Source organism: Phodopus roborovskii, unplaced genomic scaffold (assembly GCF_943737965.1).
Source record: "Phodopus roborovskii unplaced genomic scaffold, PHOROB, whole genome shotgun sequence".
Taxonomy (NCBI): Eukaryota; Metazoa; Chordata; class Mammalia; order Rodentia; family Cricetidae; genus Phodopus; species Phodopus roborovskii.
The window spans coordinates 4203939-4274627 of record NW_026125052.1 but is presented as its reverse complement, the minus strand read 5'-3'; the positions used below and the strand labels follow the sequence as shown (position 1 = coordinate 4274627).

At 48.1% G+C, this 70689-nt stretch overlaps 2 protein-coding genes across 2 annotated transcripts; both read right to left on the bottom strand.

The window, feature by feature from the left end:
* Nucleotides 1–16204: 16204 nt before the first annotated feature.
* Supt4h1 (SPT4 homolog, DSIF elongation factor subunit) lies at nucleotides 16205–22156 on the bottom strand. The gene is made up of 5 exons (XM_051190645.1): nucleotides 21911–22156; nucleotides 21318–21424; nucleotides 17544–17599; nucleotides 17082–17135; nucleotides 16205–16601 (listed from the first exon to the last, which is right to left on the bottom strand). Exons 1-5 carry the CDS (start codon nucleotides 21977–21979, stop codon nucleotides 16534–16536), a joined length of 354 nt encoding a protein of 117 aa, XP_051046602.1. The 5' UTR covers nucleotides 21980–22156; the 3' UTR covers nucleotides 16205–16533.
* Nucleotides 22157–24035: 1879 nt separating this feature from the next.
* On the bottom strand, nucleotides 24036–47624 carry Rnf43 (ring finger protein 43). The gene is made up of 9 exons (XM_051190067.1): nucleotides 47467–47624; nucleotides 40533–40655; nucleotides 32734–32808; nucleotides 32503–32634; nucleotides 31885–31989; nucleotides 29645–29806; nucleotides 28976–29078; nucleotides 26959–28335; nucleotides 24036–25427 (listed from the first exon to the last, which is right to left on the bottom strand). Exons 3-9 carry the CDS (start codon nucleotides 32800–32802, stop codon nucleotides 25384–25386), a joined length of 1992 nt encoding a protein of 663 aa, XP_051046024.1. The 5' UTR covers nucleotides 32803–32808; nucleotides 40533–40655; nucleotides 47467–47624; the 3' UTR covers nucleotides 24036–25383.
* Nucleotides 47625–70689: the final 23065 nt, after the last annotated feature.

The window sequence follows — 70689 nt, the reverse complement described above, 5'->3', positions numbered from 1 at the left end:
TGCTCTCCGCTGCCGCCGATCACTTGCTTGCTGGGTGTCTGGGCGGTCCTAAGGAGGCCTGGGTCGATGTGCTGCTTGCCTCATAGTCTCTGCCCCAGCTAGTCTCAGCTCGAGGGACTGCAGGGGTCCCTCATGGTCCCAGAGCTCCCAAATGAGACGGTGGGGACGAAGGAGGGCTGAGCCTCAGAATGGGGTGGGGGGAGCAGAGGAAAATCATCAGCCCTCCCTTCCCCCTCCTCCTCCCCTCCTGCCCACCAATAGGAAGTCAGCTGCTGGTTTCCATGGCGATGGCGCTGGACTGGTGGGCTGGACCGGCTGGCAGGGTCGGGACAGGGAAGAGCAGGTTCCTTGCTGGATGGCAGCTTAGACAGCCTCCCCCCCCCCAATGTGGCCTCTTCATCCCCTTTATCCTACATCCCCTCATCTTCCAGGATACAGAGGAATGGGAGTGGGGTAGTCCTCGCCTGTCAGGCAAGACTGATGGAGATAGAACAATGTGACAGAGACCTAGCCATAGAGAAGGGCAGAGCTAGAAAAGATGGGGTTTGGGGTAAAACAAAGAAATAAACGGCTGAAAGCAGGAAGATGGGTGAAGAGACAGAGGTAGAAATAAGCTGAAAGATCACATCAGCTTCTTCGTGCAGGCAACATTTTGGGGACAACCCAGCCTTCCCAGACCAGCAGGGGAAACCACAAGACACGACCTGTTGGGCTAGGTTTTCCCTCAATTGCCCGGAAGTTCATCTTCAGTCTAGCCTTAGGTTTTGCTTATTTATTTTTGCTATGAGAAAATGGCTTGTGGGGACATTGGCATAGGGACTGCTCCACCCAAGTGCCTGCCTGTATGTGGGGCACCTAGATCCCTAGAGATAAAAGTGTTGGGGAGAGGCTGCCCCTGTTTCCTGGACTCAGCAAGACAAGCAGTCTCAAGCCAAGGTCGGGGGCCCTCATGTGGTACCCTGTGGAATAGCAGCTAAGCCATAGAGAACACTCCCCCATCCCAGACTGTAGGCTCCACCAAGGCCAGAGCTGATGGAACTAGGGGAAGGAGGGTTGCACAGGGAGGAGGTGACACATTTCTCTAAAGCAGTGTATACATCAGTATGAATGTCACTATGTGATGTTTGCCATGTAACTTTAGGTCAACATGCATATGCATATCATTATGTATGTAGTATGTTAAAAGATCTATTTATGTCTGTGTATATGTGGAAAGGGTCATTGTAAGTATGTGTACTATCATGTCTATGAATATCATTGTACATTTATCTTTGCAAGTTTATGTGTGTCACTGGAATGTCTATTTGACACAATGTTTATATGCACACAATTTTGAGTATGATTTTATCATTGTAACATGTATTCTTCTATGCCATTAGACGGTATCAATACATTATAACCCACATTGTCATGTAATGATGTGTAATGGCATACAATGACATATGTATATAATTATGAACTCGACAGGTGTGATGGTACATGTCTTTAATCCCAGCACTTGAGAGGCAGAGGCAGGTGAATCATCAAGAGTTTAAGGCTAGGTTGGTCTACAGGGTAAGTTCCAGGATAGACAGTGTTGCTAGAGTTTCCTTATCCCACCAGGTCCCGCCACCCTTCAGCCTCAAATAAGCACACAGAGACATATTTTAGTTATTAAACTGTTGGCTGATGGCTAGAGTTTCTTATTGGCTAGCTGTCCTAATTATTAACCCATTTCTATAAATCTATGTATTTCCATGTAGTCTTGCCTTACTGGAGAATGCCTGGACCTGTTACTCCTTTGCCAGACCTCTCTTGAGGTCTCCCTCTGACTACCTTTCCCAGAATTCTTATCTCCTAGTCCTGCCTATCTTCCTGCCTCTATTGGCCAAACAGTGTTTTATTCATCAACCAATAAGAGAAACATATATACTGAAGGACATCCCCCATCAAGACAGGGCTACACAAAGAAACTGCCTCAAAACACCAAAACCAATTTTTAAAAAAGATGATATGGAGATGTATATGTACATGCCTTCCCCACCCCCACTCTTCCATGACTAAGGTTGATTGGCACTAGGATCATGTCCGGATCTCACCAAGTTCTCAGACCCTTAAGTCCTCTATATAACATTGTGAAATAGCTGCACACAGCTTATATACATCCTCCTGTTTACCCAAGGTCTCTTGCCTACCACTGAGCTATATCCTCAGCCCTCTCATATGCTTTAAATCCTCTCTAATTGTTTATAATACCTATTTTATAATACAATGTAAATGCTAAGCAAATAATTACATTGTATTACTAGGGAGACCATGAGAATAATGATTTTTAAAAATGTATTTAAGTTAAGACACAGCTTTCTTTCTTAGATAGGGTCTTACGAAGCTCTGGCCTCCACCTGCTGGGATTACAGGCATATACCACATATGTTTTTTTTCCCCAGTCTGGTCAGTAGGATGGTTTCATGGGTGAAGATATTTGCCACCAAACCTGACCACTAAAGTTCAGTCCCCAGGAACCACATGGTAGAAGTGAGAACTGACTCCTTCATGCAAGGTGTTCTCTGACACCCCCCATGCATACCACGCCACATGTGCACACATACAATAAAAATAAAGACAAAAAAATATGCCTAGGTCTGTACATGTTGCTGGCATCTGTGTACAGGGCCTGGGGAAATGCACATGAATGATGGTGCATGTGTGCTTTGCTAATGAGGTCCGTGATCTGTCACTGTGTAAGGTGCTGGTTTAAGGGCATGCAGTGTGCTGTAGTGGTTTTGCCCAACCCTCAGGCTACCAAGGGGCCTCTAGACCAGTGGTTCTCAACCTGTGGGTCGCGACCCCTCATTGGATTGAATGATCCTTTTACAGGGGTCACATAAGACCACTGGAAAACACAGATACTTACATTACAATTCATAACTAGCAACACTACAGTTATGAAGTAGCCACGAAAACAATTTTCATAGTGGGGGCGGGGGGGAGGGGGGGAGGGTCGTCACCGCAACACGAGGAACTGAGAGGGTCAAAGCATTGGGAAGACCGAGAACTACTGCTCCAGGCTTTCTTAGACCTAAACCGGAGGCAAGTGGCCTTCATTTTGGAGGTGAAGAGAGTAAACAGAAGCTGGAGCAGGAATTAAGATCAAAAGTAGAGGCCCCCTCGTACCCTAGCCCTTCGTTCCCATTGCCAGGAGGGCTGCTCCCAGTGACCCAAGCTTTTCCATCCCCAGGCTGTGGCCTAGTCTGGCCTAAGCCAGCACAACCAGTCTTTCTCTTGGGTGGTGATTCTGTTCCCAGGTACCCAGAACACCCACACAACCCCAACACCCCAATAACAGAGTCTCAGACAAAAGCGAAACAAGTCCATTCTTTATTAGTGTTGAGGGCCCTGTGACCCCTGCAGGTTCCCGTCCATCTGGCCTCCTTTCTGGAGCCCCCCCCCGCCCACCCCGGTCTGCCTGCAGGTGTGGCCCCAAGTCCCACACATCCAGCCCCACCCCATCCTCAGACTTGAATGCACCAGAGCTGCTGCTGCGTTTTCCCAGTCGTGGGGTCAGGAAGCACAGTGCTTGGGGAGCAGTGGAAAGTCTTTGGTGGGGGGCTGGCAAAATGGGGAGGTAGGAGTGATGCTCACCTGTGTCCTTGACCCTGGGGTGGCGGAGGCCGGTGGCAGGTGGCCGCAGCGTGGCGCGGTCTCCGTAGCCCACAGTACACTCATCCATAAAGTAGGAAACACTACACCCTCCAGTGCTGTTAGTAGTGCTTTCTACTTTATGGGTGACTGCACTGTCTGTCTGTCCGTCTGTCTGCAGGTATTCTTCAGGCCACCTGCTCTTCCTGCAGAGTCCTGCTTTTAAAGCTTCCCCCCCCCCCAGTTTCCCAAGGACCCCTGCACGCTGTGGCCCCTTAGAGGGCCCGCCCTGGCCTTGTGGGTGGTGACTCAGCATGGCGCCAGACGAGTCTCTTCCCTGCCACCAACAACTTCCTCTTTAAGTCCTTCCTCCTTCCCCCCCTCCATGGTTCCACCCTATTCTCTCCCTTCTGGGGTCGCTCAGGTGGAGACCATGGCTACTCCAGAGGCTCAATTCTATCTTTACAACTGCAACCCCTTGGGTGGCGCCTGCCAGCCAGACGACCCACTGTCTTGAACCCACCCGAGGCAGCCACCGCCTCCTCCCTCCCGTAAAAGCCTTGGTGCCCAACCTAGATAGAGGATCTGCCTCGCAGAAGCCCGTGTGCCTCCCATCAGACCGAGGCCCTCACTCGTGGCTGCTCCTCAAGCTGCAGTCCAAGAATGTGCGGATGGACATGGAGGCCATGTTGGGCAGAAAAAAATACCTGGGCACAAATTGCTGACACTGGCCCCGCTCTTTCCGTCCTTTGCCCACTCTCCTACTCTCCTACTCTCCAGGTCTCCTTTCTCAGATCCTTGGGTGCCTCCTTTTTTTTTTTTTTTCTTTTTTTTTTTTTTTTGAGGAGCGGGGTGCAGAAGTAAATGTACCCTTTATCCCTGTTTTTAAAGGATTTAAAAGGTTTTGAAAGTTGTTCCCAATGAAGGCCGGCAGATCCTAGCGTCGTTGCTCCTTTGCCTAAAGCTCTGCGAGGGAGGCACCCAAGCCCTTGGCCTCTTGCTCTCCGGAGTCTCCACTTAGAACCTGAACCCAAAACCCTTAGCTGTGCTCTAGGCCCAGAGTTAAGGAGCCCTGGTTGGGGCTGGAGTGAAGATTTAGGTCCTTACCTGATGCTGCAGATCTGAGAGGAACAGGCTCCAAAGTGGGGTTCCCTTCAGGGTGGGCAGGGCTTATAACCCTGAGGCCACGTGGGTCAGATCTCAGGGCGCCCAACGGTCTTGGAGCCCGCCTCCACAACGCATCAGAGATTAGCCACCCCTCCCCTCCCTGGGGAGTGCAGACTGACAGGAAACCAGAGACAAGGCTGGGTATTGGCGGGAGGTGGGGGGGCTGAAGAGGCCATCTCACATGCCCTGGGCAGGTGGCTTCCTGAAGCCCAGGCCTGCCCTTCCCCATTGGAACCAGCCACGGGAGATGGTTCAAGAGTTGAGACTGACTCATTGGAGGTGACCCCTGGAGACAACATTTCCCTGCTAGGACCCTCAGTGATGCCCAGAAGAGTCCTGAACCCCAACACTAGAAAAATACCATTCCGAGCCTTAACCATCGCTGACAAGCCCTTTTTTCTGGGCACTGAGACCAAGTGAGGCACGGTTGTTAGATTTGCTCTCCTGAGGCGGTGGAAAAAAATACAAAAGCATGAAGGGAGGGCAGAACCTGTACACCAGCCAGGGCCCTCAGTACCTGTGAAAGCTCACCTCCCCATCCCCAGCCTGGCCCTCAGCACTGGGGGCTGTGAGCGTCACCATTGGCTTGACTCCTCATTCTGTTTTTAGGGCCTATAAGGACAGAAGGACAGTCCATGTCAATGAGGATGAGGTTCCTTGAGCAGGGCATAGGTACTGTGGAGTCTTGGGGGAGGGGAGGAAAAGAGGCTCTGACAGGAGGTTCTCTTGGCCACCGGATGTGGGCACGGCCCGCCCACCTGCGTGTCACCCCCACTTTCCCCATGGGGAAGGCAGGAAACTACCCAGCCTAGGGCCCCTAGCTGGGGGATGGGAGGAAGGTGGGAGTCTGGGCAGCAATTTAGGGGGCTGAGTGTGGGATCCTGTTTTTCCCAGGCTCCCCTCTCAAAAGCTTAGCTCTTGAATCAAGAATGGCCTTGAGGGGGCTGTTAGAAGAGGCAGAAACAGGGAAAACCACTAATGACTCCATTTGGGAAGGCCATGAGAGTCTCCTCTGGGTGTCCCATCTAGCCACCGGTCCACAGAGGCCTCAAGGAAATACAGATTCAGGGCCCAAAAAGGGACTGGGGGAGGGACAGACAGGGGGAGGGAGATTGTTCTACATCCCTTTCTTCTGCAAGAGGCACTGCCAACCTGGAAAAAAGTTACCAGTCCCAGTCCCCACAAATGGAAAGTAGGAAAGCTAGAACCTGACCCTTACCCCTGAGGTCTAAAGAAACCATGGTGAACAGCCTTGCAAGGCTAGATGGCCAAAAAATAGGGCAGTGTCCCTTTAAGAGACCACCACCAGGCCTCAGACCTGGGTGGAGGGGAAGTAGCTGCCCCAGGAGATAAGAGGCTAAGAATATCAGAGTTGTACAGTAACCTGGGTTCCTGGACCCCTATCCTTCAGGGCTTCACAGCCCTAGACCTATCGCTGGAGGGGGGGGCATTCTGCTCTCGGGAAGATGACATGCCATGGGGAAGCCAGGGGTCTGGCTTCTGAGATGTGCCATAGATGTCTTGAGTATGTGGCCACCTTCAGACCTGAGATTCCAAGGGGCACTCCAGCCCTTCTTCTGTCCTGAGCATGGTGGTGGGTGCCACTGACACCTACCCCGGTCAGAGAAGCTGTGCCATGTTCACTCGGCAGCCAATCATGAGGCCAGACCACAAGGGGCCCGGCCTCTACCCATAGAGTTTTTGGGGTCAGGAAGTTTCTTGGAGGATCTGGAATTTTCTGTGGTTCCCATCTTGAGGCTGGGGCTGAAGAACAAAGGAACCAAGGAGGAGCCCAGGCCCCTGTGCCTTGGGTTTCACCACTGGTGGGTCTAAAAACCCCTAAAAATGAGGTAGAGTCTTGGGCAAGGACCCCAGGATAGTGAGCGGTAAGAGTGCGTGTGTGCTGTGCGGAATGGGGTGCACACCTGTGAGCGGTTGAGATGCTGTACTTCCTAGAGCTGTACACAGCACACACAACCAGCTCAGGCTCACCTGGAAGGCCTCCTGCCCATACCTGGACACACCTGCCTCCTGAAAGGACACAGGCAGCCTCACTTGGAACTCTGGGGCCAGTGAGGTGACTGACAGAAGTCTGGTGCATACCGCCACCTCTGAAGGACAGGCCTAACCCCCACCGCTGCCCCCAAAGTTTCCTGTTGCCTGAGCTCCCCAGGAAGAGAGAAAGAAAACCATCAGTGTTGGTCTGGGGCTGAAAGGGGAGGTCTCAATGTCTCCTTCGGAGAGAAGAGAGAGGAGCTCAAGTAGTTGATTCAAACTCCACCCTTGGCAACACATTCAGACATAGCGCGGCACATGAGGCCGAGGCCACCATTTAAATCTGCTGAAAAATATTCTCCGAGGTTTTTTCTGGTTTTGACTTTTTGTTTTTCAAGACGGTTTCTCTTTGTAATGCTGGCTGTCCTGTGTAGATCAGGCTGGCCTCGAACTCATAGATATCCTCGTGCCTCTGTCCTCCACCACCCCGGTTTCTTTGTGTTTTTGTTTTTATTCTTAATTTCTTCAGGCAGGACCCTGTGTAGCTCAGGCTTGCCTTGAACTTGCTATGTAATCACGGATGGCCTAGACTTTGGTCCTCCTGCCTCTCCCTTAAGTGCTGGGACTACAGGCATGTGCTCCTATCACCACCCCGCCTAATGCATGCTAGGCAAGCACTCTGCCAAGTGCAGCTCCATCTCTAGCCCCTGGTCCTGCCTTCCTTATTTCCTGGGATATCTCTATTAAGTGGAAGCCTGGCTGGGGATAATGGGCGGCAGAAACAAAACCCTATTCACTTAAGGGATGAGTCCCAGACCTGGGCTAGTGATTGTGGAGGGCTCCACAACTCAACAGTCTTTTCTCCCATCCCTTCCTAACTAACCCTGGGGTAGCCTTCTTGTCTGCTGAGATAAGGCTGTGGGCCGGTAGTTAGCCTGAAGAGAAGACATGGGACCCACTAAACTCAGTTTCTGAGCGGGATGGAGTTGAGAAGGAACTCAGGGTCACTGTAGGGGGATGCGGGGGAATTCTGTGTGCCAGTGTGTATGAACAGTATGGATAGGTACCATGTAGTCCTCGCTTGGTGCCGAGGGGGCCAGTGGGGCAGGGAGAAAGGGGGTTGTTTGAAGGCCTTTGCCTCACTGGGAGTGCAGGTCCAAACTGTGGAAGAATTGAGCTGAAAACCAAGATTTTATTCCAGTTGCATGGGCCTGGGGCTTACTCAGTGGGCAGGCAGGCAGGCAGGCAGGCAGGCAGGCAGGCAGAGATGGCAGGCCAGATAACCTGCCTTCTGAAGAAAGAAGCCACAGGAGCTAACCACTCACAAACAGGAAGTCAGAAGGTTGAGAGGCCCACCCTTCAGCGAACTAGCACTGGGGCAGGCCTGCCACAACGGAGGGAAACTGATCCCCTCGCATTGAAAAACCGGGTAAAGCAGATCACAATCAATAGCACCAAAACCACCGAGGCCCTTCTTGGCCTCCCTGGAGGGGCAGCCAAAAGACAGCCAGGGTCAATGGAGGAAATGCCTCAAAGACCTTATACTGCCAAGTCCCTGGCAGAAGCCATTCAGCGCCCAGGAGGATCCCGAGTCACCTCAGTGCCTTGGGAGCACAAGGGCTGCTCCCAACCAGGCCAGGAGGGTTGGCAGGCTGTCTCTCTTGGCCTCTGCCTCTTCTGCCCAGGCATCTTCTGGATTCCACCTCATGTTCTCCTATCAGACAGGGGGCAGCTCCAACTCACAGGCCCGTTCTGGGAGACTATTTTATAGGGAGGGCTCTGGCTCTGCTGTGCTGAGATCATAAGATAGGGATCCGAGCAGCAAACTGGCCCTTTGGAAGCCATGTTGCAAGTGCAGAGACAAACAGAAGGCAGGCTGAAGTGAAGGCCAAGGGCAGGTTCTTTTCACAGCATGGGAAGAAGCAGAAAGTCTGGGTAAGAAAGTGGGTGTTGGTGGAAGGGCGAAAGCCACCCTGACCACTGTGGGAGTGGTAATGAAACTGGAAGTATTCTCCTCTGGGATCTCCTAGGAACACAGATAGGAAAAAAAAAAAAAAAGTTCCCTCTGCTCATGTGTACCAGGCCTAACATGCATAGCTGTTCTGGCTCCCTGAATTTAATTAATTTTCTCAGTCTCTCTCTCTCTCTCTCTCCCTCCCTTCCCCCACCCCCTGTGTGATATATATATATATATATATATATATATATATATATATATATCGAGAGAGAGAGAGAGAGAGAGAGAGAGAGAGAGAGAGAGAGATTGTCACGTGTGGGAGCTAGCCTGGGCTCCACACATCCGCCTCTCCCAGCAGTAAGAAAGTTGAGAACGCGTACACAGCACATGTGAGGAATATGTTTGGTCTGCATCTCTATTGACCATGCTGACCCTGGAAAGCAAGCAGAGAGGTTGGGAAGAGAGGGGGAGAAGGTTGCCTGCTGCGATCTCTCAATCACCCCGAATCCCATCCCTGATATGAGGACAGCCAAGAGGACAAAACGGAGAGACAAGATTCTTAGGCCTCTTCATAGTGAAACTTTGAGCCTGATCCTGAATCTGCCCTGAGCCCCCATCCACCTGCTGCTTCAGCTGTAGAATGGAAGATAGTTGACCAAAGGGCCTGCTTTTACTCTAGAGTATCCCCAAGGACAAAGGTCCAAGGACATTGGTGATAGGAAGAAGCAATGGTACGGTGTTCTAAAACCTGCCAAGTCAAGGGCAGCTGAACACCTCCCTGATGGATCTAGGGCAGACATCCTAAAGACCTAGAACAAGGGGCAAAGGGGTTGTCTAGTGCTCCTGTCTCCTCCTGTGCTTCACAGGGTCCCTCATAGCCAGGAACAGCTGGAAACACAAGTTAAGATATGGGAAGAGGAGACCATTATGTGTGGGAGCTAGCCTGGGAGACCATCAATGCGGGAGCTAGCCTAGGCTCCACGTAGTCACCTCTCCATGCCACAGGAGGCTCTAGCGGATCACCCAGTAAACGCTCTGCATCTCATTTGCGCCTGCTGACCCAGTAAGACAAACGTCAGTATCCCCATGTTGGATTGAGGAGCCAGAATCTCAGCCAGGTTAAGTTTCTTCTTCCTAAATATCAGCCGACAGTCTGCATCCCATTTTTCTGTTCCCCCAAAGAAGTCAATTCTAGTTGCCCCCCCCCCCAAAAAGCAGCTCTTCCGTGAGGATCTATCTGTCCCGGAAACCCCTTCAAGTCTGAGGAAGGAGCTGGGAAAAGCTATGGGAGGGACTCGGGGCCACTTCCCTGCCCCAGGCTTGTGGGCAGGGCCAGTAGCTGTGACTAAATGGGTCACCAAGTGGTCTGCAAAACCTGTCCAAGGTCACTGTCCACCCAGCCCTCTCCAGCAGTTCAGGTGGGGGAGGGTTAGCCACCAAGCCTAAAGGGCGTCCAGGAGCAGAGCAAACAGCAATGGCACTGGAGCCGTTAAAAGTGACTCAACCAGAAAGTGCCGCCCACTGGGCCCCATAGCCAAACCTCAAAAAGACGAAGTGAGAGAGGCAGGCCTGTGGGGGCTGGGCCAGAGATGGAGGCCCAGTTTAGAGCTGGCCTGGCCAAATATGGGCAAATGTTCTCCACATAGACCATGGAGCCTCAGTGTCAGCGTCATGGGGCTGTGGTTCCAAGAGGGGGAGGTGACAGGCTGGGGACAAATGGAGGTGGGAGATGTCGGCAGGGGATCTAGACCCTCCTCCTCTAAGGGTCTAAGGGTTAGTGAACACAGTGGGGCACTAAGGGCCTCACTCCCAAAGGGACCTTGGCGCTGGGCTCTGTGGACTTGCAGTCACATCCTCCCGCAGCTCCACCTGCCTTCTGAGGTTCCAGGAGGCAAGAGGGACACAGGGAGGACTGCCCTCCCCTAACCCCGTCCCTGCCCCAGGGTGGACATAAGCATGGCAGTGACATGCAAAGGGAAAGGTTAATCCAGTGCTCTGTTCTCATCTGTGAGAAGGGAATACTGCCTCACTAGATGGCAGTGAGGCCTGATGATGCAATAATGGCCAGGGTCAGTTTTGAACCTGGAAATCACCATGTGAGAGTGTAATTGCTAGGCTAGAACCACAGGCCACAGTTCCCCACTCATGTTCTTGCCTCCAGTTGTCAGGAAAGAACCGTTTGCAAGGACATCAGCTCCATTCTGGACCCTGGTACCGCTAAGTGGGTAGAGGAGGAGCTTCCCGTCTCCTGTTGTAGAAGAGACTGGTACCTGTTCCAGGGACATGCCTACCTCCACTCCCTCATCCTCCCCAGCAGGAGCCTGGATCCCATGCCCCACCTCTCTGTCTGAGACCTGCCCTCCATCTTCCTGTGTCTCTAGGGTGCAGGGCTGAGGAAGTGAGTCTACTCAGCTGCCCAGAGAAAGTGCTGCAGCTGCTTTCATGGGGTGAGGAAGATGCCAGTTTGTCTCTGGGCTTTCGATCACTCCATTATCACTGCTAGGATCAGAGTTCCTGAGGAAACTTGGTCGTTTCTGGCACCCTCTCCCTCCCAGAGCTCTTCCCCCCACCCCAGAATGGATTTGTGTTTACCCCTCTGACTTTTGTTATTCAATCATCCCCTCCACCACCCCCACAACCCCCTGCCCCGAACAATCAACAGTTAGGTACTTCCATCACCACAACCACCACACCTTTCTGGCTAATGGCCCTACAGAGCTCACTCCCAGGTACAAGGGTGTCAGTTTTCAGAGAGGAGGTACACATATGGAAACAGCACAGAGCTCTGGAAACGGCTGCTAACACCCTGACATATGTGCACAGGCATCCATCAACCATGGGATGGACCCAAGGAAAGCTCCGTGAGTCTCAAGTCCTCTGCATCATCCTGTCTGTCCTCTCCTCAAAGGGACTGTAGAGGCAGAGTGCCAAAAACGCAAAGGGACAGTAGTTTTCATCACAATCCCCAGAATCTAGCCATCTTGGTGCACTCAGTTCCTGATTCCAGGGACATTCATGGAGCTCTGCAGCACCTTGAGGGCAAAAGCTCTGAGACAAATTTGTAGGACACACGTAGAAGCCATGGTTCCTCTTGGAGTAGGCCAATGCGGTCTGGTCCTGTTACTCATAAGGTGGTGGCCTTAATATGATCCCACCAGACCAAATGTTTTGCCAGCCTTCCTGCTCTAGAGCGCCAGCAGTCTGGAGCTTGCTTTCCCACAGGTGGAGGCCACTACACCCAACCAAAGACCCAGGCAAGTAGCTATGTGTTTTCACTCATTCACTGACCACACTACAGTAAGTACCAGATGTAGCTGTCTATTCCTTCAAGCAAGACTAGAAGGGAGACAGCTCTGAACGAATGACAGAAGTGACAGCTGACAGGCTGTGATTCCAAGAGGTAGAAAAATAATTGGTTCTACAGCCATTTTGCCAGAGGACACAAAACTGAAGGTCATAACAATGACTTTGAGCTAAGTAGAGGTTAAGTCATATCTCAATGGTAGAACAGTGCCTATTATGTACGAGGCTCTTGGTTCGTCCTCAGCAACACACACACACACACACACACACACACACACACACACGGGCACACGGGCACACGGGCACATGGGGGTGCAGGGGGGATAGGCAAGTCTAGTTGTGTTAAGGGTTCAAAGCACAAACGTTTAACCCCAGCATTCAGGAGGCAGAGGCAGTTGGATCTTTGTGAGTTTGAGGCCAGCCTGGTCTACAGAGCAAGGTCCAGGACAGCCAGGGCTACAGAGAGAAACCCTGTCTCAAAAACAAACAAACAAAACAAAATTAAAAAAAAAGTTCAAAGCTTGTCTGGGCTACAGGCGACAAAGTTTCTAGACGAGTATGAATCATTTGTTGAACTGTCTCAAAGCTTAACAAGAGTGGGTGGGAATGTAGCTCAGTGGTAGAGTACTTGGCTGAGAAGGAAGAAGGAAGGAAGGAAGGAAGGAAGGAAGGAAGGAAGGAAGGAAGGAAGGAAGGAAGGCAGGCAGGCAGGCAGGCAGGCTAGCCTGGGGTGCAGGGACTCTTGCCCTTAGTGGGAAAATGTTTTCATCACACACAAGCATCTGGGTTCCATCAGGGTGTGATGGGACCACAATCAGGCCGCAGGTAGAGGGAGGTCGGGAGGACAAGCAGAAAAGGATGGGAAATGTGGGGCACAGGCTGGCAGACGCCTAGGGCTCAGAGACGAATGGAAGATGCAACTGGAGAGAACTGAAGGGCTGGTCCCATTTCCTTTTGCCCTCCTTCCTGGACCATTACTCCCACTATCTCATGTGGCTACGTTTAGATCAGGGACTGGAGGCGTTAAGAGTAGGGTGGTTAACAGGGTCCAGTGTGGAGGGACAAGGTGTTATGACTTCAAAGCTAATGCCCCACAGTTCTGTGCAGCCCTCATACAGGGAGTAGCCATGTGAGAAACAGCAGCTCTCAACTGTGGACATTGTATTGCTTGAGCTGAGGCTCCACTCTTAATCATGGCTAAGCCACTTTAACCCTCAGAGCGTGTCTCCTTGTTGCTAAATAAGGACTGTGTCCCTGGAGATTTGTAAAGATCAAATGAGATAGTGGATGTCAAAAACCTCTGTCAACTACCAAACACTACTTACATGAAAATCTTTATACTAAGTGGGAGCTAGATTTCCAAAGCAAGGTATTATTGGTCTCTCTTCACCATTGCCCATCTGCCTCTTATATACTCAGAGGTCAGGAGCCTGAGTGGGGCGAGGCCTGAGCAGCTGAGAGACAGGCTGAGGGGAACAATGCAGCGATGACATCAAGAACAGTCTCAGCTCCCAACCTGGCAAGCCGGGACTGAGGTTAGAACCTCACCGGCCTATGGCCCCATTCTTAGGGCAAGCGCTCTGTGGAGACATCCGGATTCTTGCTGTATGTTTGCTGGTGCTTATCGCCTTGGTTATGGGAGACCGATATGGGGGCGGGGTAGAAAATGAGGACAAGGCAGCAGTCTGAAAACCACTCCACTGTTGTTTCTTGTGTTTTGTCTGAGTTGAATCTGTCCTGTTGAACAGGCAGGGAGCCTTGTCCCCCTGAGTGACAGAGGTCAAGCCACTGAACAAGAAGCCAGGAGGATCTAGGCATTCCCATAATTCTAGTTATTCGGGAGACAGGGGGATCACAAGTTCAAAGCCAGCCTGGGTTTTGGGATGACTTTTTAAAAGCTAGTGTATAAAATTAGTGCGATCTGCTTGAAAAAGGGTGAGGGCTGGGGATAGGAAAACTGCATGCCTAGCATGAGGAGGCTGGAGGTTCAGTCCTGAGCTCTGATGCGGGACAGGGAGGTTAAGACCCTGGGCTGACTCAAACCTCAGCAAGTACTGAACTGAGTCTTACTCCCCCAGGTAGAGTGCAGACAACTGTCCTGGAATTTGAAAAGCACCCCCATCCCTGCCGTAGGACAGCCTACCCGAGAGCCCGAAACCATGTTCCTGCCTCAAGGATCTTTCAGCTCACAAAACCGGTGGGACTCTGGCAATTTCTTGCCTGTTCAGGCTACTAGGTTCCAGTACCAGAAGATAAGAGAGCAATAAAAAACCAGCTCCCAAGTGGAGGGGGCTGCAACAAGACCCCTACCCTGCCCCCATGATTGACAGTGGTTGCCTTCCACTTCCTGTGAGATTGACAGTTGGGGCCCAGCTAGGTGTGGGACTCAAGCAGCCTCAGTGTGGTTATTTGTGCAGGCTCTTCTTGCCTCCCCTCCCCACAACTGTTTCCATTCTCACCACGCAGTCACATCCGGGTCATGCACACAGGACAGCGGCTGGGGCTTTCCAAGGGACTTCTGAGAAAGCCAGTGAAAGCTTAGGCGTTGGCTCCAGAGCCTAGGCACTCTTGGGGAAACCCTGCTCCCTCTCGGAGGAAGGTTCCAGCCTGGCAAGAGTTACTCCAGCTATCCACCAGGGTCCCTCTCTGACTGAAGAACTCCATACCTATGGAGCTCTATGGCTAGAGAACACCTTCAACAGCAGTTTGGAATTGAGGGTAATGACCCATTCCCTTAGAGCACAGGTCACCTAGTGGGTACCTGAATGGATGTGAACAGCCTGGTCACTACCAGTTTGCTTTCCACGGGCTGAGACAAGACAAGTGGAGTCAGGAGACAGCCACCCTTCCTTCTCACACTTTACACAAGTGACAGCAGCTCATTCATCAGACAGAACCTGGTACAGGTGCCTCTGCTAGCAAGGTGATGCTCCCCCAACAGGGAGGTTCAGGGCATCACCACCAATTTTAACTATTGTGAAGATGGTGTTAAATACTGAAGAACAGCTACTAGCTGGAAAGCAAATTTTTACATATTACTCTTTATTATTATTTGGTTTTTTGAGACAGAGTCTCACTATGGAGACCAGACTGGCCTTGAGCTAACACCAACCTAAGCTTCTGGGTGCTGGGAGTTCAGGCATGTGCCACATCTGGCCCTTTTAGACTAGCTACATAATTTTCTTATTTTTCATTTCCAGTCCTTACAACCCTGAAGTAAACAGACATGGCGAATAGGAGTTCACTCATATTTTACGGATGGACACAATTTCTGTGACTTAAGTGAGAACATATTGTAAACTTTATTATAAAAACTACTCGTCAACTTGTCAGATTGTCTATGAACAAACCCACTTTTTTAGACATTGATAAATTCTTTTCTTCACGTGATATTTTATACAAGAACACTTCAGATGTGCTATTAGATGTGACTGATTTTAACAAATCCTATTAGATTTGTATCAGCTAGTTATATGTTCTATTCATAGTCTTTTGTGAATCATTGCCTTTTTGTTTCTAAAGATGGCCTATTTTGAGCCTTTGTATAGGTACATTCCTGTTTTTGTGACAAAAAGAAAAACTTTAAACTGTCCCAAACAGAAAAATAATGGCTATCAGAAGTATGTTTTGTTTTAGTGTGAGTTACCGTTACTGTATTTGTTTGTTGTAAAGGTGGACATTTAGCATTCAGTGCAGTTTTCAATAAAAGTAATTAAAATTTCTGTTAAAAAATAAATAAATAAAAACTACTCGTCTTGGTCAACGTGACATTAACTATGGCTCCCTCCTAGGGAGGGCCTGCCTTTCGTGTGAAACTCAAAGATGCAGACCAAAGGCCATCAAGGTGAGCAAGAGAAATGTGAAGTATGAGTGAGACTTATAAAAGTACAGCAATGGCAGAGAAATGGAGAGAAAAAGTGAGAAGTAAAAACTAGGTCAAAGGTAAAAGCACTAAGGAGTCTTGGGACTCTTTCAGGAGACTACTACATCAGGCCTAGACGGACAATCGGCTTCCATCAGAGGGGTCACATGCCTCAGGACAGCAGGCCTTCCCACAATACACCAGCTAGTGCAGAAAGGCTGTGTGTACTCTGCAGCCTCAAGGCCTCAGCTGAGCTGCCTCCGCACTCACTTTGAGAGAGACAGGAAGGAACACAAGGCATGGGCCACAGCTTTGATCACATCCCAAAAGTTCATTTTATTGGTATTGAACCTAAGTCTTGCCCACAGACAAAGGCAACAGCTTGGGCAGAGGTAGAAAAACCAGCATCTTACTCTCTCCTTCCTACAGTCTCGAGTCCACTAACCCAGACGCTCACGCTTCACCAGTTGTCAGAGAAAGGGAAATGACTCAAGGGCTGGAGGTGCTGCTTTCATGGGGGTCTGCCGACCTGACGCAGAGGGTAGGGAGTATTTGAAGTTCCGCCTCTCTAGCGCCACAGGAAAACACGCACAGGCCAGAAAGAAAGCAAGACACTGTGGGCTGCACCTGCCTAGGTCTTTATAGCTGTGTCTCTGGATTTGTAGGCCACTCCTCGACTTTTCAGCTCCCGAACAATTCCTGTGACAGGAAAAGAACAGTCCCATGAGAGAGTTACAAAGGTAAAGCCACCCCACCTGTCTGTCACTGTGAAGTGGGGTTCCCTGATTATTACCTAAGACTCAAGAAAAGTGTCTGGCAAAGAGCTGCCAAGGAAGAACAAAAAGCTGGGCTCACACTCATCGAAAACAAAGGTTTGGCTGGGCAGTGGTGGTGCATGCCTTTAAGGCCAGCACTTGGGGGGCAGAGGCAAGTAGATCTACAGATAGGCAGAGGGCAGCCTGTCTACAGAGAGGGTTCTAGGACAGGCTCTAAAGCTATACAGAGAAACACTGTCTCAACAACCCCCCTTCCAAAAAAAAAAAAAAAAAAAAAAAAAAAAAACCCAAAGGTCTAGAGCCAAAGGTCTGGGCGATATCAGTCAAGTTACTGGTGTCAATTCACATGAAAGACTGGTTTCCCCTGGGGCCGTAGTAGAACCACTGCTACAATCGTTATTACCTTGGGGCAGGCGGCCAGTGACTGACACAGCATATACACCTGGCTTAAAGTTACCTGAGGAAAAAAGGGGATCACAATGGGAATGAGTTAAGACTGGAAACCAGTGGAAAATTGGGCTGAAAATGGGAGAGGGGTGGAGAGTAAAGTGTGTGTGTGGTGTGTATGTGTGTGTGTGTGTGTGTGTGTGTGGTGTGTGTGTGTGAGTGTGTGTGGTGTGTGTGTGTGGGGGGAAGACAACTTGTGAAGTCAATTCTTTCTTTCCACCATGTGGGTCCCCAGGAATCAGGATCATTCAGGTTGTCCAGCCTGGCATTGCTGGGCCATCTTGCCAGCCCCAAGGCTGTACTTTCCTATAACTCCATCTTTCCCACCATGGGGGCACACACCCTGCTGATTTAAGGGTCCCTGCAGACCCCCAGGCACATTCCCAACACTGCACAGAATAAGAAGACCGACACTTACTGACTCGCTGCCACTTGGAGACCCAGCTGTCTTCTGGACTCATCATCGCAATGATTCTAGAGAGAGAAAAGCAGAGTTAACCTGAGCGAACAAGCCAAGTTAGGGAGGGACAACGGTCTTTCAGTTTATGTCCCTGGCCAGCCAGTTCAAAAGAGTTTTGCGTATGATCAGTACTGACTATGATCAGCCCAATCATGAGAAGCTGGAGCCCGAGGGAAAGGAGTCAAAACAATGGATCATCTTACTGGAAATGAAGGATACTTGACCAAGCCCATCCTCTAACAATCTGTGCAGTGAAATACACATGGAGACATTTCACAGATTTTCATCAATGAGAATTGGAAGCTGAGTTAACATGCAAAGCACCTAGTACAAAGACTGACAGAGTAGACCAAGGGTCGCTTCTTATTCCAACAATCCCTTGGCAGGTGGCTCTGATTCCATGCACTAGCGGTGAGCAGAAAGGTGACTAGAGGGCTAGGAAGGCACTATGTGAGCAGGCAGGCACTATGAGGAGCAACAGAGGTTATTTCTGTTACTCACCTAATAGTTCCCGGAGTCTAAATTCTCAGGTCTGTTCTAGGAACTGAAACATGTTGACAGCCTCCCCCAAGGCCATTTTGTTTTCCTGGCAACAATGCTGGAGTCTATGTTTTCACTCATGGTTTAAGTGGAGCTGATTTCACATCCAGGCTGGCCACCTGGCTCTGTAGACTGATCCAGGATCGTCACATACAAAGGCTCTCCTGCCACCATCAGCACTTTCTCTGCCCTTCACAATCTATCCTTTCAGTCTATAGCCTGTTACCTAAGTGATTGAATGCCCACATTTCTCCAAACATATCCAGGTGTCCTACCCTATGCCTCTGGCTCAGTCATACTCCTTTATTTGAAATGTTATTTTTACCTCATCTCAGCTTCCTCCAAAATTCTACAGTTCTAGTCAGGCCTGAGTGGGAAAGTCTGCAATCCTAGCTATTCTAGAGGCTGAGATAGGACGATTTCAAGTCCAAGGTCTCTTTGCCCAACTTACAATGATATTGTTTCAAAAATAAAAAAGCAAAAAGGGAGGGCTAAAGATATTCTCCCTCCCTCTCTGAGGTAGAAAATTAGCTTGGCATTCACAAAGGCCCCATGTTCAATCCTCAACAATATATATAAAATAATAAGCAAAAATGAAAAAAGAATCTTATAGTTCTTTAAGATTAACAGCTTAGCCAGGTGGTGGTGGCACACACCTTTAATACCAGTACTTTGGAGGCAGAGGCAGGCTGAGCTTTGTGAGTTCGAGACCAGCCTGGTCTACAGAGCAAGTTCCAAGATATCCAAGGCTGTTACACAGATGTTCTTTTTCCAAAAGAAAAAAAGATTAATAACTTAGATTAACAACTAGCTCCCCCCGCCCCCAACCTCCCCCCACTAAAATAATGTAGCCTTCCTCTGGCTATAATTAGCCTCTGACTTGCTTTCTCTTTAAAACCTGGAAGAATACACAACTCAGCAGTAACAAAATAAACCAGATTTAAAAGTGGGCAAATAGAATTGGGGATACAGCTCAGTTAGCACAGTGCTAACCTAGCATGTCCTAAACTGGTTTCCAGGGGGTGTGGTAGTGAACACCTTTAATCCTAGGAGGTGGAGGCAGGAGGATCAGGAGTCATTCTCCATTACATACCAAATTTGAGGTTAGTTTGGGCTGCATGAGACCCTGTCTCACAACAAGACAAAAGCAGGGGCAGTGGAGGAGGGACTTGACTTTCGTTCCTTTCCTCCCTCCCTTCCTCACACTCTTCTTGCTTCTCCTCCCAAATGCTGGACTACAGCCCTGCACCATCATGGCCTAATGACTTTAACAAACTATAAACACATAAGGCAAGTGACATTGGGCTTAGAATGTAGCTCAGTGATAGAGAGCTTGCCTAGTGCATGTAAAATGTGGGTTCAATCTAGCACTGTAAAAAGAACTTTTTAAAGGGCTTTAGCAATAATAAAAGCTATTGTTATCAACAATTAGAGAAATGTAAATCAAACCAGCAAGATATTTAATTACTATCTATTATGGTGGCAATTATAACGACATAACCCACAGCCATCAATATGACTCTTAAGAATAAATAAGAAAGCCAGGCAAGTCATATGGTGGTGGCATACACCTTTAATCCCAGTACTCAGGAGGCAAAGGCATTCGAATCTCTGTGAGTTCGAGGCCAGCCTAGTCTATAGAGTGAGTTTCAGGATAGCCAGGACTATTTTACAGAGAAACCCTGTTCCAAAAACAAACAAAAACAAAAACAAAAAACAAAAAAACAAAAAAAAAAAAAAAAAAAAAAAAAAAAAGGAAAGCCAGGTAAGCCAGATAACTTTAATCCTAGCACTTGGGAGACAGAAGCAGACAGATTTCTGTGAGTTCACGGCCACCCTGGTCTATATATGAAGTTCAAGGACAGCCAGGGAGACAGAAACTCTGTCTCAAAAAATAAAAACATGGAGATCTGCCTGCCTCTGCCTCCCAAGTGCTGGGATAAAAGGCATGCACCACCACAGATCAGTGTTTTTATTATTATTTTTCTAGTTAACTTTTTTTTTGGGGGGGGGAGTGCCCTTTTTTCACAGATGCATGCATGCCAGGGCACACGTATTGATGTCAGAAAAACAATTCTAGGAACTCAGTTCTCTCCTGCCACCTTGTGGGATCCAGGATTGAAGTCAAAGTTAACAGGCCTGCCATCAGGCACCTTCACCTGCTGAGCAATCTAGCTGATCTTGTGTGAGGCAGAGTCTCAGATAGTACGGACTGGCCTCAAACACATTATGCAGTTAAGGCTTGCCCCAAACTCCTGATTCTCTGGCTTCTCCCCCCTCAGATGATGAGATCAGGTGCAAGCCACCATGCTCACTAAGATAATGTTGGAGGACATAGTTTAGTGTAACCATACCTTCCTTTCCCTTCATTTTAAAAATACATCTTCATGCATCTGTTTTGGGGGAAGCATCAGGAATTAAACCGAGGGCTCTGTACATGGTGGTCACATGCTCTACTGCTGGATTATACTTCCAACTCTTCAACATTAAGCATCTACCACCTCCTACAGCCTGTGCAGGCAGTGGTGTTCAAGAGAAACACAGTGTCAGCTATCACTGAGTTGACAAGAACAGGGAGGCACTGCTAAAGAAATACAGAAAAAGGACACACCATTTTAAATTTTCTCCTAGCCACTGTCTAAAACAGTAAAGATGAAATTAATTTCAATATTTAACCAAACAATTCCAAAACATTATTTCAACATTTAACTAATCTTAAAAATTAGTATTATTTGGCATTCTTTTCCTTCAACTTGAATCTCTGCTCTCTGGTGCATATTTGATACTTAAGCATTCTTTTTGTTTATTTGTTTTGCAAGACAGGGTTTCTCTGTGTAACAGCTCTGGCTGTCCTGGAACTGGCTCTATAGACCAGGATGGCCTCAAACCCATAGAGATCCACCTGCCTCTGTCCACGGAGTGCTGGGATTAAGGGTGTGAACCCCCCCACCCGGCCCTTAAATATGTTCTAATTTGAACTAATAACATGTCAAGTATTCAGCAGATAACATGTCAAGTATTCAGCAGCTACAGGAAGCTCACAGCTACTGGTCTGAATACATAGAACTAGTGGGTCTCAAAAGGGCTGCTGAGACCAGCTAGTCTTAGGACTTCAAAAATCTGCCCTCTATTTACTTCTTGGGTCACAGTCAACACTGCTCAGAAGTAAACAAAGGAACATGAAGGGCTTACCCGTCGAATGAGGAGCTGGTGCAGTCATACACCATCTCTCTGTTGCCCTTCATTTGTAAGTAGGGCTCACAATTGTCACACCCGTCATATTCAAACTGGTCTATAGTCTGGAGAGAAAAAGAACATGGAGGATGAGCATGAACAAGGTCTTAATATTTCAACGAAGACAACCTCTTGGTTCTTTATGTAGTCCAACACCTACTGCTCTCTACTACTATTCCCAAATTCCATCCTCACACTCCTTTCTTCTCTCATCCCTAATTCAGCTTGTGTACTCTTTCTCGTCTCGTTGGGGGTCAGTTAGGTACCCTCTCCAGCTACTCTCTCAGCTGCTTTGGCTCCTAGCGTCTTCCCAGTCCAACACTAAGTTCACCGAATTGCCCCGTCGGGGAGCCAAGCTTAAGCCGCAATGCAGGTACGCTCACCCCGCTCACGTTCTTTCGACGTAAACAATGGTTCCCTCGGGCTTCCCACTCCGCTGGCGATCTCCTGGGATCTCAGATCTTTCCCTTTTCTGTCTGTGACCCCATTTCACCCTCCTTCTCTCATTTTGCCTCCTCATTCGCTCCTATAACCAGGTCCCCGACCGACACCTTGACTAACGAACACAGCAAACAAGCGCGCAGATGCCGCAGGTCCTTCGGCACCGTCTCCAGGGCCATCCTCACCGACACGACAAAACCCGGCGACAGATGGTCACGGTCTCCACGGCCGCAGGAAGTAAACAGACCATTACCCAGAATGCCTGCCACTTGCCGACGCAACTTCCTCTTCCGGTGCAGGCGGTCTCCGGCCCCGCCCCTCTCCCCCTTGGAGGAGATGGTTTCTCCCGCAGGGGACGTGGGCGGGGCAGCCGGCAGCCACCTGGGCCGCGCGCGCCCGTCACCTGGACTCGCGTGAGCGAGCGGAAGACGGTGCGCAGGGGTTGGTTGGGCCCATAGGGGCGGGACAGTGGGGTGCGGTCAGCGCATGCGCAGGAGGCGTGGCGTGGAGCAGCTTGCGGAACTGAGCCCGGTAACGCGGGCCTTTTGATGTAGACGCCTGGAGGTTGGCCCCAGTTTTCTCAGGATCCCCGATGAGGATCTAGATTGCGCTGTCTGCTTGTTTTAGTTTGTTTGCTTACTTATTGCGACAGTAAATGGTAATTCCTAAGCTGGTCTCTGCCTGCAGGACGGCAACCTTGATCTTCCTGCCTTCCCTTTCAGAGCGGTGGGATTTTGGGCGTGTGCCACAACGCCTGGGTATTTTGAGACAAGGCTCTTCTGGTACTCCTTATCCTCGTGTCTTAGCCTCCAGAATGCTCAGAAGACAAGCCTGCAACTTCACGCTAGGTTGCTTTAAAACCTGAGGCAGTGAGTCCTGGCCTTTCTGGGTCGTCTGCAGAGACAGAAAACCAACCAGGCAAGGCCCCGCCCCTTCTTGTAACTGCAATGGTGTGATAGGGTTTCGTTTGCGGTCCACAGGAATGCTAGCCAGAGCCGTGCCGACAGGGGTGGGGGCAACGCATATTCATTTCCTCCTAAAAGCCTCATTTGCCCTTTGTGAAACTCTTGGCACATTTAGACATAATTTCACGAGAACCTCTGGAGATTAGGTACACCTCACTTCTCATACACTCCCCCACCTCAGCCGCCATTGAACAGTGTGTATGACGCAAAATTCTTTGCCTTCTGAACTGGGCAGCCAGACACCTAGTATCCTTAGCAAAACACACAGAAGCACGAGGTATGGTGCAATGTGGTCAGAGCCAAAGACCCCTGCTGAACCCAGGGGATTTGTAGAGCGCACGAGAAGAGTCCCCCCACCCCAGGAATTCATAGAAAGTACCAGTTCAACTCTTGGAGTGTAGACAAAATGTAGTCATTGTGTTTACCTGAATCGGAGTGCTGGGATATAAATAGTAGAAATCCCTGCTGTTCTGTCCTTCCAACCCTAATTGAAACTGAACTACGGACAGACTGATTCGTGGCTGTTCCAAGCTGCCTTCAACAGGCTTTTAGATGGTTCCTAGCGCTCCAGTTTGGCAGGCGTTTTCACTGAGCTATCTCATGTAAGCCTTGTATCAACTCTGAAGGAGGATCATATTATTGATGGAAAGAGCTAGGTACCCTGCTGGGGAACTGGCTCAGGACCCACCACATAAAAGCTGGGCATGATGGTATGCATCTATAATTGCAGCACTGGGGGCCAGAGATAGGCAGATCCCAGGGACTTGTCAAAACAGAAAGTTCCAAATTCAGTGAGAGACCCTTTTTGTTGTTTTCTTGTTTTCTCCAGAGGCAGGGTCTATTATGTAGCGCTGGTTGTCAAAATCACACCTGAATACACGTGTGTACACACACATACACTACATACACACCATATTTGGTTAAGGTCCCAAGGTAAGTCACTGAAGCATCAGAGTGAACAACAATACAATATAGACAAATAACGGACTCCCAGTGAGAACCCCGGCATGCTGTTCTCTCTGATCTTACAAAGCCCTATCCTTAGAAGCTTTTGACATCACAACATAAGAAGCTGGACCTAATAACAGTGCATGCCTATAATCCCAGTAATTGGGAGGGGGAAGCAGGAGGGTCAGGAGTTCAAGGCTAGTCTCAGCTATGAAGTGAATTTGAGTCAGGCTGGCTCTCAAAAACCAACAAAAGGAAATAGAGCAGATAAAATTGTTATCTTGAATGGAAAATCATAATGAAACAAAACCACAAAACCAGATCATATTTATGGATAAATATATTAGCAAATAAATACATTTCTCAACATAGTGCCTGATTCAAGCATCTTTCTGTCTGGTTCAGATATAAATACCCATGTGGGTGCCTGGGTGCAAGTTTCCCCACTGACTTTGAGGAGAGAAGGCTCCCAAATAGGATCCCGTGCCAATTTTGCCCCCACATTCACATTCCAGGCAAGGACAATGCCCGAGGGGCTAACAATAGGCAGGATGCCCCGGGATGAAGAGCTACAGGAGGCTCCTCAGCCCTCGCCCACTTGGTACAAGCTGCACAGGCCAACTAGTTGCTCAATTCCACATGCACACACACACACCTTCTGTAGGGTTGTTGATTTGTATGGCTTATACTGGGAAGGGGGGCCCTCTGGGCCTTGCAAACCCTCGAGGCCACATGTTATTCTCCATCTTTGCTCTGAGAACCTCTCCAAGAAGAATCCTGTCCTCGCTCCGCTGTCGGCTGTGCTTTTGCTTTCCCTGCCTTCGTTTCATCCTCCCCAGATGAAGTTTAGTAGAGATTCCTTTCTGCCTGCTGTGGGATTTAGAGACAGGAGAGCTTCAAGGAGGTATTCTCTCTATTCCTGTTCTCTATCAGAGGAACTGGAGTTGCTGGAGTGACAAGGAGTTTGATAATCAAAAGATTCATCCCAGGTTTGTCCAAGTCCCCACCTCTAGAACTGAACTCTACACCCTGGCTCCCGAAGCCTGCAACTTAAGATCAGTTTAAGAACAGGGAGGAAGAACCACTCCTCCCTGAGCACCAGGGCAGGCACCAGCTAGAGAAGGTGCAGAGGCCTCCCTAGGGACGAGGGCTCACCTAATCTCCTTGTTCTTTTGTGACCAAGGAAAATAAAGCTGAAGTTGCCTCCGTGAAGCCTTGAAAGGAGATGAGAAGTGACCATACACTCAGCTGAACCCACTGGCTTGTATGAATGAAGCCAGGGGCAAAGGGGACCCAGTAGGGGACCCAGCTGGGCTTGGGTAAAGAGCAGCACCTTGAGGACACCTGGATATCCACACTAGCTTCCTGTCAAAAACTCAGCCTTTAGGGACCCACCTCACAATTGCTTAGTGACTGGTGGTCTGGCTGGACACAAGACTTTCTGCACAGTAGGTGTGTTCTACAGACAAGACCAGAAACTGAGGGCAAGAAACAGCACCTCCCGCCACCCACCATCACCAGAACTCTTCTTCCAGTGGTCCCAGGAAATGTGGCAAAAAGAGATGCTTGCTAAGGCTCTTGCTTCTCCCAGGAGCAAAACCCTGTGCCCAGTAGAGCTCTGCGTCATCTGGAGCACACTCTTGGTTGGAGCTACGTCTGATCATCTCCCATCACACAGCCTGCTCACACAGCTCCTCGAGCTCCTCCTCTGAGCCTGCATGAGAAGAAGGGGGAGAAAAGAGGTCACAGAGTGTCCAGCCAGTCTGCTGCTCCCACCTGTGGAGACTGGCTGGGAAGGGACCACAGAGAGGGAGGAGCAGGAAATATGTCTGGAAAGGTGATTAGGTTGAAAGCTGAGAGGAGGCCTTTGGGAAACGGGAGATAAAAAACAAACCTAGAGAAATGCTTACAGCAACCGCTGTGTGACCAGCACTTACTATTCATTCATTCACCCAATACATATTTATTAAGCATTCATTGTGAACTTGGCTTGCTATCACTTGCTGAACAGAATCGCCAAAAGAATAAGCTAGGAGAGGAAGCATGCATGCACATGAATATTTTGACAGTGGGGCAGAACTAGGGTCAGAGGAGATGCATCATGGGAGGAGAGCACATCCAGACCCAGCAGCTGGAGTTACAGGACTGGTAGGAATTGGGTTTGTAGGGAGAGGGGAGTCAGTGGGGTATTCTGGGCAAGCAGGAACTATAATTAGTGTTTGCCCAATGTGACTGAAGCAGAGGGCAGAGGAAGGGAGACGGAGCTAGCTGGTTAGATTTTCCCTTCCTGTGGCCCTAAGAGAACATTTGCCTCTAGACAGTTCGTTGAAGGCTGGCAACCCCAGCAATAGTGTGGAGGGGCAGAGGGAGATGTGCTACTACACAACTGTATGGGACACAACACTAGGTGCGCAGCCCTCTTGCCTTCATGGCCCTGTCAGAGGGAGGCTCCTGCCATGACCTTCAGGCTGTACCCCATGTGGGTAAGGCCGTCAGTGGACTGGAAGAGAAGGTGACAGAGTGAGCAGGGGCACAGGGAACAGTGAAGGTGGGGATGGAGGAAAGGGTAGAGCAAAGGTGGCCCGACTCTGGCAGCACTCAAAGCAGATGTGAGAGTCCAAGGGGATCTCTGCACACACCACATGACCATGGACACCTTCATCCTACACACGGTTTTCATGCATTCCTCCCCAAGGACCTGGATCTCCTGGATGGCAAGCTCCATGTTCTCAGAAGCCTGGCTAGAACCTAGCATATAACAAGCATGTAACCAGGGGGAAATGGGTAAATGCAGGACAGCAGCTCTCAGGCTCTGCCTGTAGGATCCCAGGCCTTGTACTTCAGGACCTCTGGGGTCTTCCTTTGAGGTAGAAGGGTTCTTCTAGCAAAGGCTATAGGAGTTCATATAATGTCTCCCAAAGGTGGGAAGGAGAGGGAGGTATGAGACTTGGAGAGGGAGGATGGTTTGGGCAAATACATGTGCAAAGCTTTGGCTTAGAGCCAAGGATTTATAATGGTTGAGACACAGATATGCCATGAGTTCCCATGAAAATGTGGCTGGCCTTATTCACAAGAGCGCTTGGAAGAGTAGGGCCCCTAGGGAGGCTGGGAACTACCTATGGTTTCTGTGCTTCACATAAGTTAACATCCTTAGCTTTCAGCAACCCCTTGGCTGTTTCATCTGCCCTGCAACATCCAGGTGCAGTCTCTTCTCCCCCAGAACACCTGCTTCCCTTAAAACTCACCAGGCTGGCCCGGTAGCACCTGGCAGTGTGGGTAAGGGCATGGTCTGCCCTCTGGCGTGTCAGAACTCCACTCGGAATGCCCCTCTCCAGGAGAGCATGGTCCCAGAGGCCGGCGTGGGGGCAGATACAACCACACTGGCTGTGAGCTCGAGTAACAGGGGCCTGGGGCTTCATGTAACAGCCTCCTATCCAGGCCTGGAGGTCTGAAGATCAGTGGATGAGCCTCTGGGGGCCAAGGGTATGCTAGGCTGGGGCTGTAGTGGGGGAAAACCTGACATGCTGGGTGCACAGTCAAGGCCTGGGGCCGGGAGGTTGGCAAGGGTTCTGAGGGGCCACCCCGCCGTTTTCTCTGTGGGTGTCGGACAGGGAGGCTGGATTTCTGCAAGTTCAAAAGACTGTTGGGGTTGGAGCTGGGGCTGGGGCTGGGGCTGGCAGCTTCTACTAGGTCGGGAGCTGGCTCTGTGAGGGACCTGGGCCGTTGCGTGTTGGGGAGCACTGAAGAAGCTGCTGGGTTGGGCGTGGTGAGCTTCTGCTCCGACAAAGATGGCTCCCGCTGGAGCAGAGTCTGAGAAGCCCTAGGCCTGGACTGAGGGACCCCAGTTTCTGGGCCGGGCTTCCTGCCATGCCACTGAAACCGCTTTTTGTGGTGGTGGTGGTGGTGGTGGCGGTGGCGGTGATAGTGGATGTGGCTAGAAACCCGAGTCTCCCCTGTGGGCACCACTGAGTCCAGGGAACGAGGGCGAGAAGTCACACTAGGTTGCACCCCTTTCCCTTGGAGATCCCCTTCAGGGCTGCAGTATACCAAGGGGTCAAAGTCACTGCTCAGGGAGCTGCGGAAGGTAGAGCTGCTGCCATGGATGCCCTGCAGACTGATGTCCGTGCAGTTGACCACCGAGTCACTGGAAGAGCCATGACAGGGCCCTGAGCTGGAGTCACTGGCTGGTCCATCTGCCAAGTAGCCGCTGCGTTCTGTACAGTAGCTTTCTCCAGACCCGCTGCTGTCATGAGGCCTAGCGCGGCGTGGGGCCACTGGGCAGCCTGTGGGGTGCTGAGAGGTGCATCGGACATGGCTCAGCCCCCAGCCCCGTGGTGCATAGGGATGCTGAGATACCGCCAGGTGCTGCTGTTCTTCTGGTGCCCGGAGGTGTGAAGCCCTGGGCAGGCGTTGATGCCGAGAGCCCATTCTCGGCTCCTGGGAGGGTAGGAAGGGTCTAGGTCTTGGGGGCCGGGCCACTGAATTCCTGGAAGAGCCCAGCAGGTAGGCAGAGGGGAGATGATAGTGGGCGTGGCCAGGATGCTGGCGAATGAGGTGGAGTCTCCTGCCTGGTTCCTGATAAGATGGAGAGGCTCCCAGGGCCTGAGAAAATGAATCTCCCTCTGGGGGGGGAAAAAAGAACGAAGAACACAGACATTTGACTTCACAGACAGACGTCATACAGAGAATGAACTCAGAAAGGAGTAGCTACCCTATCCAATCCTGCATCGCCTCTGAGCTCAGTTTGGGGAACAAAGAACATCTAATCTAAAATGTATCCATGCCTGGACTTAATCCTCCTTTTCCTCTGGCTGTCAATCCCTGCTCCTCCAGCCAGCCATTTGGGACTCTTTCACTCAGGGCCACCATCAGTTCACAGTGTACCTTTGAATGGGCTAGCACAAGGTTCTTTTTCCTCAAGATGTTGACTTCATGTCTGTCTTTTAGAAAATTACTATACTAATTTTATTAGAATAGGACCCTTTATTGCCGGAACATTAGAATAATGAATTTGCAAATAACCTAGATTTAGAATCAAGAATACTGTCATGAAAACACACCCTTTAAGAAAATGAAGGTGGCTTCCGTGTGGACAGCCCTCCCCAACAGACAAGATGCTCTTGAGCAGTATGAAGCTGAAGCCACCATGGTGGCAGCTGCTTCCCCTCAGCCTCACAGTAGAAACCCTTTTCCCAGAGGGGTTCTACTATGTTCTAGATCCTTCTGAGTGAGCACAAGGGGAGCCCTTGGTACACCTCCTACCTATGATGTTGAACATGCAGAGAGGGCAAGTCCGATGCTGGTATAGCCAGGGGTCCACACAGGTACGATGGAACTCGTGGAGGCAGGAAATGACCCGAAGCTCCTGAAGCAAACAAGAGTGTCCCAACCAAAGTTTACAAGGGTCTCCCTAACTTCCCTTGGCCTGGCCTTTTTGCAGTCACCTACTTGCAAAAGAACAGGGGAGTAATGGAGATGTCCACTTTGGTAGCAGGTGGATTTGTGTTAAGCTGCATGACTTTGGGCGAGTCTCTCTCCTTGATTTTACTTTTTTTTTTTTTTTTTTTTTTTTTGAGATAGTCTCACACAGTTCTGGAACTCTCAACCCTCCTTTTCCTATACCCAAATGCTGGATTAGAGTCATTCACCACAATGCTCGGCTCAAGTTTCTTAACAGTTTCTGCTGTCAGTAAGGATAAGAACCTAGTCCACTCCCCACCCTCCTCTGCCACGGGGCTAACATGAGATAATGTGTTTAAAGTGCCCTTGTGGCCTGATGTGAGGCTCCCTCTCAACGATGCTGATGCTTTTTCTTAGAAGCCAACAAAATGACCAATGTTAGGAGTGGCACATGGGACCCAAATGTAGCCGGATGTATACATACCTAGACCTGTCCACCCCTGCCGCCATCCCCAGCCTGGCCCACCTCACCTGCCCCTCTGAGAATTCCTCCAGGCAGATGGCACACATGGGGGCCGAGCTACAGCTACTCCCTGAGTCTGGCCATTCAGCTCGAGTCCGCCTACAGCTGGCTTGGTACCTCCGGGTACCCAGCTGGCTGATGGCCCAGGCTGTCCGTTGCTGCAGAGGGTCCTGGGAAGAGGAACGCAGTTCAGACTGAAGCAAGGGCTCTGTTTCCTGTCCCCCTGGGCCCTGGCTTGAACTCAATTCCATCTCCCCATTAGATCACACAGCCAATGACTGCCCTTGAGGATGTACCCCTTCAAAGCTCATGCATAGCTGTGACCTCCCATCCCAACACCTTGCTGTATTCCATTATGCTTTTCTTCCTTTGATGACTCACGAGAGAAACTTTAAAATTATTATTATTCTAGTCTATGCATACAGGTGTTTTGTCTGCCTGTATGTCTGTGCACCATGTGTGTGCCTAGTGCCCACAGAGACCAGAGAGGGTACTGGGTCCCCTGGAACTAGAGTTACGGAAGTAACTCCCATGTTCACCTACTCTGGTCTGTGCTATTCTGTCATTTTCTCCATGCAGACTCACCTACACTGATTTAGAACAGGCTAACCCTGTCTCCCCTGCCTGCCAGCTCCTCTGCCATTTTGCTGTTCTCTGTAACAAGCACATGTTGCTGTCAAAAATATTATACATTTTACTTCTTTTATTGCCTGCTTCCTCCCACTAGAATGAAAGCTTCTTAAGAGTGAGGGGTTGGTGTTACAGAGATGGCTCAGTAGTTAAAAGCACTAACTGCTCTTCCAGAGGACCTGAGTTCAATCCCCAGAAAGCCCATGGTGGCCCACAACCACCTGTAATGAAATCTGGTGCCCCCTTCTGGCCTCCAAGGACACATGCAGATGAAAACTGTACACATACCAAAACAAACAAACAAACAAACAGATCTTTTTAAAAAAGAGTGAAGGGTTGTTGTCATTTTTACTCACAGTGCTGTTTCCAGAACTTGAAACTGATATATATTACTCAGTATATTGGATGGATGGATGGATGGGATGGATGGATGGATAGATGGATGAGATAGATGGATGGGATGGATGGATGGATAGATGGATGGGATGAATGGATGGGATGGATGGGATGGATGGATGGATGGGATGGATGGATGGATAGATGGATGGGATGAATGGATGGGATGGATGGGATGGATGGATGGATGGATAGATGGATGGATGGGATGGATGGGATGGATGGATGGGATGGATGGATGGATGGATGGATGGATAGATGGATGAGATAGATGGATGGGATGGATGGATGGATAGATGGATGGGATGGATGGATGGGATGGATGGATGGATGGATAGATGGATGAGATAGATGGATAGGATGGATGGATGGATGGATAGATGGATGGGATGAATGGATGGGATGGATGGATGGGATGGATGGATAGATGGATGAGATAGATGGATAGGATGGATGGATGGATGGATAGATGGATGGGATGAATGGATGGGATGGATGGGATGGATGGATGGATGGGATGGATGGATGGATAGATGGATGGGATGGATGGATGGGATGGATGGGATGGATGGATGGATGGATAGATGGATGAGATAGATGGATAGGATGGATGGATGGATGGATAGATGGATGGGATGAATGGATGGGATGGATGGGATGGATGGATGGATGGGATGGATGGATGGATAGATGGATGGATGGGATGGATGGGATGGATGGATGGATGGGATGGATGGATGGATGGATAGATGGATGAGATAGATGGATGGGATGGATGGATGGATAGATGGATGGGATGGATGGATGGGATGGATGGGATGGATGGATGGATGGATAGATGGATGGGATGAATGGATGGGATGGATGGATGGGATGGATGGATAGATGGATGGGATGGATGGATGGGATGGATGGATGGATGGAATGGATGGATGGATGGATAGATGGATGAGATGGATGAGATGGATGGGATGGATGGATGGATAGATAGATGGATGGGATGAATGGATGGGATGGATGGATGGATAGATGGATGGGATAGATGGATGGGATGGATGGATGAGATGTGAGGAAAGACAGCCTCAAACCATCAGAGAGTGTAGAGTTTATTTAGATGGAGGCTGATTCGAGGGCATAAAGACAGCTGTCTGCCTCACATTCTTCTTTCCACCTCCACATCTGTACCCAAGTCCTCTTGAATAAGGCAGCCCACACCACTCACCGGTCTGCTGTGATGGGGGCGACACTTTATGCGCAGCACTGAAGCCAGGATGATGACAAAGATGGTGCCCACCACAGTCAGGAGGATCCACACGTCATAGTCTGGCTGGGGATGTGGGGGGAAGCAGAGAGGAGAAAAGGTCATACTCCAGAAAAATCCAGACTAAGTTGGAAGGGAACATTGGAGTAGAGATGGAGTTGAAAAGTCCCCTGGCCTCCCACCTGAAGGATGAAGATTGAAATGGAAGGACCAGGTGGCCTCTCTCTGCCTTGGGGCTGCAGGAAAGGGAGCTCTAGAAGCTTATTCAGAGGAAGTCTTATTCAGAGACCCATGTGTTTGCAGGCAAAGGGGGAAAGGATCCCTTTGTAAGGTGGGGGCTACCTGCTGTTGAGCAGTAGGGAGTGGAGAGGCACCCACCAGGGGCCAGAGCCTGGCCCAGGCAGACAGGGAGGCGTCTCTCCTCTATGCATGACTCAGCAGACCCAATCTGTTCACCCTCTACACAAGGCTCAAAGAGCAGGAGAAACTCCCAGAGACACGTGGCTAGGGGCTGAAGTGGACTAGAGGGTTCCCATGGGGCTGGTGAATGGATGCAAGGCTGGGTCTGGATATGCTTACCCAGGCCGGGGGCTCCTTCAGCTCAATCCTCACATGGGCCTTCCGATTCTTGTACACAAACTCCATCAGCTTCTCAGCATCATTACCCCAGATCAGCACCACTGGCCAAGTCAGCCCCAGGGGCTGCTGCAGCTGCAGAGAACAAAGTCCCACAGGGGCTCTTGTGACTTGTGCTTCTCCTGGGAACCTTACCTTCCTCCCTTCCTGGAACACCAGCCTGTCCCTAGGCACCTGCTCAGCAGCTGATCGGTCCTCGGTGATGTCAAAGAGTATGGCACTGGCTCCTCGCTCGCCAGCCATTCGAGCCTGAGGAAACACAGCAGAGGGTTGTCTGGAGCCAGAAAAGGTCACAGCCTAGCCATGGGTAGCCCTCAGCCCTGGACACACACACATACCTTTCTAGGATGTGCACCCTGTACACTCCCATGCCTGTGTGTAAGGAGTCAGGGGGCCTGGGATCCCCGGATGACCCAGCCCACTGCCTTCAGAGAACAGCATTCAAGCCTTTCATTTTGAAATGGAACACTCACCCAGGTTTTACTGGGTGCCAGTAAACCAGCTTTGGCTCTAGGGTAAGATAAGCCCCTGCTCAAGGATCAAGCAGTTCCAGAACAAAGGGCAGCGAGTGACCAGCAGTTGGAGGGAGATAGACAGGAACCTGGGAGATCTGAAGAGGACCCAGCCCTGCCTATCCAGAGGTGGCTACAGGATGCCACCTGTCTGTCAGGAGCAGGGCCCAGGCAGGGTGCCAAGAGCCTGAGATACTGTTCTGACCCAAAGCCTCCATGGCAAATCCCCCACCTCAGTGCATCACACGGGCGCTCTCTGCCTGCCACCCACCCTCTAGCTTGCCAAGCTCAGGGCCTTAAGGGGTCCTTGTCCAGTGCTTGATCCCTTCGCCCTCTCCCCTGGGATGGCTGGACTGGGGAGGGACTAAAAGGGCTGCTCCCACAAGGACATAACTGTGCACAGGTGCAAATGTACGTTTGCCAAGGGCTCACGAGTACATGGGAGGCGGTGCAATCTAGCCAGCCACACAGCAGCACAGCAGAGCAGATAACAGCCAAAGACAGAACAAGAGGAGGGAATCTGGGGCCTGTGTGGGGGTGAGAGGAGGAAGATAAGAGCACAACAGTAACAACTAACTGGCAAGTACGGGCACTGTGAAGGTGCTGTTCCCAGCCAGGAATCAGACCAGCCAGACCTCACCAGCCAACGGTGCTCACCCCCACCCGGCGACCCTGAGGAATCTCGGGGGGTGGGGTGGGGTGGGGGGGGGAGGCTTCCTGCAGGCAGTGAAGGAGTTAACTCTCCTTTGAGTCACGGTGGCAGGAAGAGGAGCCAGAGCTGGGACTCAGCCTCAGTCCCAGTGCTTTGATCTAAGCTGTCTTCCCAGGGAGAGCCTGTTGGGGCAGGTCCCCTGCCAGGCAGGCTGGGAGCAGCTTTGGCCTCTGCTCTCTGCTCCCCACTCCCCAATTGGCAGGGCTAATGGGCCCCTCAGAACCAGCTGCCTGCAGGCAGGGGACAGGGAGGCAGCAGTGAGGCCTTAAGCTGGGCCCTCTTTGGGGTGGGATAGCTTTCCTTTCTTGTCTTGTCTCTTGCCCCAGGGAACTGGGCTGGTTCCTCTCCTGGGCCTGCCCAGGATAAATGACAACCACCCCAAGTCCTGAGGAAACTCATGGACTCTACAATGGACTGGGGAAGAAACTGAGAAACTGCAGCTTCTGCTGTCCTCTTAACCACTTCCTCCCAGAATGCCCAGCTGACTCAAACAAGTCTTCAGGGCCCTCCAGATTAGGGTTTTTAAGAAGTGTTGGCGCCAACAAGTGGTGGTGACGGTGGTGCACACCTCTCTTTAGTCCCAGCACTCAGGAGGCAGAGGCAGAGGCAGGCAGATCTCTGAGTTCAGGGCCAGCCTGGTCTACAGAGCAAGTTCCAGGACAGCCAGGGATACACAGAGAAACCCTGTCTCAAAAAAAAAAAAAAAAAAAAAAAAAAAAAAAATAAGGATTGGGAAAGGAACTCAACAGGGGAATCCTACTGGTAATCTAGTAAGTTCAGGAATGGGGGAGGTGTGGGTTGGATACCCAGGAGTCACAGAATGAAATTCCTAGAGCGTCAAGTTTTCTGTGCCCAAGACTCTGGGCTCCGTGTGGCATAGAAGAGTGGAGGGCTCCCTTCTTTGGAGATTTTCTTACTTCTTCATCCCACTCTTTGAAGAATTGGGTAGGAACAGTAGAAAGCAATTACTGTGAGGTTCAAACACCCTAGCTAGCCCATTACAGCCCATAATTACAAAGTTGTAAAAGTGATCAAAGAGCCCAGACAGTTTGCCAACAGGAGAAAATAAACAGGACTTTCTGGCAGAGGGTTCCTGTGTCCGGAGTTCTAGAGTCAGAAAGCAAGATTTGGGGATGGATGGCTCTCTGAATCTCCTGCCCACTTGCACCTAAGAGTAGGAGCTATGGAGTAACTCCTTGAGGAGTGGACTCTGGATGACAGAGAGGATGAGTAAGCTCCCACAACCAGCAACCCAGCTTCATAAAGATAGCATGGTAGCTCTCTGGATGCTACAGGGGGGGGGGGGTCAGGCCTTGGGCCAGCAAGCAAAGCTGCAAAGGAGCCAATTCGGAGCATGCAGAGGGGGAGCTGGAACCCTGTCTTGTCTCTTGGTCAACTAGTCAGCTGTTATATTTTCCTCCACAGACCGTGGTGGCTGTTTCTGTATATCATCTGCTCATCCATAATGTAACAGTACCCACTATGCCTGAGCTATACCAAGCTAGGAAAGTCTGGACTCGCTGTGCACATCAAACTATAATGCTTGCTTTGGAGAGATGGCTTGGTGGTTAAGAGCACTGGCTGCTCTTCCAGAGGTCCTGAGTTCAATTCCCAGCAACCCCATGGTGGCTCACAGACATCTATAATGGGATCTGGTGCCCTCTTCTGGCATGCAGGCATACATGCAGAACACTCGTACATAAAATATAAATAAATATTTTTTTAAAAGGTTTAAAAAACACTAGAAACAGCATAATCAACACTGTCCGCTTCAGAATGGCCTTCCCTCTATTATCTGATCTCCAATCCAACACACTCAACAAAACAGACAACCTTTGGGGGTGTGAGGGGAAAGCGCCTCCCCCCAGCTTCCCTCTCCCCCGCACCTCCAAGAAACACAGACGTAGCAGAACGTTTTGTTAAAAAGCCCCTTTAGCCAAAGACCCCCATCTGCTGGGAGGAGTGCTAGAGGGAGGGATTTCTGCTCCTGCAGGGCTGTGTCAGGCTGGAAAGATTCAGCAGGATGAGTGGCACTAGACTGCCCTTGAGAGCAACAGGAGAAGGAAGGAAGGAAGGAGAGGCTTATGCTCCTTACTGAGCTCTCCCCTGCCCAGAGTGCCTAAGCGGGAATCAATCCCAGATCTGCTCCCACTATTAGCTGTGAGACTCTGGTTCAATACCTCCACGCTTCTGTTTTCTTTTCTGTAAACTAGGACAATAACAGACCGTGTCTCATAGAGCTACTGTGAGAACCACCGTAATTAATCCATATAAAGTACTTGGTGTTATTACATGTGGTTTGCATACACCACATATAAGCTCATTTATTCCTTAATATTCCCTAAGACAGTAGGGAAACCAAGACTCAGAGGGCCTGAACTGGGCCACAGACACCAACTGAGAAACAGTGAAAACTGTACATCATCACGCTGGACTTCAGCTTCCAGGGTGTCTACTCTTTCTGTCTTGTTTTAAGGCTAGGTCTTACTATGTTGCTCAGGATGGCCTCATACTCACCACCCTGCCCCCTCAGTGTTCCTACATGCTGTAACAGGTATGTGCTACCACATCCAGCTTGAAAATGCCTTCTCGTAACCACTGGGTGGTGGCTGTCTTGGTGGCCAGCCACTTGTCTATCTAATTCCTTCCGTTAGGCAGAAGGCCTCTGTATTTGTCTAGGCGTGGCAGAGGACTAAAGAAGGTGTCACCAGTGCAGGTGACCGGGTAGGAACAGTTACAAGAATGGAAGAATCCAAAAGAATTATGGTGAGTGTTTCAGAGAAGAACAAGTAAGATAAGTACAAAATATGGAAAATAAAAAACATCCTTTGTGAGCTGTAAAGCACACGAGGGAAGACTGTTCGGTGGTGGGACACACACTTGGCATGTGCAAGGCTCTGGGTTCAATCCCCAGAAAAACCAAACGATCAGCAAACACCTGGTAGTAAATTGTAATGTCTGCGATGACAATGATCACTGCAGTCATTTATTGAGCGGTTACTATTGTGCTGAGCACTGGACTATGAGCTTGCGTCTGTACTGTCTCATATTGAATCCTCATAACTAAGACAGGAGACATGGCTCGGTGGTTAAGAACACTGGCAGCTCTTTCACAGGACCCAGGTTCAAATTCTTGCACCCTCATGGAGGCTCACAATGATCTGTAACTTCAGTTCCAGAGAATCTGATGTCCTCTTTTGGCCCCTGAGGTCACCAGGCATGTGTGTGGTGCACAGACATGTATATAGACAAAACACTAATACACATACAATACTCCTTCCTTCTCTGCTCCCATCCCCTCCTCCTTCCATTTATTAATATTTGTGAGAGGGCCTCTTCTATCCTAGGCTAGACTTGTACTTGATATGTAGCCAAGGATGACCTTGAACTCCTAATCCTCCTGCCTCCACTTCCTGTGCTGGGATTACAAGCATGTGTCGACACTCCTGACTTACCATTAATAATCAAGGGAAAACCAGAATAGAAACCAATTTGAGTCAGTTATGTTCAGTTTTTTTCTTTACCAAAGACCTTATCTTTCCTTTACACTTCCTAGGAGCTGGAGAGAGAGAGAGTTCCACTAAACTAGCCATATATATTATTCATCTTGTTATATAATTTATATTAACACACTGAACTTAAGAAAATTCTATAATGCCAAAGCAAAATTAAGTATTTCAGTTTAACCTTTAAGATTTCTGAGGCATCAGAAGTACAGAACACCCTTATTACTAACCTTACAGACAGGGTCCCTTTTGAGCAGGGAACCTTGGGCAAACACCAGTTGACCAGGTTAGATGATGGGACCTGACTGGCATGCTTGTTGAAAGGGTAATGAAAGAAGCCAGGTCTAGGGTCCCCCATTGTCAATTTCACTGGACTGAGAAGGACCTAGGGGATTAGTGAAGAGAACCTCTGGGTGTGTCTGTGAAGATGTTTCTGGAGATCTTAGTTAAAGGGGAAGACCTGCCCTAATGTGGGCAGCAGCATCCCAAAGACTGAGGCCACAGATGGAAATGGAGAAAGCATACTAGCATAGCCCTGTGTGTGTGTGTGTGTGTGTGTGTGTGTGTGTGTGTGTGTGTGTGTGTGTGTTACAAGGCTTCCTGGGCCATTGTAATAGGAACTTCTCTACCCATTATGCTCTCTTCAGTACAGGCATAGCAACACTGAACCATTCTACAGTGGCCTGAAGCTTCTGGAAACATGAGCCAAAACGATTCCTCCTCCTCCCAAATGGTTCTCTTAGGCATTTTGCCACAGCAACCAAAAGTCTTATGCAGGGAAGGACAAGAGCCATGGTCACCAAGCAGCAGGCAAGGCACTCCTTTTAAACCCCAACCATGCTTTTTTGCTGTTTAGTTTTACCTTCCTTTGGGCACGGTCTTATGTAGATCATGGTCTTGAACTTGCTTTGTAGCTACAGCTGGAACTAGAGGTGTGCACTTCCATGCCTGCTTTACATGGTAATGAGGATCGAACTTGCAGTTTCATGGGTATTAGCCAAACACTCTACCCAACGAGTTATCTATCCCCAGTCCTGGTCTTCTTGTTGTTGTTGGGTTTTTTTTTTTTGTTTTTGTTTTTGTTTTTTTTTTTTTGTTTGTTTTGTTTTGTTTTTCCTTTTGAGACAAGATCTCGAATGTAGTTTTGGTTAGCCTGAAGTTTGCAATGTAGAACAGGCTAGTTTTGAACTTGCAGTGATCTTCCTTCCTGCCTGTGCCTGGCTTAGTTCAGATTTTGTTCTTCTTTAGTTCAAGCACTGCTGATACTTGTGGCACATTACTTTCCATGCTTACAGTAATCACAGGGAAAAGCAGGGCCCTGACAAGCACCCCAAAGGGAGGTCCTTGCCACAGTGTCGTCTGTGCACACTTTTCTACAAGGATGCAGTCCTTGTGGCTGGAGCGATGATGTCTCAGCGGTGAAGAGTGCTGGCTGCTCTCGCAGAGCAGCCCAGGATTGGACAGAGGCACCCACACAGCGGTCCACAACGACCGACCTGTAACTTTGGCTCCAGGGAACTGAATGCCCTCTTCCGGCCTCCAAGGCCACCAGGCAAGCCCTAGTGTACACAAGTGTACACTAGTGTACACAAGGCACAAAAGATAAAACTAAATCATTTTGATGTAGTTTGACACAAGGACTCTCTCTACAGCTCTGACAATGCTAGAACTCACAGAGATTGGTTTGCCTCCATCTTCCAAATGCTGGGACTAAAGGCAAGGGCCACAATGCCTAGCTAAAAATAAATATTTCAAAAAAAAAAAAAAAAAAGGTAACATGTTCTTACAGAGGTCAAAAAGGAATCCTCCTACACAGAAGCACCCTTAAAGTTGGCACATGTGCATTGGCAGTACAGTCACGCAGTCTGTTAAAAGAACTGCAGGAAGCTGGGTACGGTGTGGGCCTATGGACATCTTCAGCCAGTCTGGGTTGTGAGGACCCAGGCGGGTCTTCTGCCTGAATGTTATTTTAAGTTTTTATTTGTCTGTTTGCTTGTTGTTTGTTTGAGACAGGGTTTCTCTGTGTAGCCTAGCCTCGCCTGGAACTTACCCTGTAGATCAGACTGGCCTTGAACTCAGAGATCCACCTTCCCATGTCTCCCTAGTATGCCCAATACTGTCTGGATTATTTTCAGTGTTCAAATGTGACAATTAATTTCCATTTTGGTGGGAGGTATTTGTTTTGTTGTTTGAGTATTTGTTTTGTTTTTCTTTTGAGATGGGTCTCATACACCCCAAGGCTGGCCTCACACTCACCAGGTGACTGAGGTGACTTTGAATTTCTAGTCATCTTGCCTTCATCCTGGAGGACAGGGATTATAAGCATGTGCCACCAAGCCTGACTTTATGAAATGTTAGCCAACAAACCCAGGGCCTGTGCTGTCTAGGCCAGCTGAGCCACATCCCTACTTTACATATGACCCTTGTGCTAGCCAGAGTCATCTGCAGGCCCAAAGTTAACAAACCTCACAGGAAATGTGTAAACACTGTAGGGAGAGTAATCGCTTCCGCTTGGCTGTTTTGTTTTCCTCTTTTGAGTCAGGGTTTTGTTATTCAGCACTGGCTGACTTGGTACTTACTATACATCCCAAGCTGGCCTCAAATCCCTGCTCAGCCTCCTAAGTGCTGGGATGGCAGATATGAGCCACCAGACTTGGCTGTTTTGTTCTTGTGAAAATGTTCAGCAGATGTTTGTGAAGTGAAAAAAAAAAAAGAAAAAAAAAAAAAAACCCTTCAAGTGACCCCACCTGTACCCCCACCTGACTTGTTTTTGTGCTGAGGAAGGGAAAGCCCTTATGAATTTCTAAAAGATGGAGTTGGGTGACGGGGTAGGAGCTCATGCTAAGATGAAACTCAAAATCCTGGCACTGTTTGATGGAGTAAGGACAAAGGTTGAGATCTAAGGGAATCAGGCTTAGCATTCTTTAAAAAACTTATTATTATTTTATGTGTATGGATGCTTTGCCTGAATCTGTGTCTGTGTACCACCTTTGTTCCTGTACCCATGAAGGCAAGAAGAAAGAGTCAGATCCCCTGGAACTGAGTTATAGACGTTTGTGAGCGATCATGCGGGTGCTGGGAATCAAACCCAGATCTTCTGGAAGAGCAGCCAGGGCTCTTCACCACCCAGCCCTCCCTCCAGCCTCAAGGGGCTTATCATTCTAAGAGACAAGGGGACAAAAGATCACAGGGTCCCTACAGCCCATCTGGATGCAGCTGAGGACATGTGATGTGAGAATCTACCTTACTGGCCAGTGACAGGCAGGGGCGCGGAGCCCGTCGAGGACTCTCCAGCTTGACGATGCTGATGAAGCCAGGCTCCAGGTTGTCATCATCACTGGCATTACACAGGTACAGCGGGTGGGACTGCAGAGAGAGAAGAGCTGGATTAGAGGATCTGGGAAGCAGGTGACTGAAGAGACTAGGGACAAGGACCAAGCATGTCTATATTATTCTAGGCAGGTTCCAGGGTGGCCTCTTAAAAAAGATCTAGGGAATCAAACTCAGGTTGCCAGACTTGCACTGCAAGTGTTTTTACCTGCTGAGCCATCTTCTGGCCCTGAGTAGGTCCTTGGTACTATAAAAGAGTAGACCTTCCCTGGGCATGGTGGCTGATGCCTGTAACTGCAGAAGCCAGAAGGCAGAGGCAAGAGGTTCGCCAGAAGTATGAAGCCAGCCTGGGTTACACAGTGAGTTTCAGGCCACGATATCTCAAAAAGAGGGAGTCTTATTACTAGATAGCTTCGTCATAAACTAGTAATCAATATCTGTCACTTCAAAGGTACAGGGATGGGGGTGGATGGGAAGGAGGAGTGCTGCAGACAGGACCTAAATGAAGAACCCGCTGTGGCATAGCTGCAGGACCCTTAAACCATACTTTTCCAAAGGGACCATGTCCAGATGGTCCCTATCCTGACCAGTGTCTCCTAATCCTTCTATTTGCTCCCAAACCTCCCGGCTCTGAGAGTATTCTAGTGCTCCCAAACCTCCATGCTCTTAGAGTGCTTGAGTGCTCCCAAACCTCCATGCTCTTAGAGTGCTTGAGTGCTCCCAAACCTCCATGCTCTTAGAGTGCTTGAGTGCTCCCAAACCTCCATGCTCTTAGACTGCTTGAGTGCTCCCAAACCTCCATGCTCTTAGAGTGCTTGAGTGCTCCGAAACCTCCATGCTCTTAGAGTGCTTGAGTGCTCCCAAACCTCCTGGGTCTGAGAGTGCTTCTGTAGGCTTCAGGCTTTGAGTGCTCCTGTAATCTCCAGGCTCTGAGAGTGCTCCCAAACCTCTAGGCTCTGAAAGTATTCATGTGCTTCTGCCTCTGTGCCTTCTGTCCTTGAGCCTGAAGGAAGTGCTGGGTGCTGCTGATGCCTTCTGGGGATGCCTCAACAGCTGTTGCCCTATAGATTCTGGCCTCTGTCACTTTGTCTATTAGTGCCCTGTGCTCATCATGGGATCAAGCAAGCTGCTAGAGAAGGCTAACTTTGGATGAAGCTTGGCCAAGAATTAAGGACCCTCCAACTTAAGCCCTGTCCACAGGAATGGTGCAGTTGAGATGGGACCACGTTTGTCCATCAGCTCTTGGACTACGGAAGGTCTAATCCAAGACTGTACCTCTAAGCCAAACTCATACGGAAAAATGACTACAGAAAAAAACGGGCCAACTGTGTGAACAGAAATCCTAGGACTCCTTCATTGGAGAAACAAGACCCTTTACTAAACAATCTTATTCTATATTATTTTTTTAAAAATTATAGCATTTTATTTACTTTTGTGAGCATGTGTGGTATGCATGCCATGATGTATTTGAGGGAACCCATCCTCTCCTTCTACCATAGGGATCCAGGGGATTGAACTTGGGTCATCAGGCTTGGTGATGAACCTATTGAGCCATCTCACCTGCCTTCATTCAAGACAACTCTAAAATACATTCGAATCTAATTTTCCCAAAGTGGTAAGAAAACAAAGTAGTAGTTGCTTGTCCTGGGATAATCCTACAGGTCTCAATCAATTGCTTTCCACCTCACTTTTATGGATTGGGTCTCTCACTGAGCCTGGGGCTTGTCAATTAGGCTAGACTGGCTAGCTAGCATATTCCCAGGAACTTGCCTTCCCAGCACTGGGATTACAGGTGTGCACTGCTGTACCTAGCCTTTTTTTTTTTTTTTAAGGTGTATTATTTCTATTTTTCTGGATCAGTGCTTGTCTGAGTGTGCACAACTCGTGTACCTGGTGCCTGAGGAGGCCAGAAGAGGGCATCAGATCCCCTGAAACTAGAGTGAGGCAACTGTAAGCTGCCTTGTGGGTGTTAGAAACCAAACACAGGTCCTCTGAACAGTGTCCTGAACTGAATAGCCATCTCTTCTGCTGGTGCCCAGCTCTTTAACATGGTGCTGGGGACAGAATTTTGTATGGCAAGAAGCCATCTTCCCAACCCTCCATTCCTTCCTAATTCTACCAACACTGCAAGTTCTCACCATGCCATGTAAACACACTGCTCCGTGGTGTTCTGATGCTAGCATGTTTGAGAGACTATTGGAGGGTACAAGGAGCAGAGACTAGTAATTCCACACAAGGAACAGAGTATTTACTGCAAGGGTGACTTGCCAGCTTTATCGGGGCTGACTATATGTTCACCCAGCAGAGCAACAGAAGAGACGAAGAGTAGAGAGGTCATTCCTGGCACAGGAAGCCACCTGTACCGAGAACACAGGTTGAGATGGTGGGATGGGACTGTGGGAAGATGGGGCAGGTGTGGCCAGGATGGCAGGGAATGAGGCTGGGAAGAGCAACAGGAGCCAGACCACAGTGGAGACCACAGGCTCATCCACAGGAGGGTTCCCCTGACAGTTCAGAGGAGAGTCTGTGTGGAGGATGGTCGGACACAGCTGTGCCCACAGAACAGAAACTCCTGGGATGTAGAAATTAACCACAGAAGTCCACCACGTTGATTAGCTTCCCCTCTCTTCACAGGCCACCTCTCTAAGACTCCAAGGCCAACACACACACACACACACACACACACACACACACACACACACTCCTGTCAGTGAGCAGAGGCCACCTCTCTAAGACTCCAAGGCCAACACACACACACACACACACACACACACACACACACACACACACACTCCTGTCAGTGAGCAGAGGGCAGATCTGGAAAGGGAAGATTTGCAACCAAGGGTTATTGTGTCTCCTGCCTTCTGGGCTTCAGGCCTCACTTCCCTGAGAGGCGGGCCTGAGGCTCAGAGAAGCCAAGGTCACACAAGACCAGCACTCAGCACTCAGCACTCCTGCGCTCTGCGGTCCTGGAGCTCAGTAGACTGTGGAGGCAGCCTCACTTGTCTTGGCAACAGTAAAGGAGGAGAACAGCAGTTTGTATCCATTGTTCTAAGAGCTGCTGGGCCATTAAGTCCTTTCACCTGTGGGTCACTAGGAGGTAGAAGCTATCCCCTCTTTGAAGATGAGGAACTGAGGCACCAAAAGGTTAAGAGTACCACAGCTGGTGACTGACCACGGGATCAGAGGAAACCAAGTAGGAGAGAAATGGGAGAGCTGGGTATGGTATCACATGCCTGTAATCACAACACTCAGAGGGCTGAGACAGAAGGAAAGCCGTGGGTTCCAGGACAGCTTGGGCTACATAGCAAGTTTCAGGCCAGCCTGAGCTACAGTGTTGATATCCTTCTCCAACTCATAACCAAATTATTTGTCTCACCAACTCCATGGGTACTTTCTGTTGTGGGACACAGGGGCTAACTATGTAGACCAGCAACTTGTAAGCCTCCTGTTCCTGCCTCCCAAATCCTGAGATTATAAGAGTGCACCATCATGGCCAGCTAATTATATGTTTGTAAAGTCAAAAGGCCCAGACACAAGTCCCCAGAACGCTGGTGACCTTGGTGTGCTGCCCTGGGTTCTCTCCTCACAACCATGGTTCTCCACTTACAGCCTCATCTTGAGGGCCAGATCCCTATGTCCAAATGTCCCTATATCCTTCTGTGTCAAGAATCTTAAATGAGATTCCTCAAACCCAGACTTCTCAAGATGGACCAAATCATTGTATAGTCTAGAACTGGGTCTCCAGTGTTCCCTGTCCCACGTATCAGAAGCATGACCCACCTGTCACCCAGCCAGGGGCTTACCTGCCCAGTCTCCTCTGTTCCTTCCAACATTAACCTGTGAGAAATCAACAAGTGAGCCGGGCATGGTGCATGTGTCTTTAATCCCAGGACTCACGAGGCAGGGGCAGGAGGATCTTTGTGAGTTCAAGAACAGCCTGATTTACAAATGAGTTCCAAGACAGCCAGAGCTACATAGTGAGACCCTGTCTCAGAGAGAGAGGGAGAAAGAGAGAGAGAGAGAGAGGGAGAGGGAAGGAGGAGGGAGAGAGAGGGAGTGAGAGGGAGGGAGGGGGGATCCATCTCTTGCAGCCCCCAGGCAGAGGGGAACCATCAAGACATCATTCTAGGGAGGCACAGGGATCCAACTGTCTGTCTCTTTACTCCTGTTTCTTCCCAACTCAGCCCAGCTCCTTCGTTACAGCTGCCATCTTCATTGCTACCTGAGTCACTAGAACTTAACTAGGCTCTGGTAGTTGTCTGGTTGTCTGGTAAAGTGGCTTAAGTGCTAACTTGAGCTTGCCAGCCTCTGTGCTAGCTCTCACCAGGCTCCTCACAGCTCTTGGGATGAAGTCTGTACTCTTAAACGCCTGGCCTGGGATTGGGGACAGGGCTCAGTGAGTAAAAGCACTTGTGTGTGGGTCTTAATCTTGGAGCCCACATAACCCACATAAAGGAAGAAGGAGATAATCAACTCTACAAAGCTCATTATCTGACATCCATATGTATGCTATGACATGCATGCCCATACACACAAATCATGTGTTTGTGCATGCACACCAGACACACATGGACACAGTTTTTAAGGGGCTGTGACTGGGCTAGGCTTGCTTCATGGCTTACTCTCTCTTATTACCCCCAACCCCACACTTCATGTCCAAAAATAACAGTCTGTTCCACTTCCCTAAGCATACTTTATTTACATTCGCCAATGTGCCCTGCATTTCCCTAACCACAGTCTGATCACACTGCGGTGCATTTGTCTGCTGTCGCCCTCCCCATCCCGCAAGCCACCTGTCCACCCCCAACCCCCCCACTGCCCTGTCAGTGCCTGATGGACATGGGTACTTTGGATTTATTGGTTAGTCTACAGCCAGCTAACTGGAAGATAATTAAGACAATATAGTGTATACCAAACCCCAGGCAATGGTTACTGTGGAAAAGACAGGAGGGGGCGGTGAGGAAGAATTCTGGGACTGGAAGAATAAGAAGGAACAATGGCTTTCTGTATTTCCTTTCCTGTCTTTTCTCTCCTCCATCTCCTTGCCTCCAAGCCAACACTGGCTAAGAGGCCCTTTCCTGGCTTTGGTGAAAAGTGAACTCTCTGAGGAAGTGCAAGTGTCCTGAAGGCAGAAAGAAGGTTCTACAAGTGCCTCTAGAACCTTAAAGGACCAAGCAGTGAGAATCCGAAGCCTGTGTCCCAGAAGGCGTATGGCCCCTGAAATATGACTCAATGGTAGTTATTGGGAGACTAGGCTCCCGTAGAAAGGATGTAACCCCTCAATTCCCCCTTCCCTTCTCCCCTCCCTCCTCCTCTCCTGTCTCTTCTTTCTTTTCTGAGACAGGGTCTCATGTAGCCCAAGTTAGCCTCAAACTCAATATGTAGTGGAGGATGACTACATTTCCCATCTTACCCCTCCTACTGAGTGCTGGGGTTACAGGCATGTGCCCTCCCCCACCCTGCTGCTTGCTACATGAGAACTTTATGGACCAAGCCACATCCACAGAAATACATTCAAACTTTTTTCCCCTTCCGTGCTGAAGATGGGGCCCAGGACCATGTGCATGCTAGCCAAACGTTCCTTCACTCAGCCCCAGCCCCAGCGCATCCTCCTCAAAGAGTACCTGCATCTGGATAACAGGCATTTGTGGTGATGAGCATGGGCATCAGGGGTCCCCTGGCTAATCTAGGCTTCATAAGACCCTGGGTGTTTGTGCTCCTTCCTTTACAAAGGGAAGCTCCCTTGCACCAAGTTTCTGCTCACCTTGAGAGACGGGCTTTGGAAACATTTAACCAAAAATATTCGACATTTCTTGTACAGGCCAAGTAACACTCTCACCACATTCTTGCATGGTTTGACTTGGTTACAATGAGTTTTGCAAGTAGACTCAGATTAAACACGCAACCAGTCATTCTGACCAAGACTGTTCATTACCTAGCCAGGAGACTTGTTGCTGGGTGGGCACAGAGGCAGCCTTCACCCATCTTCCAGACATTCCAGCCAAAAGGAGGGTTCCTGGGGCACTTGTCTCCTTAGGATGCAAGGGCTCCTAATCACAGAGGAAACGTTGGCCCACCCATTCCTTCAGTGATATCAGAGGAGGATCAAGTGCTTTTAAAATTCAGTAAGGGTGTGGCTGGGCAGGGCTCCCAGAAACTGGAGGAATTTAAGAACTGGTGAGTAGTGTGCATTCCCAGGAGAAGCCATGGGTACCATAAGGGAGGACCATGCAGGTTTAGAATTGGCTTTGCACACACTTAGAGGCCTCGGCAAAGACATGAAAACTGTGTGTGTGTGTGTGTGTGTGTGTGTGTGTGTGTGTGTGTGTGTGTGTGTGTCTTACACTCGTTTTGTTCAAGAGACATGGTCTTGCTATGTTGCTTAGGCTTGCCCTGAACCTCTGGGCTCAAGTGGCCCTTCTGCTTTAACCTCTGAAATAGCTACAGCTCCAGTTCCTGGCTCTCATTTTGATGCTTTGTTTTAGAGATAGGGTCTTGCTGTGTCGCTTAGGTTGACTTAAACTCCTGTCTCTCTTGCTTCAACCTGCTCGGAGCTAGGAGTACAGGCATGGATGCTGCATCCAGCTGCGCTTCGTTCTTCCTTTAACTTGTTCATTCTGGTTTAATTCCCTTCCAAGACAGAGGTAAGGTTCAAATTCACATGATCTCACTATTTACCTGTGGGACCTTGGGCAAGTTACTTTCTGAGCATCATAGCCTTCATTTCAGGATGGGAACAACAAGAGAATGGTCCTGCTCATCCTGAAGACCAGCAAGTGCCCAGCACAGACCAACACCTAGCAAGTGCTCATTAAATGGGAGATGGCTTTATTATTGTACTTACGATAACAATTCTCTTTTTATTCCTGGAAGAGACAAGGCCCTTTCTGACTCCTTCCTCCCTTGGCGGTCAACAGTGCCTCTGAACGCCAGCATTCCGCAAGGCACAGTCTGGGACAGCTCATTATCCACGGTCACTTCCCTCCTGTTCTCAGTCCTCCAAACCTCACTGAACAAGCTCTTCCAGTTTCCAGCCCGCCTCCTTCCCATGTGACCTCATTACCGCCTCACAAAGGGCATTCCAGGGCTCCAGTGAGCTCTGGACCAAATGCCTGCCCGCCTCCCCGTCTTAGTTCTTTGGGCATCTACCACCTCCTCTTGGGCGTGGGCTTTCGCAAGCCATTCTACACTATCTCCCATTTCCTAGCCCTCTCCTCCCCCCACCTCCGCTGCAATCATCTTTCAGGTCTCTGATTCCATACTCCACCTTCACCCAGGCCTTGGACAGGTAACTTTACTGCCTGCTACAGTTTTGCCTTTGTAATCAGCAGCACTGGCCAGACATCAAAGGCGCCCTTCTCCCTATTTCCTCTTTCCAGATTTTATAGTCACCCTCTCCAGTGCACCCTCTATTACTTGAACTTAGAACTACCTGACTTTTATCTCGGGTGGCAGGGCACACCAGCATCGTAAAATAAAGCTCTTGCAGCTTGGGGAAAAGCAGACTAGCGTGCTGGTCCGGCTCTCAGCTCCCGGCTTCCCAGCTCTTGATTTTTCAAGACAGTGTCTCTCTGTGTAGCAGTAGCTGTCCTAAAACTCACTCTGTAGACCAGACTGGCCTGCCTCTGCCTCCTGAATACTGGGATTAAAGGTGTATGCCACCATGGTCAGGCTTATTTGCTTTTGTTTGTTTGAGACAAGGTCTCGCATAGCTTAGGCTGGCTCCAAACTAATTTTTTAGTTGACACTAGCCTCCACTTCCCAAGTGCTTGGATGGCCTGCCTGGTCCATTGTGTAATTTTTTTAAGCTACAGAAGAAGATCATATTGGTGGGGAGAGAGATCTCCCTGTGGAGCAGATGAGAGCAGGTGCTAGAATGGACTGATAGAGTAGAAAAGTCTGAGGGGAAAGCCCAGGTCAAAGAAAGTCTACTTTGGGGTTCTGCACATCACAGGCCTCGTGTTTTGTGAAAGAATGAAAAACGGGGCTGGAGGGATGGCTCGGTGGTTAAGGGCACTGGCTGCTCTTCCAGAGGGCCTGGGTTTGATTCCCATCATCTACATCGGGTGGCTCACAATTCATATGAGTACAGGTCCAGGGGATCTAACACCCTCTTCTGGCCTCCATGGCCACCAAGCACACATGTAGTGCAGGTACATACACACAGGCAAACACCCATCCATATAAACGTACTGGGTTTTTTTTTTTTTTTAAAGAAGGAAGGGATGGACTGGGTTTGAATCCATTTGCCATACAGTTTATAGAAGAGATATGAATTGCTAAATGCCTAGCATGGCTCGTACCTGAGATTTTTAAAACTTGCTTCCAGCTTGGTGTGGCACATGTCTATAGTTCCAATTACCTGGGAGGATGGAGTCTGGGTATTGCTTGGGCTTGAGCAATAAGGCAAGGAAAATAGAACTCCAGCTAAAGGAGGGTGAGCTCTCTGGACTGAGCCCCTACCCTGTCTGCATCTCCACTGCCTCCAGGCCACAAGCTAGAGAGGTACACGGTATGGAAAAACACGCCAGTCTGCCTCCTTCCCATGTGAGCACATATTCCCCACAGAGCTACAGGCACCTGGGTCAAAAATGCTCCAGAATCTATGGCTGTTTCTAGGATTCTTGGTGTAGCAAGCCAGAGCCTGGGTCTATCTGCTCCTTGGTCTTTGGGCCTTTGCACTCCCTGCCTCTGCTCCCTTCTTCCCAAATGTAATTTATTGTGGTTTTTTTATTTGAGACAGGGTTTCTCTATGTATCCCTGGCTGTCCTGGAATTAGCTCTGTAGATCAGGCTGGCCTTGAACACATAGAGATTCATCTGTCTCTGCCTCCTGGGTTCTGGGATTAAAGGTGTGGACCACCACTGCCCAGTTTGCTTCTAGCCTCAACGAAGATAGACAAGACTTAGTGCAGAGATGCTTTTCCTGTTCATTTGGGGTGAGAGGTATGTCCTGAAACAGAGGACACAGCTTAGACCAGAACAATGTTCTTTCTGCCAGGCTCCAGTCTTCCCGGTCCCTCACCCCATAGGAAAGATGTCATTCTTCCATTTGAGAATGTACCTGTCCTCTTCTCAGACCATGTCAAAACTCCTTGCCATTCTTGGACCTCTTGCCATGAAAACAGCCTCCTTGGGATTTCCTCAGGCCATACCTTGCCTAGCCTCTGTGCTTGGAAGATTCAGAAGCAACAAGAGCTGACTATTTGGGGTTGCTTCAGAAACGCCTTGATGTCAGTGGAGAAATGTGGCAGTGCCAGGCAGAGGGGGAAAACTCAGCCACCACTGCTGTACAGACCTTTGGTACCGTTACACAGTTGTCCACCCACACAATGATGTTTCCATCATCGATGACTGCTGTGTGACAGCCATCCAATGAGACTGCAATGGAGGTCACACAGTTGGAGCACAGCCCATTGTGATGTTCCTTGTAATGCTGACAGGAACAGGACTACTGTGCTGACAGCTGTAAAAGGTGTAATACGTACAAAGACTGACCCTGATGATAAACCGCTATGCTAATGTATGGACAATACCCTGGGCTGGTTTTTTGTTTGTTTGTTCTTTAATCATTGTTTTAACATCTTCTACTTACAGAAAGTTTACTGTAAAACTTATCATGTTACATTGGCAGCAGTTTGCTATATTTTGGGTTTACCTTGTCTCGAATGTGCGTAGACTCGGCACTCGGGAGGTGAAGGTAGGAAGAATGACCCAAGTTCAAGGTCAGCCCAGTGACTTTCAGGCCAGCTAGTACTACAGAGTGAGACCCTGCCTCAAAAAACTCCCTGATCATATGCTGTTTAAAAAGAAAAATGGAAAAACCCTTGTCCCCAGAAAGAAGTCACGCGAGTACACCTGTAATCCCTGCAACTGGTAGGCTGAGGCAGGAGGATAACCGTGAGTTCCAGGCCCGTCTGAGCTACAGAGATCCTGTTAAAACCCACACACGAGGGGCTGGTGCTGCCTCAGTTGACAAGAGTTCACACCATGAGAACACACGTCTGTAATCCCAGGACTTTGGCAGGAGGATCAGTTGGAAGTCATCCTTGACTTCATAGAGTTCAAGGCAGTCTGGTTGTGGTAAGGCCTTGTCTCAAAACCACAGCATCCCCAAAACAACTCGACTCCAGTGCCATATCCACAAGTTGGGTGTGGTGACACTCCAGGAGACAAAGGCAGGGAAATCAAGAGTTCAAGACCAGTCTCAGCTACATAGTGAGCTTGAGAATAGCTTGTATTATGTGAGACCTTGTCAGAAAACACAACACAGAGAACGAGAGAGATTGGGGGTGGGGTCGGGGGAGGAAGAGGAAGAAAAGAATCTACCTCAAGGGACTGGCTTGGGTAACCACATAGGTTGTGTAAGTGCATTCTGATGTTGGCACAATGACAAAACTGCCATCACACTTCTCAGAATGTCCCTCTGTGAGGAATGACCCCAGGTACAGGGATACTAGGAAGTTACAGTCATGAGTAAAGAGGAGGGACCCATCAAGGATCAGCGGTTACATCAAGTACCTTTGGAAGGAAGGCTGAGAAAGAATACCAAAAAATTGAAGCTCACAAAGGTTAAAATTTGATGCTGGTAGTGGCCCACACCTTTAATCCCAGCACCTGGGACACAGAGACAGGAAGATCTCTGTGAGTTCCAGGCCAGCCTGGTCTAGAAAGCGAGCTCCAGGACAGTTAGGACTGTTACACAGAGGAACAAACAAACAAAAGGTTAGAATCGTGAAAGATGCTGGGCACGTGGAGACTGAGGCAAGAGATAGTTGGTTAGGTTTGAGGCCAGTCTGGGCTATACGGTAAGGCATTGTTTTCCACACACACACACACACACACACACACACACACACACATTCTCTTTCTTCTTATAAGACACCCTAGTCAGGTGATTTGGACACCTATTCTCCACCAGGAGAAGTACTCAAGGCTCAGCCTCCAAGAATCCCGGGAGGCTGCAGATCACCTGAGTTCTGACACTGTCCCATGGCTTCACTGTACAGAAAGCATTACTGAGGCCTGCCAGGTCTATTCAACCATAAACCCAAGAATCCCTGTGCAGAGAAGCCAAGGTCTAGACAGATGGCTGTTTGGGGATAATACCCAATCCTCTCATTTCCAAGATGAGAGTTCTGGAAGTTCTGTCCAAGGTCCTTCTGGGCCAGGGTCTTACCTCCTTCCTCAGTGAGTTAACTAATTGTCCTTTTACACTTAACCCAATAAACTATTTACAAATAGCTTTGGCTTGGTCTGCCTTATGTGTTTACTGTTTCTATTCTGGCCAAACTCATGTCCACCATGGTAGGGGCAGGGGCAGGGACAGGTAGGTCTCTGAGAGTTCCAGGATAGTCATGGTTACACAGAGAAATCCTGTCTTGGAAAAAAAAAAAAAAAGAAAGAAAGAAAGAAAAAAAAAAAAGAAGAAAGAAAAAAAAAAAAAAAGAAAGAACGGAAGGAAGAAAGAAAGAAAAAGGGAAAAAAAAAAAGGAAGAAAGAAAGAACAAAGGAATGAAGCCTAAGTAGAATGTTTATTTAAATAAGCTACAGGCTCATTGGAACTATGGGTGGAGGAAGTCAACGTCGCTGGTGGATGGCTTCTTCGGTGCAAGCCAAAGGGCCTGACTTCAAGTGGTCAAAGTCACACATGTTCAGGTCTTTCAGCCTAGTGTCCAGCTCAGACCTCAGGGAACACCAAGTTGTCCTGCCAACCCTATTCCATGCTGCTATCTTCCACAGCTGGCTTGTTTTGCAGCTGAAAAGCTAGGCAAGAACAGATCTTACTGTCTCCAAAAGGGCCGCTACGACTAAGCCCCGGCCCAGGCTCTAAATGCCCGGTGAGTGGGAGCGGGGATGGGTGAAGCTCTATAGCTTGCTTGGTTGATCCCAGGCCCTGGCTCCTGGACAGTTATCATGGATTACATTTACATTCAAACTGGAAAAACTGTGAGCCATGGATCTGTGCTCCCATAAAGAAACAAGAGATGGAGCATACTGTGGTTGCGCTCAGATGTTAAGTCACGGGCCAACACGGATTCTCAGCGTATCCTCAGAAGCTGGGGGTGAGGGTGCAGAGGGTAGGGTGCACGGGGTAGGGGGGATGGCTAACACCAGGCCAACAGCCATGAAAGGCTCTTGTTGGAGACAGCCCAAAGCCTCCAGCAGGACTGCTGACAGCCTTTGACCACAGCTCCGACTCCTCGTCCATGGGGTGGCCCTGGGAAAGAGGCCTGCTTTGGGGGGGGGGGAACTGTTTAATGATTTGCCAGCAAAGAACAAGGCAAATAGACTGCTGGCAGCTGTGTGGATGCAACAAGAGAGTAGATATTTTATTCTCACTCACAGAATAACCTCCCAGGCAGGGAGTAAGGAAGAAAGTGAGGTGGTGTTGGGAAAGCCTGGTGTGCGGAGGCCATTTGGGGCTCAGCGTTTCATGGGATCTCTTCACTTGGTGCCTGGCATATATCATAGCATCCATCCCAGCTAGTGTTTCCATCCTGGGAATATTTCAATAATGTCTAAGGGCTCCTCTGCAGCTCCTAGGACTCAAAAGTAACACGTAAAAAGTTTTTACTTATTTACCCATCCCTAAGATGGCTCTTGTCTTTAAAAGTGATGTGTGTACATGTGCGTGAGGCCACAGGAGTTATATCCCCTTTGGGACTAGAGCTTCGGAGCCTTGTGAGTTGCCTGCTGTGGGTGCCAGAGATGGAACTTGCGTCTTCTGGAAGGGCAGTATGTGTTCTTAACTTTTGAGGCATCTCTCCAGCCCTGTATATTTTTGTTTGTTTGTTTTTAGTGGTAGAATTCTAAGAACTAAGGAGAATAAAACCAGAAAAACTCTTAATCTGTGTGTACAGAAATATGTGTGAGGACTAGAGATGTCTCAGGAGTTGAGAGTACTTACTTGTTGCTCTTGCAAAAGACCCAGGTTTGGTTTCCTGTATCCACGTGGTAGGTAGCTAAATAAGCACCTGTAATGCCAATTCCAAAGCACTTGATGCCCTTTCCTGGCCTCTCCAGGATCTTGCATGCATGCAAACCAGAGATGCTGGTCCATATACATAAAATTAGATTTCTCTCTCTCTTTTTTTTTTTTTTTTTTTTTTTTTTTTTTGGTATAATGGGAGAGTTTTGCTGTATGCTAAATTCCCTTTTCTTTGCCTTCCTAGGGATCTTTCCCTATTTCCTTTACAGATCAGAGGGCAAATGGCACCTCTGCTATGTCCTGTGAGCCAAAGACTCTAAGATCTTTAATCTTACACCGCTTTTTGACCCCAGCTCCTCAAAACCGGGTCCTTCTCTAACCCTCTGACCAACTCTCAGCTCCTAGGTTTAAGCACTTTCCCATTTATTTTCCTAGAGCCATCTATTTAAAACTCTTGGAGGACAGAAGGCATTGGAGCTCTTGGAGCTGGAGTTACAGGCCATTACAAACCACCTGGATGGATGCTGGAAGTTGAACTTGGGTCCTTTAAAAGAACAGCCACCTCCCCAGACCCTATTCAACATTCTTAAGTGACTATTAGTATTAATCAGCGTTCCATTGTGGCCCCTCCCTGTAGTCACTTCCTCTATGAGAGTGCCTGATTATAGTAGGTGCTCAATAAAAGATTAGTCATGCTCTCCTTCCTGCAGAGTACACCCAGAGCTCCTTAATGTCAGAGGCAAGTTCTCCTCACTGCTTTCATAATGCCAAGTAGTTAGGGGAAGTGCACACTAAGTCACATTTTAACAAGCAAGTACGAGATAAATTTGGTGATTGCATAACTATTTTCAGATTCCTGCTTTCTCTTCAGAAACCTTGTGCAAATCTCCCCAAGACTTCACATTGGTGTCTGGCCTTGCCCTCTTCCCCAGTGCTGGGATACAAGCACATGCATGATATCTAGCTCCACAAATGCCTTATAAACTCACTCACAGATGTTTGACCTCAAAAGGGAGAGTTCTCGTCCTTCCTTTTAACCATCATGCCTAAGCTAAGCCTCCTCTATTATGTTGAAGAAGACTTTCCTTTTCCAGAAAACCTCCCTTCTTAATGATCTACCACTCAGAATCAGTGCAGGAGAACCAAGAAACATTCCAAAAAGCCTTCCCACCACCATCTGCCAAAGGAATGACTGCTCACCAAAGACAAAAGTCAGTTATAAGTCTACTACAGCCCAGTATATACATGCATGCACACAAACAAGTTCTTAAAGGCATATGGGAATGCAAATTCACAGTGTTGCCCATTGAGGAATGTGGAATGTGTGAATAGACTAATTTGCTCTCAAGATATGGCTTTGGGAATATGCTCTCCTGTCATCTGGGGCCCTGATATGGATCTTCAGATCTGAAAGACAGTTATTTTTGGGGAGAAGTCATTTAGACACTATTTAAACTAAGAAAACATCAGCTGGCAGTGGTGGTGCATGCCTTTAATCCCAGTGCTTGGGAGGGAGAGGCAAGTGGATCTCTGTGAGTTCAAGGCCAGCCTATCTACAGAGTAAGTTCCAGCAGGACAGCCAAGGCTATACAGAGAATCCCTGTCTCAAAAAAGTAGATAAATAAATAAATAAACAAATAAATGGGGGAGGGAGGATGGAAGAAAACATCCCTTTAATGTTGCTATGAAAAAGTACTTGCTTCCTGTGGGGACTTACCTTTCATTGCTCGAGTGTTTCTAGTGGACTTCAATCCCTCCCAAGGTTTTACAGTGACTAACAAGGCCCAGTGGTCTCCACGGACAAGCTCTGGGAAAATCCAGAGTCAATTCAGCCCCAATAGTATTCTGTATTTTTTTTTCTGAGTAGGTCTATTTGCGTACTTTTGAGATATGAATTAACTTCTTTTCTCTATACTTCATACTCAGAAAGTTAATATACACAAAGCCCATGATTACCACTACTGTTCTTTGTTGGAGCTTCTCAAGGGCCTCCTGATCTGCTTGTAGCCTCTCGATCCCTGAGGGTGTCTGTAAGCTGCCTCACACCAAAGGCACACATATGTCCAACTATTCCAAACATCCCTTGACTCACTCTTTGTGGACTATGAGCTCTTTGTTATTTCCTAATTGCTCGGAGCTCTTTGTATTTCTTGCAAGGCATGGACAGCTAGGCGACACTGAAAAGGTGACCGAGGGCTGATAAATGGAAGAAGACTCCTCTGTTATCAAGTTGGCAACTGCAAGGAAGTACCTGTTGACATTGCCCAGGAGACTCCGAGAAACGCCATGGGCACACTGAGTGGGTAAGAGAAGTACTTAGAGAGCCAGGGAGGGGAGCCAAATTCCTAGGTTGGAGAGTTCACAGGGCAACCACGATCAATACAGAGCTTTTGAACTGCACAGTTATCAAGGTCTAGAGCGCCACTGCCCTTTGTCCTTTTCCTTTTTCATTCCGCTAATGGAACTCTTTGCCCTAAATTAAGATTATTATTTAGCTTTGATGTTGCTTTTATATTTGCAAAGTGTTTTATAATCCTTCATTAGCTGTTTTATTCTCATCTCATTAGCATCACCCATTTCACAAAGCCGGTAACTCAAGACTCAAGAGACGACACAGTGGGTGCGGAGCTTGTGACCTGAGTCCTGGCCATATACGTCACAGACTCAAGCTAATGGAGACTTGGTAGACCACGGAAGGAAGCCAGAGCAAAAGAGCCAAAATCTTACAAGAGTTTTCTTGGAGAGAGAGAGAGAAGCCCAAAAGCCAACTACTCTCCAATGACTTGATAAAAGCCAGCACACTGTTAGGTTAATTTGTTGGCAATAAAATTGACAGTTCTCACTAGCTCAAATTAAAAGTGTGGCAAGCAAACGTGTCTTTAATAGGAAGTCTTCTTGATTGACTAACTGCCTCTATAAACGGGGCAGAGAACAGGGGGGAAAAGTGTCTGAACTTAATGGTGTCTGCCGTTTCTCAAGGAAAGGGCCAGCACTAATGAAGCAGTGTCCCTCAGTGGCTCTGCCCCTGGACACTGTCCCGATTCCCCTCACTTCCTGCCTGTGACACATGGTTGCACAGTGCTTCTCTTTGGACTCCTCCATTTGTCGTGTTGTTCTCTTTCTTCTCTTCCTTTGCCTCTCGTCTAACGTATACACATTCCCTAAGACTATGTTCTCTCATCTCTCTCTCTTCTGCACTTCCCATACACTCTAGTATTTTCAGATGACCCCTTAATTAAGGTCTCTACAGTCAAATTAGCCTGTACTTCCATATTCCCATTAGGCATTATTTCTCTGTTGTGTTAAGGGTACTCCCCAAACTCAAATATACGGAACCAAAATATCACTTTCTGCCAGCATCCAACCCTAAGCTAATAACCATTTTTTATTGTTTTTGTTTTGTTTGGTTTTTTGAGACATGGTTTCTCCGTGTAGCCCTAGATGTCCTGGAGCTCACACTGTAGATCAGGCTGGCCTCGAACTCATAGATCTGTCTGCCTCTGCCCAAGTGCTGGGATTAAAGGCATACACCGCTGCCACTGCCACCACCTGGCGCCAATAGTCCTTCTTATCTGACTTATCTTTGTTGAGGTCACCACACCCTAGTCATCATGAATCCTTGCTGTATGTAATCACTAGTCTTGGAAAGCTACCTTCTCTGTCCCTAGAGTCAGAGGCATTAAAACAAGACTTCTAACTAGTCTATCATCATTCTAACTCTCTCTGTGAATTCTGTAAGGACAATATTCCTAAACAAAATGCTGTTATCACCATTCTGTTCAGAAATGGACAATCTTCTGAATTAAATTTAGACCCTCTGGCCTATTAAATGGAAATACTGCTATATACCCTTTGGAAGCAGTAAACCTGGTTTTGCCTTTCAGCCCTGGCACTTCTGAGATGTGAGTGACCTACCTTATCTGGATCTTTATCAACAAATGGGAAAACAGGGCTAGAGAGATGTTCTAACAGTTAAAAAGTGTGTATTGCTCTTGCAGAGAATCTGAATTAAGTTTCTAGCACTGGTGTTGGGTGGCTCACACGGCTCCAGGGAGATCCAATGCCTCTGATCTCCTCTGGCATCCACACTCACATTCATGTACCCTAACACATACATACAATTGAAAATAAAGTTAATTGGTTAGACGTGGTAGCAAAGGTCTTTAATCCCAGCATTGAGGAGGAGGAGGAAGTAGGTGGAGCTCTGTGAGTTCAAGGTCAGCCTGATCTACATAGTGAGTTCCTGGCCCGTTTCAAGTAAAATAATAATAATAATAACTTTTAAAAGAGAACAATACCCAAAAAGATGAGCATAGAAATGAAATCACATATTTAAATACTCGACATTCCTACACATAGTATCAACACAAAGTAAGACTTCTACTCATTTCTTCAGTGTGGTCCCTGTTTCTCCCCTAAATGCAGATTGTCCAGAACAAACAGTATTACATGTTCTCTTGGACTATGCATCACTCCTGTTCTACAACATATGCAAACCCACCTCTCTTAGCTGTCAAGGACACCTGTATGTGCTGCTCCTTTCACAGAGAATCTCTTCTTTAAAGAAATGCCCAAAGGGCTAGAGAGATGGCTCATCGGTTAAGAGCACTAACTGCTCCTCCAGAGGACACAGGTTCAATTCCCAGCACCCACATGGCAGCTCACAACTGTCCGTAATTCTAATTCCAGAGAAGTAAAATTAAAACATTAAAAGAAAAGAAATGCCCAAAACATCTTGTTGTATCCTTCTACTATACAATAACTTTTGTTTTCTGAATTACGGGGGAGTGTAATTGTCTTCATATTTCACAAAGCACAATGTCCTAATATAACAATCCATAAATGGATGCTTTATTGATATTAAAAGCTTGAGCTTTTGGTCTCCCAAGAGTGTGCTTGTTTTTTGAATTACACACTAAGTACTGTTAAAAATAGCAGACAACTGAAAGAGAAGCTGAGTGAGTCTGGAATTAAATCCATGCCTACTTCAGCCAACAGGAATCGCCCAGACCTTGTTCCTACTTAAGACACAGTAAGTTGGCTATTGGGTGAGCCACAGAAATCCATTTGCACACTTTTCCTTTATTTTACTTTGTCTGTCAAGATCAGAGGTCCATCTTGGGTATCTTCCTTGATCACTCACAACCTTATTTTTTTGAAACATTTCTCACTGAACCTGGAGCTAGACTAGCTGGTCAGTGAACTCCAAGAATGTACTCCTCAGCTCCCACCTCATCTTCTGGTGCTGGGGTTCTAGATGCATGCCCTGCATCCAGCATTTAATTAGTGCCAGCATCCATGATCGGTGCTCACATTAGTAGGGAAGTCACTTTCCCAACCGAGCTATCTCCTGAGCTCCATTTGAATGATTTAAAAAACTAGTTTTTAGATTTAGTTTGTATAAGTGTTTTGCTTGCATATATGTACGTGTACCATGTGTGTGCCCATGGAGGTCAGAAGAGGGCATCGGGTCCCCTGGAGTTGGGTTTGGATGGTTGTGAATGACTCAACCCAGTCCTCTAGAAAAGCAACAAGTGCTCTTAACCACCAAGCCATCTTCCCAGCAACTTTCTCCCATTTAAATACATTTAAATGAGAACATACTTGTTATAGAAATAAGCAAGACAAGTCTCAGGACACCTGTATTAGGAATCAACCTCTATTAGGCCGACAATGACTGGCCCATAAGGAAAGAGGACTCTCATGGAGGTGGCTCAGCAAAGATATAAGCATACCTACCTCTGGCTTTCCTCCAATACTTTCCTCTTGGCCCAGCTAACAAATGGGTAATTATATGACATCAGCCATCATGGAGTGGCTGGGACATAAGGTGGCCTCATAGTGCCATATAATGTGGCACCAAGACTATGAATCATCAACCGCAGGTGCATCGACTGCCCCCATGCCACATCTCTGCTTCATAAAACCGCCTTATCTGCTATGTGTGTTGACACAGTGACGATGCTGAGAGCACTTTCCTTTGCTCTTCTTAGTGTTTGTTCTCTGTTCGAGTGGGTCTGCAAGCCTATAAATGAGCTCATGGGGTCTAAGACTGACACCCAATCACTAGACGGTGTCTCTGTCCTTGTGTAGGTTCACCTCAGAAAACAGCAGCAGATCTAATTGCTAACCCAGCACCTAACCGGAATGCTTCACAGGCTGAATCCCCCTTCCTAGCCACATAACTGACTACTGTCACTAAGCCTGTGTCTGGAGCTGCCTTTCTCCCCAAAATAATAGCTACTACACTTTCCTCCAAGCCTCTGTAGGAGACACACTCAATGGCACCCAGAGTTCTTTGTCAAGATATGGGGAATCCTTTGATGTGACCCCTGAACATGTAGAGATGGACAGACATGCATAGAGACAATCCTTGTGGATGCATCAGAATGGTACTGAAATGGCCTTTTATAAAGTTGGCAAGAGCAGGGCGGTAGAGGTGCACGTCTTTAATCCCAGCTCTTAGGAGGCAGAGGCAGGCAGGTCTCTGTGGTTTGAGGCCAGCCTGGTCTACAGAGTGTCTACAGAGTGAGTTCCAGGACAACCAGGGTTGCTGCACAGAGAAACCCTGTCTTGAAAACCAAAAATAAGTAAGTAAATAAATAAATATTATAAAATTGGCAAGTATTTGATGAGCAACTACTTTCTTCCTAAAATTGTGCTGGGTTGCACTCAGGAACCACAGTCTCCTTGAGAAGAACACAGATGACATACACAAGGCCACTGGTGATGTTACCAAGTATTATACTCTGTGGTTCAGGCCCTGTGGATTGTGAGCATTTTCAAATTGTTCTTAAAGAGGGCAGGGTTTAGACAGGAGAAAAAATAGCCATATTTAAAAAAAAAAAAAAAGCAGAACCTTTCAAATGAGTTTTTTGGAACGTCTTAGTTTCAGCCTTGAGATGAAACAAATTGCTAGGCGAGGGAAGTGACTTCATAGGCTGTTTCTCTCAGGTCTTCAAAGAACTGTCTGACTGAAAACCAGATCTGAAAGCGGCTTGGCCTGGCAGCTGAGATGGCTGTGAAGGTAAAGCCATTTGCCATGTAGTCCTGACTACCCGAGCATGATCCCCAGAATCCCCAGGAGGAAGGGGAGGACTGGTGCCTGAAAGCAATCCTCTGACCTCCTCACACTTGCCATGGTACATGTACATCTGTGGTTGCATGTGTGCACACACCTACACACATGTGCACACACATGCAACTTCTCTTATACTCTCACACACTCTCATACACTCCACTCGCTTATTTATACACACACACACACACACACACACACACACACACACACACTCAGCAGTAATAATAAAAATGGATAATAAGTAATTCCTACAGTCTGGAGAGCCAAGAGAAGGTTCTTGCACATGAAGAGTCAGAGTTTGCATGTGCAGACAGTGTGAGAGGCCCTGGAGTACTCCACTCCATCCTAAATGGAATGTCTTCATCAATGCCCTCCTCTCAGGGCTCAAGGACCAGTGTACAAGAGGAGGCAGAAAGATCTAGAAACCAGAGGTGAAGGGTGATTCCAAGGAAACAATGTATCCCAGACACAGCAGGGTGGATGCACATATAACTCACAGACTGTGGCAGCACGCGCAGGACATGCAAGGGTTTAAGTCCAATGGGTTCCAGCTCTGAGAGGAGGAAGTAGACATAGGCTCCCATTCCCAATTAAGAAGCTATCTGTAATGAACAACTGCTTGCAAGGGAAAATTAAGTTTTCTCCAATGAAGTATCACTGGATATATCAACCAGGGCCCATGCTCAATAATTGGCCTGCACAAAATTAACTAAATGGTGTTTCTGTAGATTTTTTTGGTCTCATTTTGCTTTATTTGGACACTATTTTGTCCTATTGATATTTTGCTTGTATATTTTGGTTTCCATTTCTGTGGGATTTTGCATTTATTTGGTTCTTGTGTTTTAAAGAAAGAGATAGGGCAAAGAATTGGGGAAGTGGGTGAGGATCTAAGTCAATAGTTTGTCTTCCTGTATGAGGAAAAAGAGTCAGCCTAAACTTCTAAACAAATCAGTGTTGTGTAGAGCAATGTGGTTCATGCCTGCAATCCCAGCACTCTGGGGTTTGAGGGGGTAAGGGTGATCAAGAATTTGAGGTCAGCCTAAGCAACATAATGGGTTCAAAGTTAACCTGTGTTCATACAGCAAAACTCTGTCACAAACAAACAAACACCCCCTCAAAAAACAAACAAACAAACCCTCAATATTGTAATTACTCTGAAGATAAAAAAACAATAGTGGAATGAAGAAATACTCATGGCAGAAACAAAACAGCTATTCCAAGAATCTAGGCTAGCTCCATGATGGCGTGACCTCTGGTAGTGGCCATTGGGTGGGGGGACTGAAGACGTTATGGAGGAAGTGATGAAAGTATTTGCTGACAGACTGTACTATAGGGTGAAGGAGAAGGAGGAGCTGAATGTTCTAACCCTGAGAACTAGGGAGGAGGGAGAATGTTTGTCTCACTTCAGTAGCTCATACCCTAAAATTGGGCCAATGCAGAGAAGATTAGCATGGCTCATGCATGCAGGACTCAGGGGGGTGAAGCAGGAGGATTGTCAGCCTGGGCTACGTGGTGAGTTCTAGGACTACATAGTGATGTACTATCTCAACAGAAACAAAGAATTAGAGTCTGAATGGAAGAGCTGAAGGTGCACATTTGCAAAAGCACTGTTTATATCTTGAGACCTGGCAGTAGGATGGAGCATATACTAAGATTAGTATATGAAAATGCTCAGAAGGAATAAAAAGTGCCAGGAGTCTGTGGCTCATTCTTGGTTCATCTGAGCTGGTTTCACCACCGTAGGCCCAGAGGGTTGATATTATGTTGCTATGCCACAGTGTAACCCAGACTGGCTTAGTTTTTCTTATTTTAAAATTTTAGCATAATATATTTTTATGATGATGGTGATGATGACGTGTGTGTGTGTGTGTGTGTGTGTGTGTGTGTGTGTGTGTACTCATATATCACAGTACTCATCTAGTGGTCAGAGATCAACTTTGAGGTTATCTCCCTCTACCTTCATGTGGGTTTTTTTTGAGTCAAGGTCTCACCAAGTAGTTCTGGCTATTCTGGAACTCTATGTGGAGCAAGCTGACCTCTCAAGTGCTGGGATTACAAGTATGTGCCATCATATCCAGTCATCCGGTTGGTTTTAATAGGATCTAATGTACAAACTAAGGGGTTCATTAGTCCAGGAAAGTGGGACAGAGGAAAATGGACACACCTGAAAGCAGGGTGAGCTGCATACCTACTCTCTGAGCAGAACACTGGTTTTACTCTTTCCCTGGGCCACACTGCCTGCTCTGTAGTGTAGCTAATATTTTTTTTCTAAAGCAAGCTCCTACCTGCTACCTGCTGTTTCAGAGCCAGTAAAACATTTAATGCCTGGTGGTGCTAAGCAGGCAACTGACCTAGCCTCAGGAACGGGACCTTTTTGGCTGCATTTTGTCTTTGCAAGCAAGACAAAAATCTCCCACAATCAAGTGGTCATTTATGAAAAAGTAAAGTCAGTCTTCACTTAAGCTTTGTTTGGCTGTTCTGGCCATGTGATGACAGCTGAAAATGTTAGGAAGTAGCCTAGAGCAGTATTTCTTAACACGTAGACCAGGAGCTCCAGTGACACCTGGGAAGTTTCCGAAGAGCAAGCTTCAAGCCCTGCATCAGACACACAAATCAAAAATCCTTGAAGGGAGGCTTGCCGTCTGCATTTTAGTGAACCTAAAGACCTAAAGCTGATTCTGATACACAGTAAACTTGTACAGCAATGATTGGAGGGGAAAAAAACAAAAAAACAAAAAACCCAATTCCTGGCGTTTTCTCCACTATACACAGAAGAAAACCAACCAGGGTGGGAAGCCAAAAGTCAAGACTGATCATGTCTCAAAAGGCAGATTCTATATTCATGAAGAAAACGGGAGGCTTCCCCTGTTACCTCCCCATTGCATTCCGGTTGTGCGTGACCTCAGAATTAACCAGTGTGCTGAACTGAGCCAGTCAGAGATCATGCCTCAGTGCTTCCATGTACAAGTACTGTGCGCAGTCTGTATTTCCATGATTCTGCTCCACAGAGGATCTAATAAGGATCTAACGCGTGCTTTCAGATAACCACTCTCCATCAACCATGAACAAATAACAATGCTCAGCAAACTGGCTCCGCTTGCTTTGGTGGCTGTGTTCCTCTAAAGGGACACATTTCTTTAGAGATGGAATCAGCTTTCTTCCACGAAGTGGGGGAAATGCTACTTGTCTCAGATGAAAGGACACCCGGCTCTTCAGCAAGTCAGTGAGCTGGAGGCCAAGCCCCTGAGGGACACTGATGTGAACACCCTCTCTCTCTCTCTCTCTCTCTCTCTCTCTCTCTCTCTCTCTCTCACACACACACACACACACACACACCACACCACACATGTTTACTGAGTACACCCAAGGCTGTGGGCTGGACACTAACAAGAACTCTGTTAACAGCCCTCTCTGCCTTTTTTTTTTTTTTTTTTTTAAATCCCAGTTCCCCAAAGCTACCTTCAGAATGGGTACAGAAAATTCAGATGGGGTGAAACAGACAAACCTCAAATCCAAAATAAATAAGAAGATGACCCAGAAATCTGACCAAAATGCAAAGTAAACAACTGAAATAGAAGGTGTTAGATCAGGAGCTTCAGGTCTAAAGGAAGCCTGTGCCTTACCCTGCCTGGAAGGATGTCTTCGTGACTCTCTCACTAATTTCCTTTAGTTGAGGACAACGAGGGAAACGCTAAAATACTGTTTCATCAATGAAGAATCCAGCTGCTTACATTTGAGATCTCTGTAGAAGGGGTAAAACCTGGAGGCAGTGTTCAGCTTGAATGACACTGAGGTGGAATTTTATTACACATTTACATAAAACCTATGGCTGGACCAGGCATGTAGCTGGGCCGGTAGAAGTTCAAGATCATCCTTGGCTACATGGAAAGTTTGAGGCATAGGCTGGAGACTCGAAAAACAAAACACCAAACGAGAACTATGGTCTAATCTAAATTCTAATACTCGGCTTTATCAAATAAACTGTTTCTGCCAACATAAACCTTTATATTTAAGTATCTTCAAAAACAACCAGGAAAGGGTTTTCTACAGTAGGCATTGTGGATCATACCAATAGTGGCAGCCTTTGGCATGGGCAGGAGGACCTGTCTTGAGTTTAAGGCTAGCCTGGGCAACGTACTGAGTTCTAAACCGGCTTAGGCTGCACTGTGAGACATGAAGAGATGAGGCGAGGGCCTAGTGTCATTGATAAAACACTTTGGTAAGGTGTGGTTGGTATTCCTGTACCATTTGGAGTTCAGAGCATTCAGTGGGAAAACAGGCTTCAGAACTGTACCTCTACAAACCTCTAGCCCATGCTCTGAAGGCTGAGACAGGGTCAGGTGCCGCTTGGGGCAGCTCCGTTGATAGAGTGCTCCCTTAGCATGAACAAAACCCTAGACCTGATCACCAGCACTGTACACCCTGTGTGTGGTGGGTCACACGGGTGGGTCACACACCTCTGGGGAGGTGGAGGCTGGAGGATCAGGAGCTCAAGGGCATCCCCATACTGGACTAGGTAAGACCTGGTCTTAAAAAACAAATACACACCTCACAAGTTTAATGATTCCAATTAAGTGGCTAAAACAGTCCATTGCTCAGCGATTTTCATTAGAAAAAGGAAGTGAAAGAGAAACCTTTTTTTTTTTTTTTTAACACATTGAAACATATTTTACTTTTCACAGAATGCAAAGGGGTTTCCCCTCTGCCCCTGCGACTACTGCTGCTCTCACTGTGAGCGCCTGCAGAAACCCATTGCACAGGTCACTTGGCACCGAACCGCGGACAGCTTATCTCTCCTAAATATCTAGCATTATCTTAAGGTCTCAGTCAGCAAGCTCCTTCAGGGCAGGAATGTTTGTTATCTGCGTGCGGCTCCTGGTGGGATGGGGGCTCGCTAGTGCAGTATGCCCTGAACTAGGGTCTGGGAATATTGAGCAACTGTGTAGCTAAGAGGACACATGGAATACTCTGAAGAGTAATCTTGGGGTCAATGTGGAGCGAAGGGGAAAGTGAAATGTGAGGGGTGAGGTTCCAAAGTCTGCAGAAGTAAGTGTGGGCGGGAAATGTCTTCTTCCTGCCTGCCTGCCTGCCTTCCTTTCTTTCTCTCCCCACCCCACCCAGACAGGGCTTCTCTGTGTAGCTTTGTAGTCCAGGCTGGCCTCGAACTCACAGAGATTCGTTTGCCTCTGCCTCCCAAGTGCTGGGATTAAAGGCGTGTGCTACCACTGCCTGGTTTGGAATGTGAAATTTCTAATTCCTTCCCCACTGTTTGTTCCTGGTCCCACTCCCCACATATTTCCTTTCCAGAACCAGCCAGGTGCAAAACAAAAGGAAATGAATGACTTAGTTACTGCTCCGATGCGTAAAGCTCGAGAGCCAGTCACTTGGAGAAGGCCCCATTTTATGTCCCTGCATGTCCTGGGTCTTGGTGCTCTGCACAGAATAGCACGGCTGCAATGCTGACATGGAGGCCAATCCTGGAAGCCTGGCTCCCGAGCAGGAGAGATGAAAGGCTTCTTCTAATGTAATAAAGGACGGCCTCTCGATGCCGTTTGAGCTGTTTACAGACTGAGTTAACGATTACAGGCAGTGTGTATCTTGGCCAGGTGCCTGAAATTCTTACCCACCCGTCAGATATTATCAAAGAGCCCTTCCATGCCTGGCTGGAGTCCTTCCAAAGTACCTCACAGAGATGCCGACACAAAAGGAGTGTTCAGAATCATCTCTCTCTCTTTCTCTCCCCTCCCTTGGCCCTTTCTCCCTTCCTCCTTCTTCCCTTTTACTCCCCTCCCTTTCCTTCCTTCCCTCTCTCCTGGATCAGAAAAATAGTCAGAGCCTGGGCATGGATATTCAGGGCTGCTTGGACAGAGGAAAGGGTGAAGGCCAGTGCTGGAGCCAGGAGACTCAGACTACCGGTAAAGCACTTTAGGGTGTATAGGTAAGAGGCAGCCAGAGGATCAGAGGATGAGAGGGAAGAGAAACAAAATGTATACTGTGTGGTATGGCCAACAGTCCCTCAGACAGGAGACTTAGAAGAATTGACTACCTACAGTGGACAGAGAGTGGAAAGTGAAATACACAAGCCGTAAAACAAACAAACAAACAAACAAACAAATAAATAAATAACCTTGATGCCAGGACAGAACAGGGAACCTAAAAAACAAAACAAACAAAACATGCTATCACGCCCCAGCATGAGTGATGCCTGCTTATAGTCCTAGCACTTTGGAGGCTGAGGCAATATGATTGCTGCAAGTTCATCGCCAGCTAGGGCCATAGAAAACAGCACACCTGGACTACACAGCAAGATCCCGACCCAATCAAGAAAAAGAGCCAGATGTGGTGGTACACAGCTGCACTGTCAGCTCTTGGGAGGTGCGGGAGGTAGAGGCCAGGCTACACAACAACATGTCTCAAAAACAAAACAAAAGCAAATAAAACGAGGGAGAACTAAGATGCCCCTTTATTGGGATGAACCCCCAGAGACAGATGGTGTGCATCTGGGAGAATGATCGGAAGGCTTTTTGGAAGCACACACCGAGCAAACACCATTGGATCAAGGGACAGACACCAGCCAGCCTATGACAGAAACACAGATCTAGCATCAACATGGGTGGAAAAGCTTTCTGGGTACACAGTCACCAAAGAACCCTCAAACCAGGGAACACAGAGTCTGGCTTTAGTTGGCTCCTTACAGGTCAACTAAAGAAAGATGGAAGACTTTATGATCTACTGAGTACCTGTTGGCCCCTGAACACACTTGAAAGGGGAATGCATGATGGCCACTGCATCAAAAATATAGATATTAAAGGTCAATATGAAAGGCGGTTATATATTCCAAACTTCCTAGCACAACTCTTAAAGGGGAGTGTCTGCTTTCAAAACTTAAGGAGAAATTACATGGTTTAAAAAAAAAAAATCTCCATACACAAACTCATTTCGAAAACAAAACTTTTCACCGAGTCACCTTAGAAGAAACTCCGGGGTTGAGGTTGTAGCTCAACGGTAGATGCACGCTCAGCACAGAGCAGGCCTGGGTTCCATTTTTAGCACCAGAGAAAAAATGAAAAGAAGTGAAACGCAATGCCCGCCCTTTTGTCTCTATGAGAAACAGCTATCACTATTCCATTATGTTTACTTGAACCCCCTTTGTAGCTTCAATGGGTACTACTGTTTTATTCTCCTGTACAAACCTGTTGGTAAACTGACCTGTTTTGGGAGCAGCTGGTGGCCTACCCTGTGCAGCAGGAGATAGGCCCTCATGTCGACTACTCTTCAAGTTATCTATGTGGAAGAGGAGATGCTTTGGGATTATTGTTCTTTCTTCAAATAGGAGTCTCACAAAGCCCAGGTTGTCTTTGAACTCCTTATGTAGTAGAGAATGGCCTTTGTTTCCTGATTCTCCTGTCTCTACCTCCCAAGTGCTGAAACTGCCGGCCTGAGGCACCACACCCTGCTTGCCATTATTATTTTCACTAACTGATTTGGTTTTTGAGGTTTGCCACGTGCTTTATGCAATCTGTACCATACCACACTCAATGTAGTGCACCTTTTTGTTTTCCTTTCTTCTGTGTGTGTGTGTGTGTGTGTGTGTGTGTGTGTGTGTGTGTGCTGGAAACTGAATCAAGGGTTTTGTCCATACTAAATACATGCTCCATTCCTTTGCCACTCCAGCACTCAGTGTGTATGTAGTCACTTGGACTGTAGCCCGAGAACAACACGATAACGCAAACAATTCCGTATTGTTGGAGTGAAGCACTCCCGACAGTCTCTGGGCTCCTATTTGCTGGGGTACTAAGGCCTCAGTTTGACTTTCAGAATACAAGAAGTCCTGGTTGCACTGAGCTTGTGAAAACTGTGAGTTGACAGTGAGCGTGACAGACTGAACTATGAAAGGAGATGAGGAGTTTTAGAAGAAATCCCAGAGGGTACCTTAGAATCTGGCTCTGTACCATTCTAGAAAATAACCTCAAAGGAAATAACCTCAAAGGAGGATGAGAATGCACCTCAAGGCTGAGGCAGTGTCAGAGTGAATGGAGAACAGCTGTGCTGTAGATTTAGTACAGATGGAGAGGCATCATGCAGAAAGCTCTTTGGGGAACAGAAGTCAAGTGAGCTAGAACGCAATGCCATTGTAATTGTGAAATATGCAGGAAGCAGATATTCAATAATCTTCCTCACATGGTGTGTGCTTACTCCCCACTGTTTGGAGCACCTGCTTCTAAGACAGAATAGTACACAAGAGTTCAAAGAGGCCTGACGATAGGACAGGACTTGAGCCAATGACCCACTGGGGACTGGCAAAGGACCTTGGAGACTAACAACCCAAACGACACGGTGCAGCTCCTCCTCCACTACCTGGGCTGCCCTGATGCACTGCCACCACTGGAACACCAGCTGTGTCTTTGAACTTTAGGACTAGTAGGGGAAAATCCACGGAGGCCCAGTGGGTCACCTGTGTTTATAGATTGTCCACCTTACCTAGCAAGCCGGAACTCCATTGTAGATTCTCCAAAGTAGGGCATGGTGCTGCACAGGCAAGTGTGTCAAGAGGAAAACAGGGCTCCTTATCAGTTCTCCATATACTGGGTTTGCTTGGACAGATTGGCAATATATGAAAATAGATAAGAAACACTGATTTCCGTATGAGACAATCTGGGGTGGTGGTGAGTTTTCTAGCTTTAAACATACACACATCTCAGTTATGCCAGATGACACAGCTAATTCCCTACTGAGACACACTTAAACCTACCAGCATGGCAACAGCCCTGACGCTAACCCTTTTGTGTGAAGGATAGTTTACTATTACATACAGTTGCGCTCATATAGATGGTCAGAATCCCCTGCTAAGTAAATCTATTATGGCAATAAAATCAGAAAGCTATAAAACACAAGAGTCTGAGATGTTCTACGGGAAGAGAGATTGTAACATCTCTCACTTTAAAGATCTAGTGTTAAAAAGTCCTGGCTCCACTGCTGAAGAGAGAAACGTGGTTTGTCTAACTTTTCTAGATGGTTGCAGGAACTGCTGCTCAGAAGACAGCTATCTGAGCAGATGCAGTGGGAGGCTGTTTAAGCTTCACCTCTTCACTGTGACTTCCCCTATGAGGCAGCCTAATGTTGTCATTTCAGATTTCCACTATCATGTTCTATATTTTTCAATTTTCTCCGAAATTTAAGCTTTTGTCTGATAGAGAAGGGAAAGATCTCGCTCTACTGGGAATTGCTGGTCAGCATGTATTCCAGCATGCATGTCACTGTAGCCTGCAGAGAATTAGCAACAGCAGCACACCAACCACCCTACTCAACAGCAACAACATTTAAAAACACTTGCTGAAACTCCAGACAACTGGCCTGATACAGTAATGGCCCAGGTTGCAGACCTGGTCATCAGCCGCACCTCCACGATGAACACAGTGGGTGGCATACAAAGTGACACCTTTTTCCTTTGTGATAGTGAGGAAGAGCAACTGATTTACCAGTGGGTACAGATTCTTAAGACGCCTGAATTATGAGAAAGAGGAGGGGTCATGATGTAGGTTAAAATCTAACACAACTGGGAAGAGATGGGCACCAAAACTGAGAAGAAGACAATTGCAAAAAGATTAGATGTCATTTTGTGAAATCAGCTAAAACTATAGGTAGGAGAAGGGACTTGAGGACAAGGAACCAGAGAGGGACAAAGGGCCACCTATTTTGTATGTGACCAATCTGTCTCAGCAGGAAAATTTTCAAAAGACAGACAACGAATGTTCTTGCTGGATCTCCAAAAGCAACTGTTTTAAGAAACTGGTCCATAGTTTGAGATAAGTAGTTTCCCCTAGAAGGGGTGAAAATTAAGCTTTTAGAATTCATATTCTTGCTGCGGTGTTGCTCAGTTGGTAGAGTGCTAGTCTAGTGTGCACCAAGTCCTGGGTTTGATTCCCCCAGAACAGCAGGAAACCAGGTATGGTGGTACAAACCTTTACTCTCAACATGTGGGAGGACAGGCAAGAGGATAAGAGGTTCAAAGCCAGCCTGGGATACACAAGACCCTGTCTCAAAATTCTTTCTTTG

Excerpts from the sequence above, each read along its gene's own strand:
- Supt4h1 (XM_051190645.1), bottom strand. The coding sequence starts at position 21,979 with ATGGCCCTGGAGACGGTGCCGAAGGACCTGCGGCATCTGCGCGCTTGT. Across the intron at positions 17,600-21,317 it reads ACCAGCTCCTCATTCGACGG|AATCATTGCGATGATGAGTC; the intron begins GTAAGCCCTTCA and ends TTCTCTCTCTAG. Across the intron at positions 16,602-17,081 it reads CACTGGCCGCCTGCCCCAAG|GAATTGTTCGGGAGCTGAAA; the intron begins GTAATAACGATT and ends TTCCTGTCACAG.
- Rnf43 (XM_051190067.1), bottom strand. The coding sequence starts at position 32,802 with ATGGCTGGCGAGCGAGGAGCCAGTGCCATACTCTTTGACATCACCGAG. Across the intron at positions 32,635-32,733 it reads ACCGATCAGCTGCTGAGCAG|CTGCAGCAGCCCCTGGGGCT; the intron begins GTGCCTAGGGAC and ends TGTTCTCTGCAG. Across the intron at positions 29,807-31,884 it reads GCCCCCATCACAGCAGACCG|GACCCTCTGCAGCAACGGAC; the intron begins GTGAGTGGTGTG and ends TCCTCTTCCCAG.